The sequence below is a fragment of the Topomyia yanbarensis genome, chromosome 3 (assembly GCF_030247195.1).
Source record: "Topomyia yanbarensis strain Yona2022 chromosome 3, ASM3024719v1, whole genome shotgun sequence".
NCBI lineage: Eukaryota > Metazoa > Arthropoda > Insecta > Diptera > Culicidae > Topomyia > Topomyia yanbarensis.
This window is the reverse complement of record NC_080672.1, coordinates 314,615,201-314,687,289: the sequence shown is the minus strand read 5'-3', so window position 1 is coordinate 314,687,289 and position 72,089 is coordinate 314,615,201. Positions and strand designations below refer to the sequence as shown.

Genomic DNA, 72,089 nt, shown 5'->3' with positions numbered 1-72,089 from the left:
TCTCGATACCCTGAATATATGGAGCATTCATATCTTCATCTACGTTATTTGTAATAAAATTCTCGAAAACTTTACTGAAGGCACCAAGTGTTTCAGGACAAAATTTTTTGTGAAGAATTAATGCATCCATCTGGGAGGATTATTCACCAAAATTATTTTACCAGAAGATGTTTTATGTTTCATTTTTTTCGAAAATACTAAACCTCTAAAGCTAACTGTTTCGAAGCTATATGATATTGAGCGTAAAAAACTGTTTTCGAGTATTTATTTTACTTTTCTTCGCTATTTAAGTTCATAACATAAAAACGAATCCTTGTATACGAAATTTTATTACGTCATTTAATTCAGTACTCAAATGTACTTTATAAATATTCACTAATTTGATTTTTTTTTCAATTTCTTCATTTCCAATCCTACCTAATGGCTATTCAAATAATTGATAGCACAAAAAATATCAAATACTCATAAAAGCTGATCCTGACCTACTAGAGCCCAACGGAAAATACCATTTTGTATTAGTTTCTATGTGGATGTTTCCATGCAGATATTTTATTTAATATTGACATGATTATAAGCTCCTCACTAAGCGATCAGTTAAAAAATCCCATTCCCACAATTTACCTAAAGTCCCAACGGTGTTTAAAATATTAAGTTCTCACTGTAATGATCAGATAGTAAAAATCTAAAACTCTTACTTAATTTTTTTTTTTAAATTAAACTGGTCATCAGCAAATTTTTTTAATTCGATTTGGGGGTGGGGGGTTAACCCCCAAATCACTTTAGTAAACTATCTTAGAAAAACCTCTAGTGAAGATTGGATAACTACCACTGATAGGATCCTTGCTCGAATGCTGATAGGAAAGGAAGAAATTCGACGAGCAACTGTTCTTCAGGTTTGAAGTATTTGACACCGATAAAAGAATGCAGTGCTTCATCAATTCAACTTTTGGTGTCAGCCTCAGTACGAGGCTAGGTAGCGCAACTCAGCAAAGGCGATATAGAGAAAAATCTACCAAAAATTTCGATAAATCCAATGAAACGGCACTTAAAGTTCTATGAATCTACAGAACTGTACATAACTGTTAGAATCTTTGCAGAGAGGCTCAGCTTTATTCCAGTTGATTTATCAGAGTACCCAGCTTCCAAAACCCTTACGTCATTCAGATAAGGGACACTGGATATCTCGAAGGACAAAAGTGTTTCAATTATGTTTTCAGATATCCTTAGATCTCGCCATATTCATAAAGACGAAAAACATCGATTGAAATATCTAGAAAACAATCTTGCCTAGGATTGTTACTTGATCACATGAAATAATCGGAACTTTTATTGGGAGTTCCTGCAAAGAATGTTGCACTCACTTGTTACATTATTGATCACCAAACGCAGCTTAATTAATGTGAATCCTGCTTTACCTCCACTAAAAACTTGATTGTACTCAATTACTATATTTTGGGTAACAATTTTTCATTTCATCCACTAAATCATTATCACTATAATCGCGTAATTTTTCATTCATTAACATCTCATTTAGCACCTTTTTTCGCAGTACCGTAACAAACTGACATCTTCACAAATATTAATCATCCTTCCCGGACCGCGAATGATTGAATACTGGATAAAAAATTCAATCCTAGTCTCGACTCCCAGATCGAATCCCGCAGGCAAGTAAACACTGGGCTCAAAACATACACACGTGCGAACGTTCATCCAAATACACACACACACAAACGTACGTCAGTGCGTATCCTTTACACAGTAATTGTTATTTTTCCGGCTCTTCAACACCGCACGACTGGAACCCCCTCCGAATGGCTGAATGGTTCTAATACAGAACCCTCCTACTGTTGGTTGGCACTGAGTGAGAAGCATATTCTTCATAAGGTACCGCACATATGGTGATCGGTCGTATGATACAACCGACAACAATCGCCACACGTGACGTACCTAAGTATGAAAGAACGAGAACGAAAGAGCCGTACCTATTTGATCGGCCGTGGATAGCTGCGTAGACGTTTGAAGCTTAGCTCCATTTCAGCGTCTCAAATGGTCGCAATTGTTGTGAGCAGAGCAGTATTCAGGGGAAGAGGTTTTATAATGGACTTTTCTTGTAAGACTTCAAATGCTTAGATACATAGGACGATGTAGAATAATGTCTTATGAGGGATTCCATGAGAAACCGGCCGACCGCAAAATATGACCATCGTCGATTCGAACGAAACTTTGCAGGTGTGTTCGCTGTATGAATCTCCATGATATTCTCTGGCAATTGGAATATTTTGATACAAGAGTAATTTTTCAAAAGGGCGTAAACGTTTCTACGCGTATGAATTTCAAAATTTTTATATTTTGTTACCAAAAACCTAAAGAGAAAAGAAACATTTTGATTGTGATTGCATGATGGAGAAAAAATCGGTAAAAAAGTTTTTCTAACAATAACTTCGTACATGTTTTTAAATTTCATACTAATAGACATACGAAATTGTAATTTTATTACAGAATATAATTATAAGCACCATTTAAAATCAAAATGCATTTAACAAAAATCTTCCAAAATGCGATAGTTTTCGAGATATTTGAAATTTTGCTACTTCAAAAACAATTAATTCGTGTAATTATGCTCTTTTTAAAAAATTTTCGCGTTACCCCATTAAAAATGTCAAAAATTTAATGTTTATCGTTTTAAAGACGTAAAAGCAACCTTTTTAGTGTATTTGGATCATGGAGAAGCTTTCAATAAAAAAGTTTTCCTAACAACAACTTTTGACATTTTTTTATAATTCTTACTATTTGCAGTCAAAAATACAATTATCTTTTTGAATATGATTCTAAACGCCATTTTAAATCTAAATGCTCTTAACAAAAATTTTCTAAAATGTAGTAGTTCTCGAGATATTTTAACTTTTGTTTTAACAACACAATTATTTTGTTTTATTACGACCTTTTCATAAGTTAGTCGCGTTTCTCCATCAACAATAATAGGTTTTTCAAAAGACCCGTAAACTTTCGTGCAACTTTCTCTTTGACATCAAGGCGATATTGTAAACCATTTGAAAGTTACATGAAAGCAACCAAAATATATTTCAAACATAGTGTCTGTTGATTAAACTATATAGCTGAATCAAGAAAATTGTATTTTTGACTGCGAATAGTAAGAATTATAAAAAAATGTCAAAAGTTGTTGTTAGGAAAACTTTTTTATTGAAAGCTTCTCCAGGATCCAAATACACTAAAAAAGTTGCTTTTACGTCTTTAAAACGATAAACATTAAATTTTTGATATTTTTTGATGGGGTAACGCGAATAACTTTTAAAAAAGAGCATAATTACACGAATAAATTGTTTTTGAAGGAGTAATATTTCAAATATCTTGAAAACTATCGCATTTTGGAAAATTTTTGTTAAATGCATTTTGATTTTAAATGGTGCTTAGAATTATATTCTGTAATAGAATTACAACTTTGTATGTCTATTAGTATGAAATTTAAAAACATGTACGAAGTTATTGTTAGATAAACTTTTTTACCGATTTTTTGTCCATCATGCAATTACATTCAAAATGTTTCTGGTACCAAAATATAAAAAATTTTAAAAAATGGGTTTTTTCGCAATTTAAATTTTTATCATAAATTTTTGTTTTTTTTTTGAAAAATGACACAACATTTTTTTCAGTGTATATTTTTTACAGACAGAAGTATTCATTCCCTGTAACTCGTTCTCAGAGAGTTTTGCTGTATAAAATACAGTAATCGAACAAAAAAAATTGAAATTCATACACGTAGAAACGTTTACGCCCTTTTGAAAAGTTGCTCTTGAGTCAAAATAACCTTATTACCTGTGGAAAATATTTAGTCTTGCATGACGGTGAAACGTGTAAAGTTTCATTGGAATTTAAGATGGTCGGTCACTATTTTAAAGATTTTCGGACGGATCTTCGTGGAATTCCTCTTATGTGACATGTTTGATGTGTGTCCACTTCTTTCTTTTGTTAATTTCTGCAGTGGGTGGTAAAACTAGCTTCATTGGCAATATATTTTATTTGTGAAGTAAAATTTAATGCAATATTGCTAATAAATTCCCAATTTCAGTTAACATAGCTACAACCCTGTCCGTTTTCCGATCGAACCGGCGCTACACGCAATTAAAACATCACACAGTCAAAGGAGTGGCACCTCTAATACCAGACGATTGCGGGGAGGATGCACCCACCAAGAGCGGGACCTTGGTTTTGTTTTATTTTTATACCACACTGCACTTCTATCCTCTACAAATAGATAAATATTTCACTCACATAATTTTAATGCACCTTCGGTGGTGCGTGCTTACTTTTACGATCTATACTACTCTCTTTTTTGTTACCGTCGGTCGTTCTCTACGACATCGGCTGCGAGAGCCATAGTCCGAATGTGAGTGCACAAACGAGAATGCGAGAAAGTGTATAGAAGAAACCAATAAAAACAAATGAAATGCAACCGGGGGAAGATCGCTGCGGTGCGATATGTCATCTGTGGTTGATGGGTTAAGGAGGAGAGTAGCTGTAACAAAGAGGAAATGAGATTTTGTTGTTATTTCTAAGGATCGTGCCGTATACCGAGAATGATGAAACGCGGGAAGATTCACTGGGGAAGATAAGACGATTGGTTTCAGGAAGCCAGCAGGATAAGTACGGAAGCTCGTATGTCAATCCGGTGATTGATTTAGGAATTGTAGGCGTGCAGTAATTAAAATGTTATCTGAAGAAGAGTCGTCTAGTATCGATCTATCTAGTAAATTAGAACTACACACAGAGTAGTTTGTTCTGAAATTCATCCCCTTCAAACAAAGAAAGGTGACTCGTGTCAGACTGCCGATAGTACAATGTTGGGAACAGCTCAAATGGTGTGTAAACAGAAACTTAGCCTGTAGTTGTTGGTGCCCTCTGCCAAGTAAGAGAAGAAAATAATTGAGTAAAATAATAATGGTGAAAAAGTGCAAGCCCGAGAACGAGACGCTAAGAGCAAAACAATAATAAAGGCAAAAAGGTAAACATCGCTGTAAGAAGTTGATGTGCTACGCTTGTCAAAGACTCGGCGGAAACGAATGTTTCTACTTACACCGTCCTTTCGTTATTGTGATTGCAGACATCATTCTGGTGATGAGTTCTATAATTGAAATTCGCATAGCAGCAGCGTGAAAACGAATCAAGAATGACGGGCGCCAATATGCAAATTATGATTTGTTTCCGTTTGATTTCTTTCTGTTAATTCAATTACTTTGATCTTCCGGACCGGTTTGCCGAAAGGCAGGGCTGTCTGTCAATCAAGACTCGTTTCGATCAAGCGTAGATCCTGCCTGCATGGTAACGCATCATCGTGAGTCAATCCACGCCGCTGCTGCAAGAAATAATTGCTAGGTGTTTCTGCGGTTGGCAGCTACCAGGTATCACTACCAGACGGGAAAATTGAAATTACCAGTATTGTTTGTACAAGACACGGCTACCAGCGCTGAGTCTTCATTAATATCAGTCCCAACAGGCGATTAATTTCAATAATTCATCAAAATTGATTGTTTTAATTATTATTAACATTCGAATCGCTGACATAGCAGTAGTCTTAGGTTGCAAAAGACTGGCTTATGTGGTACCTCCCTTTTGGATAAACTTGGCGTTTGTTTTCCATCACCGGTTAATTTCAGCTTATCGATCATAAAGTAGCGAATGGACGCTGGCCCATCTTGCAGGTGCCGGATGCATGTGTCTTCCAAGACAGACAGACAGGTCGTTTGGTTGGTTGCATTTCTGTACGCGTTCTCTTCGAGACCTGTCCGGTGGGAGCGTGTCTCGACTCAACGCGAAAGGTGCCAACTATCTTACGGCTAGAGAGACTAACAATAATCTTAGCAAAATTTAACGGCTAGCACCACCATCACGCGAAGGAAGGATCCAACGGTGGAATAAGTAGTCGGCTATGGGGGAAAATAGCTGTTATCAAGTTGTAATAAATTACCGGTAGATACTTCATTTGCTAAATTGAAAGTGGAAACGCTTAAACTTGGTCGATCGGGTGCATGTTTGGGTAAGTTATGCAGGCGTGAGTTAAGGTAGCAACACAGGGAAGTATAACTGCCAGTGGGAACATTTTCTATCGGGACATCATCTTCTAACACGTGTTCTCTAAATTCGTTACATTGTTGAATTGGCGAGATTAGTGAAGCAGTGAATTGGTGACTATGTGAACCTAGTTAACTAGTGAATCAGTGCGGCAGTGAATCAGGGAATCAGTGAATTAGTGAAATTGTGAATTAGTGAACCTGTGAATCAATGAATCAGTTAATCAGTCAATCAGTCAACCAGTCAATCAGTCAATCAATCAGTCAATCAGTCAATTTGTCAATCAGTTAAACATTCAATCAGTTCATCAAACAGTTATTCAGTCAACCAATCAGTAATTAGGTCAGTTAATTAGTAATTCAGTCAAGTAGTCTATCATTAAATCATAAATTTGTTCAAATACCAATTTCGCCGAACGCTGACTGTTGATATTGTGGTAATTGTCGCAGCTTTCAGTGTTGTCATTATTGCTTGAACTGCACTTACAAATTTAGCAACCGTTTATGGTTTAGGTAATATATGAATATGTGTCATATTGGATGACCGTAGATAGGTTTTGCTTTTGCTGTCTAATCATTGAACTAGAACATTTCCCTTGATATATGCAAAGTGGACTCCATGTAAAGGAAATGGTGAATTACTTCAACCACATTCTCTTCAAAAAACACCATTATAAATGCCTCGGAAATATATCACTCATAATTGAATTTCACTTCCCAGTATTGCGACACAAACTTTTGATGACAATAGCGCAAGTACGCGGTGCAGATGGAAGATCGTGTAATCGTACCTTGATTTCATCATCGTCTATGTACACGAGCGGCCCTATTCTGCGCGGCGTGTGACGTGAGACGACTAATCTAACCTCACTTTACGTGACTTTTCTCACCCTATTCTGAGAGTCGACTCGGGTGATGTGAGATTCCCCATGGCGGTTAAATGGGTGTCTCACGTCACCCGAAGTGACTCTTCAGAATTGGGTGAGAAAAGTCACTTAGAGTGAGGTGAGATTAGTCGTCTCACGTCACACGCCGCGCAGAATAGGGCCGGAGGATTTTAAATCTAACGTCACACTCAACCACGCGTTTCAGAAGTAATTCTACCTGGGTTAATTTGTTGAACGTTATCAGTACTGTCTGGTTGATATGACGAAACTGGATGAAGGTGACTTCCGTAAAGCTAAACTCCATTTTCACCTTTAATAGCTGTTCTACGTTTCGAATGCTAAGTGTAATATGAAGAAACCTTAAGTCAATAGTCACAGTTTACAGTCTGACCTCCAGCTTCTGCTTATGAGATTCATTCCTCTGAAGAGATCACCATGGCAAGAATAAATGTAACGGTTTCGTTTGTTCCTCGGACATGTGCACTATACTAAACTAGCCACTATTGCCGTTCGCTCCGTCTTTTCTCGGATAGGAGTACAGAGATATTGTTATAATGTAATATGCACGATAAGTATTTTGCAAGTTTAGAAAAAATTTTACTGTATTTCTACAAACGTCGTCAGAATCGAGACATTTTGGAATAGTCGTTGTTGGCTTTCTCTCTATTCTTATATCTGTTTGTTTAAATGTGAACCCATTGTCGCATTATGTGCCAACTGGAATAGTATTTTGTTTTCAGTTAAGTTCTTTCTCTCTAGCATTTCAAAGGTCATAAAAATGAATATGTTTTTTTAGTATGATCTGTGCTATACTATACAGTTTGTAATCTATTGTGAAGCATGCAGCTGTTTTTAAAATAGTATGATCAATTGCGCTACCATCACTCATTCGAATCGAAATGGTCGTTCTTTCTTCTATTTGAAATCGTCGGCAGCTTTGAACTCAGTAATTTAAGGATGCATTGAAATTATCGAAAAAATATAATAAAATCTTGACATTCGGCTTATTGACCCTTACCACCTGGTAACTTTCAATCAAACAGCATTCGGTGATATATAATTTGATGGACCATTTGCCTAAATTAGCATTCGGTGGAATGGAATTCATCGCCGGCGTCGGCGGTAAAACATGATGATAAGTTACGTTTCATCAACGACCATGCGGTAGACTTGGGTGGAAAGCCCAACTCCTACCAGCAGAAGGCAAAGGATTCTTCACATTTCTTTTCGATCATCCATATGAGCCTAGTTTTCCATTCTAAGTTTCTAACTGATTCGCTTTTTAATACATATTCGTCTTTCAATTTTATTGCTCTAGTTTCTCTGTATTAAATTTACTGAAAAAAGCCAACAAAATCGATACAGTAGAACCTTGCGGCAATTAAAACATAGTAACAAAATAAATTCAGTTGATAGGCATACTGTCAAATGAAATTCCGCCAAATGGCATCAGCCAAAATGGTATTCGGCCAAATACCATTTGAACCTTTTGGCCTAATAGCTTCAGATCAGCGACCTTTTCGGCCAAAATGGCATTCGGCAAAAATGGCATTTGAAAAAAATGGCGTTCAACCTAAAAATGGCATTTGGCCAAAAAATGGCATGCGGCAAAAAAGACACTTGGTCAAAAATGGCATCCGGCCATAAATTGGCATTTGGCCACAAAATGACATTCAGATAAAAAATTGCATTCGGCCAAAAAATGGCCTTTGACCAAAAAATGACATTCGGTCAAAAACATGAAATTCGACCAAAAAACTGCCATTCGACAAAAAATTGGCATTCGGCCAAATCTGACATTTGGCCAAAAAATGGCATTCGGCAAAAAAATGGCGTTCGGCCAAAAAATGTCATACGGCCAAAAAATGGCCTTGGGTCAAAAACTGGCATGCGGCCAAAAAATGGCAATCGGCCGTTCGATCAAAAAATGGCGTTTGGCCAAAAAATGGAATTCTGCCAAAAAACGATATTGGCCCAAACAATGGCATTCAGCCAAAAAATGACATTCAGCAAAAAAATGGCATTCGGCCAAAAAGTTGCATTCGGCCAAAAAAATGGCATTCGGCCAAAAAATGGCATTCGGTAAAAAAATGGCATTCGGCCAAATAATGGCATACGGCTAAAAAAGACACACGGTCAAAAAATGGCATTCAGACAAAAAATGGCGTTTGGCCAAAAAAAAGCCACGAACAAAACATGGCATTCAACCAAAAAATTGCATTCGGCCAAAAAATGACATTCGGCCAAAAAATGGCATACGGCCAAAAAATAGCGCTCGGCCAAAAAAATGGCGTTCGGTTAAAAAATGGCATTCTGCCAAAATGACATTTGCCCAAAAATTGGCATTCAGCCAAAAAATGGTATTCGGAAATGGCATCCGGCCAAAAAATGGCATTCAGCCAAAAAATGGCATGCGGCTAAAAAAAGACACTCGGTCAAAAAATGGCATTCGGCAAAAAATGGCATTCGGCAAAAAAATGGCATCGGCCAAAAAATGGCATTCGGCCAAAAAATGGCATTCGATGAAAAAATGGCATTCGGCCAAAAAACTACATTCAAATAAAAAATTGCATTCGGCCAAAAAATGGCCTTCGGCCAAAAGATGGCATTCAGCCAATAACTTGGAATTCGACCAAAAACTGGCTTTCGACCAAAAATTGGCGTTCGGCCAAAAAAATAGAATTAGCATTCGGCCAAAAAATGGCATTCGGCCGAAAAATGGCAATCGGCCATAAAATGGCATTCGGCCATAAAATGGCATTCGGCGCAAAAATGGAATTTGGCAAAAAAGACACTCGGTCAAAAAATGCCATTCGGGCAATAAATGGCATTCGGTCGCAAAATGGCATTCGGTAAAAAATGGCATTCGGTGAAAATGGCATTCGGTCAAAATGGCATTCGAAAAAATGGCATTCGAAAAAATGACGTTCGACAAAATGACATTCGTCAAACTGGCGGTTGACTAACCGGCGCTCGGCCAAATGGAATTCACCCAAGGGCATTCACTAAAGGACATTCGACAAAATTGCATTCGGCCAAGTCACATTCTACCAACCGTGCATTAAGCTACAAAATGAGCAAGATTGTTAACTTTTAAGAAGACAGCGACTACCAAATCGCGGCGATAAGCAAAGTAAGACGGCGAAAGCACGGTGCCGGAAACTGGCGAGGCAGACGAAGTCCGCTTGCTTGGGAATAACCGACGAAACCTGCGACAGAGTAGACTCCAAACTCCAAAAAGCTCAACGCCAGGTATTTTATACGGGAACTGAAGTGGGAGATGTGAATGAATATTTTCAACCCACTGGAACTATCGAAGGTCGCTAAGAAATATCTTGTTTGTCAGGCTATCTGTACTTGTGGATTGAAAAGCAACATTTTCTTAGCAGTCGGGACCGTCAACCAGGACATTTACTTCAACGAGTATCTGAAAAAAAGTCTGCTGCCATTTCTCAAATACAACAATTATTCCTAGCTATTTTGGTCTGATTGAATTTCCTTCCATGGATTAGTATGGCGTGCATGTGCTGTCTGCAGGGTGACTCGATAATTACTGGGATAATTTGAAACTTGCGTATTTTTTCCATACATCACCGAAATTAATGAAATTTTGCCAAGTTTATTGTTTAAATCCGCTAGGTGTTGAAATTCTCAGATGTGCGATTCCGGTGGAGAACCACAAAGAAAATCAGAAAACCGTTCGCGATATGATTTTGTTAACCCACATGCAAACTTATGAATTGTCGCAATGCGCCGTGGGAAGACTGATGGGTATACATCTTTTGACCATCTCGGACCTTTGAGTTCAAGATTCCAGGAACGGATGACAGTGGACCATGAGCCAGGAGTTGGACGAAAAGCGGAAACAACGCGTAAAAAAACCAACAGAGCGCTAATTGCTCATTTCAAGCCAAATCCGAATATTTCGACGCGGGACTTGGCCAAAAAATTTGTTGCCAGAACGCGTGCTCGAAAATTTTACACGACGCTGCTAGCGAAATACCGGTGCTGCGTCATTGACTATGAGACTTACACGCCAGAACGGGTTTCAGTTACCGGGACAGGAAGATTTCACGGGTAAGGACAACTTTTCTTTGGATGATCGTTTCTAACGTAAGAAGCTGTCGAAGATTCGCTTCGAAGTACTTGATTTGGCAGGCCATTTGCACTTTTGGCAAACGTAGTGAATCATTCGTGACCAAAGGCCCCATGAACGGTGGGATTTACAAAACTGAGTACCGTAATGGAGTGGTATGCGGCAAATCCGGTGGATCTCGTGCCAAGATACAAGATCTGATGGAGGACATCAATTACGAATGTCGAGAATTTTACTCAAACTTTTTTACCCAGATCGAGACGTTTGCATCCAGACAAGAGTGGCAAGTAAAAAATTAACGGCGCCAGATTATTATTTTCAACTAAAATTCTCTTCGCCAATTAACTATTCAGAAATTAAAAAAAAATCTGCTATTTTTTTTGGTTGAAAATATGAAGAAAGAACTTTCCGTGTATTTTAGCGTTTCCATGTAAATTTGAACACCTGTCGTTGATGCGAGCAACCAATTAAAAACTTATATAAAAATATTCTGAGATGAAGACTACATTTCATCTCCTCTGCGATACTCTAGCTTACCATACAAATCTCAGACAATGTGTTTTTCTTTATTTATTTTTTTTCGAATATCTTCTGACGCAGCAATCATCTATTCGCAAGGGAAGCGAAGCACAACACTGTCAACCATTAGTTCCAGTTGGTTACAATTTCCAAATAATGAAATTTCCCTCGAAATAAAAAAAGTCCGAAACCGCTCGGTAGGTACATCTTCACGTATGTTTTCGCTTTTATTTCGCCAACAACGGATACAAAAATTGTTTATTTATTTTTGTTCAAAGTTATTAGCCGCAACTAATTACCCGCCGATAGCGCTCTTCGCTTCGGTCCTTTGCCTGTGTATTTTATTTGTGTTCTGTGTGCAGTCTATCCCTATGCTATCCTATAGCGAACCTGCACATTCCAGCCGAATCCAAGTCTGTCGGTTTGTCTGCACATCATAAAAATCACGATCGCCTTCGTTTTTTTGTTCCTTTTTGTGGTTAGGGTCGGCGTTTTCCACCGGATCAAGCCTTTTGATGCGACAAACATCGTCGCTCGGGTGCTGTGTTGGTCCCAGTGCATTTGCTTTACAGAGCAGTATATTTTCAGGAAAGCATGCTCTAACAAATTGGATGAATATTGATGGGTGGCGTTATGAATCAACATTGTATATAGTATGGGAAAGGAGAACCGGAAAAAAAAATTAAACATACTAAGTTTAAGAAAGTATAAATTTAGAAGATTAGTGAAGCAACACACCATACGACCAACGGCATGTGCAATACTGTACGCGAAATTGCCGATAAAAACCAAGTTTCTATTTTTATCGGCAAAAGAAACTTTGCCTGAGGGATATAACTTAACGGTTTAAGATATTTAATGTGTATTTATGATCAAAAAAATCCGGACAGGTCATTAAAAACATCAAAATAAAGATAAAATATAATTCTCTAGATGTAAACATTGTAATTTTTATTCGAATTTGTTGTATGAGCATTAAGTGGGAAAAATAGCTTGTCTTTTACGGAACTAATGTTGATTAACTTGCAAGATGCGCAGCAGTAAACAGTAAAGGTAAACAGTTAATTCATTGCGCTTGATTTGGGACATCTGCGACCTGGTCTGCGGATGTTTAACGATATAGTTTCAGTACCCTAAACCTATGGATACAGTTTGTGTAATTAGGAGAAATTCTCTATTACTGCTTCCGTGCATTTTTTTGTATATTAAAATCTCTATAACTGATACGTGGTGATAATTACTCGATGAACATTTGATTAGGGTTCAAAAGCCAAATGTCAAAATTCACTTTGAGGAGAAATTCTGGAGAAACCGTTATTATTCTAGCACGGCGCACCAGTCAACGAAAGAGAAAACTTTTCTCTTTTGTTTGCTTTCAACGGCTGTGCTGGATGATTAACGGTTCGTTCGGAAGTTCCCTCCAAAGTAAATTTTGACAGTCGTATTTTCAGCCCAAATCATATGTTTGTCGAGATTAGTTCTCTCAAATGATGTTTATATACGCCATACATATTTCCATCAAGCATCTGTGTGCATGTTTGACCTAGTTAGTAAAGAGGCGTACTCAGTTCATAAGTGATTGCCGTTGCCGGTTCGATTCCCAGGTATTACTATTTTTTGCTAATGACTGTTATGTGTATGCCCGTCCCTATGTACAATGCTTCAATCATTTGATTCGCAAAATTTCTAGACCTAGCCCTTAAATCCCCAAAATGCAGAACTAAAACGCTGCACGTTGGAGTATGCAATCAAAGCGAACTAGCAAAAGCTGACTACAAATCAAGTTGGCAGTTGAATCAATATTTGACCACCCTCCTAGTTTGATCAGATTTGCAAAATGTGACGACAAAGCAAAAGTCGCTGGAGCGAATGAAATGCAAACAGATGTGCGGTACGCTTTATTCGAATTTGTCCAACCAGTCGAACGTTTTATGTTGGATTCAACGATTGACCTTACTGTGTTGAGTTGTTTTGTCGTCGTCACTAGTCGATAGTTGGATTACTGTTAGAATGACGAAAGTTTCAATTAGATATTTCCTGTCACGCAAATTTTCGAAAAATCATTTTCTGATTAGAAGTTTTAGAACCCTAATTAACTGTACATAACATATTTTGTGTACTTACCGTACAAATGACAAATAGTCCTAAAATCATTTTCCTGGACTGAACTAGATTTGCGCCTACTGAAAGAAAGATGTTAGTTGGAGATTTTCTATTGCGATTTTTGGTAGTCAACCCAAATGTAATGCCATCTAACCAAGAGAAAGCATTGATTGGTTTTTATTTTTATCACAGGTTTGCAAGAATTAGTACTTTAAATCAATAAAATTCCTTCGGGTATGTTCAGCAGAATGGTATTTAATATAGAAGTTTAAAAGTGGAATCGAAACGTGGAAGTGGAACTTCAGAACAGGTGTACGCTGCCGTTCTCTTTATTGCTTCATTCGAAACACGTTCAGAACTGTGTTTTGAACATATAATGAGTATTCAGCACAATACTCATACGTTGGGTAAAATAATTTCGAGTCAAATAACGACCTAAAAGCACAGTGGTGCAGTAATTTTTATAATTTTGGCGGTTCTATAACATAAAACTGAAAATTTTAAAACTAGAATCTACTATCCAAAGTAGCAGCTTGAGCGGGTGTTCAAAATTCACTTTAAGGACCATCCATAAATGACTTAGCATTTTTTGAGTGATTTAACACCCCCTCCCCCATCGTAGCATTTCGTCCCAAAACTCTAAATACCCCCTGGTAATAACGTAGTTTGACGGAAACTTTCCCCCCCCCTTGTCACCGAAAAAAAAACTATGTTAGATGAAACGGGTAAGATTGTCGTGACATCAGATCAACCCCTATGTTGGATGAGGTTCGGGAAGGCGGGTGGTTCTACTGGCACATAAAACGGCGGGCGGGAAATTCCGGAACAGACTCTCAGACTTCTGGATCAAATTAACTAGCATCGGATGTAAATTAACGTAACGTAACGTGATCAACATAAATTCACATAACGCGATCACTGGAGGATGGAGCGTAATCTTCAGCACAAATTCAAATAACTTTCACGAAATCGAATTAAACTTTATTGCGTTAGGACTCAAATATATTTTACGATCGAAACTCAGCGGTGGTTGGACCAGGACTGCCATGAAATATATTAAGCGATTATGTGGACACCTCGCGTACCACATCTTGCATACAACTAACTGCTCGAATAGCTATTTAGGCGGTATAGGTTTGTCATCAATTAAGAGTTGCGCCAAATGCTAGGTGCGTTTCCAAAAACTGTTCTACGCCACCGTCATTTGACACAACTACTATGTGAGCCCGAACATCACCCCCCACCTTGAAATATTTACTTTCAACTATAATACATCATATCACACTAATACTAACACCTACACCAAACTAAAACTTAATCAATGTAAACGTCAAGCGACTGAAGCCGTCCGCTCATTATCGTGATTTATCGGCCTCATCACACTGGTGTCACGATGCGCTGAACCATTTGCTGCAGACTCGTCGTAGGATTCACAAGGGAGCAAACAAATTTTAGTGATCGGCCGCTTTAGGACGCCGCGAGCGGTTCGTAGTGTTACAACTCTCGTAAGCTGATCCGGTCCTGGATGGATGGAGAGAATTCTCGCGAGCGGCCATTTCACTGGATGCTGAAATTCGTCGACGATAACCACGAGGCGTCCAATACGTAGCTCATTGTTTTCTCCGGTTAATTTTGTGCATTTTTGCATCTCTTGCAGATACTCGCCGCGCCAATGATGCCAAAATTGCTGGAATAGACGCTGCATGGATTGGTAGTGGTTCAATCTGCTCATCTGAACGTCCATTATATTGGTTTCTGGTATGAAGTGCATTGTCGACCCAATTAGAAAATGGGCCGGAGTGAGGCAGGATAAATCGTTCGGATCTTCGGAAAGCGGCACCAATGGTCGAGAATTCATTGCGGCTTCGATTTCTGTCAGGACTGTGTTCAAGTCCTCGAATGACAAACGGGAATTTCTCAACTGGCGGTACATATGATTTTTAGCAACCTTCACTGCAGCTTCCCATAAACCGCCAAAGTTGGGAGCCTTTGGCGGATTTAAGTGCCAATTGATGCCTTCGTTGGCGCAGTGTGACTGAATGGCTTCCCCTTCGTTGCCTCCGAGCCAGTGGTATAGTTGCTCGAGCTCGTTTTTGGCACCCTCGAAGTTCTTGCCGTTGTCCGAGAAGATGTCAGTTGGACGACCTCTCCGGGCAATGAAACGTCGTAGCGCGGCTATAAAGGCTGGCGTGGAGAGGTCGCTTACCAACTCAATGTGAACGGCCTTTGTACTAAAGCAAACAAATATACAAATGTATGCCTTCGCTGCGTTTGCTCTCTTGTGGATAGGTTTCAAATATATTGGACCGGCATAGTCCACTCCACTAGCAGTGAACGGGCGGCTTGGAGTAATTCGAGCTAGAGGTAGTTGCCCCATATATTGACTCGCAGGAACGGGACTCACTCGGGCGCATTGGTAGCACCCTCGGATAACGCTTCTCATTAGGCGTCTTCCATTTATTGGCCAATATTTCTCCCTCATGGCAGCAAGAGTAAGCCGACCACCACCGTGCATAAGTTTCAGGTGATAGTGTTTAGCGAGGAGGCGGGTATAGGGATGGAAACTTGGTAGAAGGGCTGGGTGTTTATGAATGTAGGGCTGCTCAGACAATCTCAACCTCCCTCCCACTCTTATCGTTCCCTCCGGGTCTACAAAAGGCTTGAGAAGTCGAAGTGAGGAATGCTTGGAAACTGTTCTGTCCTTTGTCAAATCTTTGATCTCCTGAGAATCGATTGGGCGTTTGTCAACTCCTTGACTGTAAGCGAAATACGTAGGGGTTCATTGGATAACTGCGTCCGGGTTTTCGTGAGACATCTTTGGGCAAACCGGAGACAATAAGCTGTAACGCGAACAAGTCGATTGTGCGATGAAAATCGTGCAAAGTAGGGATTGTGCAGTGGTTCTATTTTGGCGCTAGCAACTACCACCTTTCGTCTTTCTTTTCCATCGCTGGGGTAATCAGGAATGCTCGATGAAGGAAACTGTTCTTGGATGTGAGATAACCAGGCGGGACCATGTTTCCAAACTACGCTGTTTAATAGTTCACTTGTCTCCAAACCCCGTGATACTAGGTCAGCTGGGTTTTGCTTACTAGCAACATGTTTCCATTGCGCTCCGTGGGTAGCAGTCTGAATAGCCGACACTCGATTGGCTATATAGGTTTTCCAGGTGTTTGGTGGAGATTTCAGCCATTGTAATGTAACCATGGAGTCGGACCAAAAAAACGATGAGGCGATGTTGATCTGCAGTGCTTGGATTATCCTGGAATGGAGTTTTGCGGCAAGATCAGCAGCACACAACTCCAGCCTAGGAAGAGTAACCCGCTTGAGCGGTGCTACACGAGATTTTGACGCCAACAGTTGTACTGAAATGTTGCACTGAGTGTCGACGGATCTTGCGTATGTACATGCTCCATAGGCTGTTTCGGAGGCGTCTGCAAACGTGTGTAGTTGAATCTCGGCGTTCGGCAGAACGGCATAGCGGCTCACTCTGAAACCAGTTAGCAATGGTAGCTGCTCGGAGTATCGTTTCCATTTCGTAGCTATGTTCTCGGGAACTTCATCATCCCATCCACAGGACTCCAACCACAGGTGTTGCATTAGAATTTTACCGCGTATTATAACTGGAGCGATCAGACCCAAAGGGTCGAAAAGTTGTGAAATTTCGGAAAGTATTGCTCGCTTTGTCAACTTTCCTTTCTGGCTGATGTTAGTATCGAATCTCAATATGTCTCTTTGAGGTTCCCATGAGATGCCAAGAGCTTTGACAGTTTCATTCTTGTCGAACTTCAAAGATGAGTGAGTTCCAATTTCATCCGCCGAAAGGCCCTGTAGAACCTGGAGCTTGTTCGATGTCCATTTTCGCAGAGAAAATCCGCCTTTGGATAACAGTTCATTCAACTCAGATCGTAGTTGTGTTGCTTCTTCCACTGATTGAGCTCCGGCGATGAAATCATCCACGTAAAAGCCTTTACGTAGAGCTGGGCCTCCCAAGGGGTACGACCTTCCTTCGTCGTCGGCAAGCTGTTGGAGGGTTCTAGTTGCAAGAAACGACGAGGAAGCGAGGCCGTAGGTAACTGTTAGAAGTTCGTAAGTTTGTATTGGTTCTTGCCGACAGAAGCGCCATAATATACGTTGGAATGGTGTATCAACGGTATTTAGTTTTACTTGACGGTACATTTTTTCGATGTCCGCGACCAATGCTACAGGAGATGTACGAAATCTTAGAATGATTGATAGTAAATCGTCTTGTACTACTGGTCCTACCAGCAGTGCGTCATTAAGAGAGTGACCTGATGACGTCTTGGCTGATCCGTCAAAAACGACGCGAAGCTTGGTTGTCGTGCTTGCCTCTTTAACAACCGGGTGGTGTGGGAGGAAACATTGGTTGGAAACAAATTTGTCGTGGGATGGAGCCAGGCGCATATGTCCAAGGGCTATGTACTCATGAAGGAATTTACTATATTCTTTTTGCAGCTGGTCATCGTGGTACAACCTTCGCTCTAGGGATTCAAAACGTCTCTGTGCAGCCGCTTTAGACTCCCCAAGCATTTCTTCGAAGTTGGGGTGGCGGGGAAATCGCACCACGTATCTTCCCTCAGAATCTCTGGCAACATTCGCTGCATATAACTGCTCACAGTTTTGCTCATCGATGGAATAATTGGATTGGTTTGGCAGCTCTTCTGTTTCCCAAAACCGTTCTAGACTTTCCTCGAGGGTAGCAAGTGAAACAGCGGTAACAGAGTGATGCAAAACTTCATGTGAGGGTTGAAATACAGTCGCTGTTCCTGAAACTAACCATCCGAAGACGCTGTCCACTAAAGTCGGCAGGGAATTGGAGAGCTCAATTCTTGCAGCTGTTTTAAAACATGAGAAAAAGTGTTCCTTTCCGATAATCATATCAATACCGGCTCGTTTGTTGAAATTTGGATCAGCCAAAAATAATTTCTCGGGAAGACACCAGTCATCAATAAGCACGTCACAGGCTGGTAAGTTTGACGTTACCTTTTCCAAAACCAAGAAGTTCACATCCAACGCGAAATCTTCCTTGCGAGACCGGACTTGCGTGGAAACGGATTGAGTTACATGTTGTGGCTGGTTGCCTATTCCCTGAATAAGCACATTCGCCCTTTTTCGCTTTAACCGAAGGATTTGTACCATTCTTTCGGAAATTATGTTTGGCTGCGAACCACAGTCCAGCAAAGCTCGAGCCAAATGTTCCTTCCCATATCGATCGACTACAACCAGAACCACCGTCAGCATTAAAATACTCTTCTCGGCATCAGGCAGCGGTGAATGGTGGCCAGGTTTCGCTAATTTGACGGCAGTTGTCGCGGAAAACACCGAAGATTCATTAATGGGACCATCGCGCGTTTGTGTCGATGTTACTGGGTAACTTCCTGACGATGAAGGGACAGTATTTTGATTAACTCGGCTTAAGTTGTCGGCAAATGCTGAATGGATGAGTGAGTGGTGACGTCTTCTACAAAATCTGCAACTGTACCTGGATGTACAGTTTCTCGCATAGTGATCGGCACGGAAACAATTCAGACACAAGTGATTGGCATTCATTAGACTCATTTTCTCGGCTATCGGGAGCCGTTCGAACTTTGAACACTTTATTAAGGGGTGGTGTTGGTCGCAGACATAGCATTTAAACGGAACATTCTCAGTCGCTACATGAGACAAAACATTTGCATGAATGGTCTTTTCCGAATCACCAATGCATGCTAAGGATGCGGATGGAATTGCATGGTGTTGATTGACCGAAATCGATTCCAGTACCCGCATGCGACGCTGAAGGAAACCAATTAAACACTTGTAGGTGGGCTTGTCTAAAGTTGATGCGTGATCCTCCCAAGCTGCTAACGTGTCAGCGTGTAAACGTGTGCAAAGAAGATGCTCCAGAATAGTACTCCATGAATCAACTGGCTCGTCCAATTGTCCCAAAATCTTCACATGTCGCTCAAATTCATCAACAATCGCATGCAATGTTGAGGCAGTCTCCCTTGCCATTTCTGTAGTATCAAACAGCGCTTGAAGATGGCGTTTTTTAAGTAAATATTCATTGGAGTATCGGTTGGTTAAAGAGTCCCATGCCAGTTTATAGTTGGCGGCACTAATTCCGATGGATTCAACAATCTGCGCTGCTTCCCCTTTTAAAGCTGCGCGTAGATAATGAAATTTTTGGATATCTGCCACGTCAGGATTCGAGTGTATGAGCGCGGAAAATGTGTCGTGGAAAGCTAGCCAGTCCTTATAATCGCCAGAGAACTCCGGTAACGAGATTGTAGGCAGTTTTAGACCGTGAAGAGCGGAGGTGGACCCTGTGTTTGTGTTGTGAGGGAGATCGTTGTGTGAACTGATAGGAGGAGGGATTTTAGAGCAAAGGAAAGCTTTTATTTTGAAGAGCATAGGCTCAAAATGTGCACGGAAATTTAAATTTCTCACCAGACCTTCATTCGTTTCCTCGCCATCCTCTAATTCCGTCTGTACTTCCTCCAGTGCTTGCCAAAGCATGTTCAAATTTTCCAAGCGTATGGATGCCTCGAGTTTGTCCCGTTCCTCATTGTATCGTTCCATGAACTGCTCGGCGCGGCTCAACGAAGCGAGCAACGTAGTTCTCCTCGTTGTCAATTGTTGCTTGGTCCGAAGGCCTTCCATCGTAGCAAACGCTGATCGGGAATTCACGGTATGTCGGTAATATCTGACCAAGGCGGATATATGCCTTGGATTGTTATAATTGTAATCAGAAGTACAGCGCGGTCCTTGTATTAGCTTGCACACGCCACTGGTGGACTCGGTAGAGGTGAGGCGGTTGATGGCAGCGGGTGCGGTAGGGCAGACCTGACAAACAGATGACCAGGTAGCACTGACAAAATAAATTTAATGGATTGGAAAGACCCTCACCTGACCAAAGCAAGTTTGTGCCTTGTATTTATTTTGTTCCAAATGCTGTGGCGTAGGATGCAACGGTATCAACAGGATACAGGAGGTGCTGGAGAAATACGTAGCTACTACTGCTAGCGGAGAAGGCAGCTTGGCTTGGTTCAATTGTTCAGAATTGCAATGGCGAACTGGCGCGGCTTTGCAACGGTTTCGATGGCGCCCAACGGCCAAGAACAATTGATGAATACTTGGAAGATGGCGATCTGTCCTTTAAAGAACTTCAAGAACGCTCGATAGCTTGGTCGTAAGCGCCAAATCCTGGTCACGGCACCAAAATATGTTGGATGAGGTTCGGGAAGGCGGGTGGTTCTACTGGCACATAAAACGGCGGGCGGGAAATTCCGGAACAGACTCTCAGACTTCTGGATCAAATTAACTAGCATCGGATGTAAATTAACGTAACGTAACGTGATCAACATAAATTCACATAACGCGATCACTGGAGGATGGAGCGTAATCTTCAGCACAAATTCAAATAACTTTCACGAAATCGAATTAAACTTTATTGCGTTAGGACTCAAATATATTTTACGATCGAAACTCAGCGGTGGTTGGACCAGGACTGCCATGAAATATATTAAGCGATTATGTGGACACCTCGCGTACCACATCTTGCATACAACTAACTGCTCGAATAGCTATTTAGGCGGTATAGGTTTGTCATCAATTAAGAGTTGCGCCAAATGCTAGGTGCGTTTCCAAAAACTGTTCTACGCCACCGTCATTTGACACAACTACTATGTGAGCCCGAACATCACCCCCCACCTTGAAATATTTACTTTCAACTATAATACATCATATCACACTAATACTAACACCTACACCAAACTAAAACTTAATCAATGTAAACGTCAAGCGACTGAAGCCGTCCGCTCATTATCGTGATTTATCGGCCTCATCACACTGGTGTCACGATGCGCTGAACCATTTGCTGCAGACTCGTCGTAGGATTCACAAGGGAGCAAACAAATTTTAGTGATCGGCCGCTTTAGGACGCCGCGAGCGGTTCGTAGTGTTACAACTCTCGTAAGCTGATCCGGTCCTGGATGGATGGAGAGAATTCTCGCGAGCGGCCATTTCACTGGATGCTGAAATTCGTCGACGATAACCACGAGGCGTCCAATACGTAGCTCATTGTTTTCTCCGGTTAATTTTGTGCATTTTTGCATCTCTTGCAGATACTCGCCGCGCCAATGATGCCAAAATTGCTGGAATAGACGCTGCATGGATTGGTAGTGGTTCAATCTGCTCATCTGAACGTCCATTATATTGGTTTCTGGTATGAAGTGCATTGTCGACCCAATTAGAAAATGGGCCGGAGTGAGGCAGGATAAATCGTTCGGATCTTCGGAAAGCGGCACCAATGGTCGAGAATTCATTGCGGCTTCGATTTCTGTCAGGACTGTGTTCAAGTCCTCGAATGACAAACGGGAATTTCTCAACTGGCGGTACATATGATTTTTAGCAACCTTCACTGCAGCTTCCCATAAACCGCCAAAGTTGGGAGCCTTTGGCGGATTTAAGTGCCAATTGATGCCTTCGTTGGCGCAGTGTGACTGAATGGCTTCCCCTTCGTTGCCTCCGAGCCAGTGGTATAGTTGCTCGAGCTCGTTTTTGGCACCCTCGAAGTTCTTGCCGTTGTCCGAGAAGATGTCAGTTGGACGACCTCTCCGGGCAATGAAACGTCGTAGCGCGGCTATAAAGGCTGGCGTGGAGAGGTCGCTTACCAACTCAATGTGAACGGCCTTTGTACTAAAGCAAACAAATATACAAATGTATGCCTTCGCTGCGTTTGCTCTCTTGTGGATAGGTTTCAAATATATTGGACCGGCATAGTCCACTCCACTAGCAGTGAACGGGCGGCTTGGAGTAATTCGAGCTAGAGGTAGTTGCCCCATATATTGACTCGCAGGAACGGGACTCACTCGGGCGCATTGGTAGCACCCTCGGATAACGCTTCTCATTAGGCGTCTTCCATTTATTGGCCAATATTTCTCCCTCATGGCAGCAAGAGTAAGCCGACCACCACCGTGCATAAGTTTCAGGTGATAGTGTTTAGCGAGGAGGCGGGTATAGGGATGGAAACTTGGTAGAAGGGCTGGGTGTTTATGAATGTAGGGCTGCTCAGACAATCTCAACCTCCCTCCCACTCTTATCGTTCCCTCCGGGTCTACAAAAGGCTTGAGAAGTCGAAGTGAGGAATGCTTGGAAACTGTTCTGTCCTTTGTCAAATCTTTGATCTCCTGAGAATCGATTGGGCGTTTGTCAACTCCTTGACTGTAAGCGAAATACGTAGGGGTTCATTGGATAACTGCGTCCGGGTTTTCGTGAGACATCTTTGGGCAAACCGGAGACAATAAGCTGTAACGCGAACAAGTCGATTGTGCGATGAAAATCGTGCAAAGTAGGGATTGTGCAGTGGTTCTATTTTGGCGCTAGCAACTACCACCTTTCGTCTTTCTTTTCCATCGCTGGGGTAATCAGGAATGCTCGATGAAGGAAACTGTTCTTGGATGTGAGATAACCAGGCGGGACCATGTTTCCAAACTACGCTGTTTAATAGTTCACTTGTCTCCAAACCCCGTGATACTAGGTCAGCTGGGTTTTGCTTACTAGCAACATGTTTCCATTGCGCTCCGTGGGTAGCAGTCTGAATAGCCGACACTCGATTGGCTATATAGGTTTTCCAGGTGTTTGGTGGAGATTTCAGCCATTGTAATGTAACCATGGAGTCGGACCAAAAAAACGATGAGGCGATGTTGATCTGCAGTGCTTGGATTATCCTGGAATGGAGTTTTGCGGCAAGATCAGCAGCACACAACTCCAGCCTAGGAAGAGTAACCCGCTTGAGCGGTGCTACACGAGATTTTGACGCCAACAGTTGTACTGAAATGTTGCACTGAGTGTCGACGGATCTTGCGTATGTACATGCTCCATAGGCTGTTTCGGAGGCGTCTGCAAACGTGTGTAGTTGAATCTCGGCGTTCGGCAGAACGGCATAGCGGCTCACTCTGAAACCAGTTAGCAATGGTAGCTGCTCGGAGTATCGTTTCCATTTCGTAGCTATGTTCTCGGGAACTTCATCATCCCATCCACAGGACTCCAACCACAGGTGTTGCATTAGAATTTTACCGCGTATTATAACTGGAGCGATCAGACCCAAAGGGTCGAAAAGTTGTGAAATTTCGGAAAGTATTGCTCGCTTTGTCAACTTTCCTTTCTGGCTGATGTTAGTATCGAATCTCAATATGTCTCTTTGAGGTTCCCATGAGATGCCAAGAGCTTTGACAGTTTCATTCTTGTCGAACTTCAAAGATGAGTGAGTTCCAATTTCATCCGCCGAAAGGCCCTGTAGAACCTGGAGCTTGTTCGATGTCCATTTTCGCAGAGAAAATCCGCCTTTGGATAACAGTTCATTCAACTCAGATCGTAGTTGTGTTGCTTCTTCCACTGATTGAGCTCCGGCGATGAAATCATCCACGTAAAAGCCTTTACGTAGAGCTGGGCCTCCCAAGGGGTACGACCTTCCTTCGTCGTCGGCAAGCTGTTGGAGGGTTCTAGTTGCAAGAAACGACGAGGAAGCGAGGCCGTAGGTAACTGTTAGAAGTTCGTAAGTTTGTATTGGTTCTTGCCGACAGAAGCGCCATAATATACGTTGGAATGGTGTATCAACGGTATTTAGTTTTACTTGACGGTACATTTTTTCGATGTCCGCGACCAATGCTACAGGAGATGTACGAAATCTTAGAATGATTGATAGTAAATCGTCTTGTACTACTGGTCCTACCAGCAGTGCGTCATTAAGAGAGTGACCTGATGACGTCTTGGCTGATCCGTCAAAAACGACGCGAAGCTTGGTTGTCGTGCTTGCCTCTTTAACAACCGGGTGGTGTGGGAGGAAACATTGGTTGGAAACAAATTTGTCGTGGGATGGAACCAGGCGCATATGTCCAAGGGCTATGTACTCATGAAGGAATTTACTATATTCTTTTTGCAGCTGGTCATCGTGGTACAACCTTCGCTCTAGGGATTCAAAACGTCTCTGTGCAGCCGCTTTAGACTCCCCAAGCATTTCTTCGAAGTTGGGGTGGCGGGGAAATCGCACCACGTATCTTCCCTCAGAATCTCTGGCAACATTCGCTGCATATAACTGCTCACAGTTTTGCTCATCGATGGAATAATTGGATTGGTTTGGCAGCTCTTCTGTTTCCCAAAACCGTTCTAGACTTTCCTCGAGGGTAGCAAGTGAAACAGCGGTAACAGAGTGATGCAAAACTTCATGTGAGGGTTGAAATACAGTCGCTGTTCCTGAAACTAACCATCCGAAGACGCTGTCCACTAAAGTCGGCAGGGAATTGGAGAGCTCAATTCTTGCAGCTGTTTTAAAACATGAGAAAAAGTGTTCCTTTCCGATAATCATATCAATACCGGCTCGTTTGTTGAAATTTGGATCAGCCAAAAATAATTTCTCGGGAAGACACCAGTCATCAATAAGCACGTCACAGGCTGGTAAGTTTGACGTTACCTTTTCCAAAACCAAGAAGTTCACATCCAACGCGAAATCTTCCTTGCGAGACCGGACTTGCGTGGAAACGGATTGAGTTACATGTTGTGGCTGGTTGCCTATTCCCTGAATAAGCACATTCGCCCTTTTTCGCTTTAACCGAAGGATTTGTACCATTCTTTCGGAAATTATGTTTGGCTGCGAACCACAGTCCAGCAAAGCTCGAGCCAAATGTTCCTTCCCATATCGATCGACTACAACCAGAACCACCGTCAGCATTAAAATACTCTTCTCGGCATCAGGCAGCGGTGAATGGTGGCCAGGTTTCGCTAATTTGACGGCAGTTGTCGCGGAAAACACCGAAGATTCATTAATGGGACCATCGCGCGTTTGTGTCGATGTTACTGGGTAACTTCCTGACGATGAAGGGACAGTATTTTGATTAACTCGGCTTAAGTTGTCGGCAAATGCTGAATGGATGAGTGAGTGGTGACGTCTTCTACAAAATCTGCAACTGTACCTGGATGTACAGTTTCTCGCATAGTGATCGGCACGGAAACAATTCAGACACAAGTGATTGGCATTCATTAGACTCATTTTCTCGGCTATCGGGAGCCGTTCGAACTTTGAACACTTTATTAAGGGGTGGTGTTGGTCGCAGACATAGCATTTAAACGGAACATTCTCAGTCGCTACATGAGACAAAACATTTGCATGAATGGTCTTTTCCGAATCACCAATGCATGCTAAGGATGCGGATGGAATTGCATGGTGTTGATTGACCGAAATCGATTCCAGTACCCGCATGCGACGCTGAAGGAAACCAATTAAACACTTGTAGGTGGGCTTGTCTAAAGTTGATGCGTGATCCTCCCAAGCTGCTAACGTGTCAGCGTGTAAACGTGTGCAAAGAAGATGCTCCAGAATAGTACTCCATGAATCAACTGGCTCGTCCAATTGTCCCAAAATCTTCACATGTCGCTCAAATTCATCAACAATCGCATGCAATGTTGAGGCAGTCTCCCTTGCCATTTCTGTAGTATCAAACAGCGCTTGAAGATGGCGTTTTTTAAGTAAATATTCATTGGAGTATCGGTTGGTTAAAGAGTCCCATGCCAGTTTATAGTTGGCGGCACTAATTCCGATGGATTCAACAATCTGCGCTGCTTCCCCTTTTAAAGCTGCGCGTAGATAATGAAATTTTTGGATATCTGCCACGTCAGGATTCGAGTGTATGAGCGCGGAAAATGTGTCGTGGAAAGCTAGCCAGTCCTTATAATCGCCAGAGAACTCCGGTAACGAGATTGTAGGCAGTTTTAGACCGTGAAGAGCGGAGGTGGACCCTGTGTTTGTGTTGTGAGGGAGATCGTTGTGTGAACTGATAGGAGGAGGGATTTTAGAGCAAAGGAAAGCTTTTATTTTGAAGAGCATAGGCTCAAAATGTGCACGGAAATTTAAATTTCTCACCAGACCTTCATTCGTTTCCTCGCCATCCTCTAATTCCGTCTGTACTTCCTCCAGTGCTTGCCAAAGCATGTTCAAATTTTCCAAGCGTATGGATGCCTCGAGTTTGTCCCGTTCCTCATTGTATCGTTCCATGAACTGCTCGGCGCGGCTCAACGAAGCGAGCAACGTAGTTCTCCTCGTTGTCAATTGTTGCTTGGTCCGAAGGCCTTCCATCGTAGCAAACGCTGATCGGGAATTCACGGTATGTCGGTAATATCTGACCAAGGCGGATATATGCCTTGGATTGTTATAATTGTAATCAGAAGTACAGCGCGGTCCTTGTATTAGCTTGCACACGCCACTGGTGGACTCGGTAGAGGTGAGGCGGTTGATGGCAGCGGGTGCGGTAGGGCAGACCTGACAAACAGATGACCAGGTAGCACTGACAAAATAAATTTAATGGATTGGAAAGACCCTCACCTGACCAAAGCAAGTTTGTGCCTTGTATTTATTTTGTTCCAAATGCTGTGGCGTAGGATGCAACGGTATCAACAGGATACAGGAGGTGCTGGAGAAATACGTAGCTACTACTGCTAGCGGAGAAGGCAGCTTGGCTTGGTTCAATTGTTCAGAATTGCAATGGCGAACTGGCGCGGCTTTGCAACGGTTTCGATGGCGCCCAACGGCCAAGAACAATTGATGAATACTTGGAAGATGGCGATCTGTCCTTTAAAGAACTTCAAGAACGCTCGATAGCTTGGTCGTAAGCGCCAAATCCTGGTCACGGCACCAAAATATGTTGGATGAGGTTCGGGAAGGCGGGTGGTTCTACTGGCACATAAAACGGCGGGCGGGAAATTCCGGAACAGACTCTCAGACTTCTGGATCAAATTAACTAGCATCGGATGTAAATTAACGTAACGTAACGTGATCAACATAAATTCACATAACGCGATCACTGGAGGATGGAGCGTAATCTTCAGCACAAATTCAAATAACTTTCACGAAATCGAATTAAACTTTATTGCGTTAGGACTCAAATATATTTTACGATCGAAACTCAGCGGTGGTTGGACCAGGACTGCCATGAAATATATTAAGCGATTATGTGGACACCTCGCGTACCACATCTTGCATACAACTAACTGCTCGAATAGCTATTTAGGCGGTATAGGTTTGTCATCAATTAAGAGTTGCGCCAAATGCTAGGTGCGTTTCCAAAAACTGTTCTACGCCACCGTCATTTGACACAACTACTATGTGAGCCCGAACACCCTATTCCCCTTTAAAAAAGCTGCGTAACATGACATGACCCCCTACCCCCCTGTCGTCACGCATCATCACAAAATACAAAACTTTCCCCTCCCCCATATAATGCTACGTCATTCATGGATGATCCCTTACCCCAGCGTCACATTTTGCACAAATACGAGCATCATTCCAATGTGCTAATAACAAGAAATTTGTTTGCATTATTAATATTAAGACTACATAGACGAATTTCGCGCCAACTCGAACAAATGTTATCAGCACCCTCTCAGATTTGAAACTTTCTGTACATGAAGACTTTGTCACAAAAAGCCACTTTGCATACTTTGTTTTTCAAAAAATAATCTAGACTGTCTTTTGAAAAGGGTCAAATTTTTTTCCACATTTTTTTTTCAAATTACTATAGTCTAAAAATGACAAATCCTACAAAAAATGTTGTTAGAGTGATTTTCACAAAGTTAGTCAAATTTTTGAATAAAAATATTGAAAAAAGTCTTTATCGACTCCTGCACTGATAAAAATCCGATTTTAAAAATTCAAAGTCGATTTACAAAAAAACTCGTCTTTGATTTGTATGAAATTTTGTACCAAGATAGGTAAATATGAAAGTTTCCCTTGTCCAAACTGAATTTTTGATTTTAAGTGTATATATATCGGAAAATAAAACAATGAAAGTCATAATTATCTCAGAATCTAATTTCCCAACTGTTTGTTGCCTGATACATGCAAAAAGTATCAGTCACGAATTTGGTATATATTCATAACAAACTTAAATGAGGGCAAAGATAAGCCATTTAACATCATCGATATATGCGAGATTTAACTAAATACCACTTGTCTATATACCCGCCCGAAAAGTAGAGATCGGTGGTGTAGTCTCCAACAGAGGCCTTAATTGCGAAGTATGAGGCTTGCTCCTTCAAGAACCCTTTGCTTTGGCCAGTGAAAACTCTGGTTCACAAGCAATTGCGTTCAGAAAAAATCAAGGAGTATATGAAACTAACTTATTTTCCATCAGCCTCATTTCGAACCTTTCGCCGAATCTGCTCTTGCAAACTTTGATCTTTTGGAAGTGGCTAGTCAACCTATTCGCCTTTTTGGGCCGCGAGACATGAACTGCCGTCGTTGTAAGCAATTGGGCCTACAGCGACTTATTGTAGAAACAAGGCACGCTGTGGAAAATGCAGAGTGAATCATGAAAATTTTTCTTCTGTGGAGAGATCGCATGATCTCTCGTCATATCCCGCATATAAATTATGTGGGGACAAAATGAAACATTTTATCAAGGAATGGTCCTATAAGAAATGCAAAAGAGCGCTACGCCACCGACGACGACTAATTTCTACGTTTCCTTGTGCATTAACCCTTCATGCCCAACTTTTTTCTAGTGCATGCAGGGTTTCAAAACTATTTTTCCTTTAAAACGGTGGGGTCAAGAAACTCGAAAAACCTTTTTTCGTAAAGATAGGTGCTTTCCTTGCAGTGCTAGAAGCTGCTCAATTTTTTCCTTCCAATGCTAACTACAATTCTCCTAGAATATTTACAATAGTTCAACTGCGTGGAAAACGTAGCCAAAAATAGTCTAAATTCATAAGTTTTATCAGTTTTCACTAATATTGCAACATAACGAAGTTATATGAAAAATTCATTTTCCGTCGTCAACGTAAACGGTCCCTGGCAGCACTGCTCCATCGGAGTTCAATCAGACTAACTGCAATAACTTCAGTTCTAGAGGTGATCCTTGTAAACGTTAATACTCAAATGAAAGCCTTATTAGCCTTACTTGCTTTTGTGAGCAAATCTTGCCTTAATCAAAAGTTATAGCTGTTTAAAAACGTTATTGTCCACAAACAACATGGGCATGAATGGGTTAAAGAACGAGAGTCTGACTATCCGATTGTGGGAACATGTTCTAATGTGCCTATAAATTTCCGAAAAAGTAAAATCTGTTTTCTCTCCTAAGCTTCCTCGTAAAGGCCTGAGAGTGTCACTTGAAGGGTGCTGTTACAAAACCGAAGTAAGTGGTTCCTGGTGTCGGTAATCTTAGAAAATAGCAGGAATTTCTATATGGGACATCAAAAACCCCAAGTGTCCCTATGTTTCAGTACCTACATTTTCCCCCAGGTTTTACACAATGCATTTGCACTACGTTTAAAGGTCAGACGAAACGAGTACCCGACGCGAACAACCGTGAACAATCTTCTACTTCGTGGTGGGCAGAGATTGCTTAAAATTGTACGCGAGAGGGACTTTTCAACGTCGAATCGCTCGAATTTTTCCCATTATACGCGACGCTACAAATGCAAATGAAAAACTTGATGAAAGCTGAAAAACGCGATAATCGGCACCGGTTCGTCGACGAATTAACGGATGGATCATCAGAGAAACAAAGTTTCGTTTGGTGGCTAGGGCCACGTTGTGTCTTCGATTCATCCTGTGATTGGAATACACGAAACGTTCGTCATATGATGACAGCTATTCATAGCTTATATACTAATTATTAAGACAGTAGTGGTGAGTGCAATCATAAAAGAAGCTATGCTACCAACGTTCTCCCCACACAACTGATGGTTTTATATTTACGTATCAGCGACCATGCCCATATCGTTACAGTCACAGGGGGCTCTCTGTTTGATGGAGCATGGAAAGCACCCTTTATATTTCCCGGAGAAAACATGGGAGTTTTTCAGTACTTAATCTGAAAAATTATAGCAGATTACCTTAGTTTGAGTTCTTTCGCAGTGCTCCATTCCGGGTAATGAGAAGGCGGACACATGGATTAGAATGATAATGAGAAGATGGACATTTAGGCATTAGAAGGTGATATATATGAAAGATCGCGTAGCTGCAACGAATTTTTAAATATTTTTTCTCAGAGGACGCTTGAAAATTGCAAATTTCGGGAGCGATGGAAGTTCAGGAATCCCAAAGGTATCAACAAACCGTGGTCCAAGAGAATGAATGAGGGTCATGACTTCATTCGGGAGATATTTCGGGTCATGTACAACCATTATACGTAGAATGCCCATCTTCGACGCATTGGGGTCGTAGAGAGCGGTCTTTGCGCTTATGGTGGCGGTTATCGCGATATTAAACTTGTTGTCTGGTCGTGCGCTAAGTGTTCTAGTACCAGATCTCCGTTAAACGAATCCCTTCGGCCTCATTCCAGTCCAGTCCGAGATGCTATACCAAATTGGTTACTGATACTTTTTGTACCTATCAAGCAACTAGCAGTTGGGAAATTGGATTCTGATATGATTATGACTTTTATTGGGTTTGTTTTCGATAAAAATACACTGAAAAAATAATTCAGTTTGGACAAGGAAAAGTTTCTTCAAATAACTTTTTTTTCTTGAAAGTGCCCAACTTGAATTTTTGACGGGAGGTAGGGAACATAATTACTTATCTTGGAACAAAATTTTATCCAAATTAATGATGGGTTTTTTTGTAAATCGTCTTTAAATTTTTAATATCGATTTTTTCGGTATAGGAGTGGATGAAGATTTTTTTTCAATATTTTATTACAAAATTTGACTGATTTTGTAAAAATCACTCCTACAATTTTTTTTGTAGAATTTGCCATTTTTAGACTATAGCCATTTGAAAAAAATGGTAAAAAAGTGTGACCCTTTTCAAAAGACAGTCTAAATCATTTTTGGAAAAACAAAGTATGAAAAGTGGCTTTTTGTGACAAAGTCTTCATGTACAGAAAGTTTCATTAAAATCTGCGAGGGTGCTGCCAACATTTGTTCGAGTTGGCGCGAAATTCGTCTATTACCTATTGAAGCGAATTTTATTTTGTAGTTTAGAGCGACCGCGAGACTTTTTTTTGTAGGATACGATGGCCTAGAAGGGCAAGATAACCTGTTTCGGCTTGAGCTTCACTACTATTAGAGGCCATTATCATATGTTATCCCTATTGCCATATTTCAGACTAGTGAAAAAATCCATATTGATGAAACCTTTGGTGCGATTGCGTAACATAGCGCAAGTTTGTAATTTTGAATATATCCATACTTACAAAGCAACTGATTGTCGTCGCGTTGGATCTTACCTGTAAAGAGACAAAGACATAAAGATAAAATGCTAAAATATTTGTGGTATTTTAAACTAGATTTAATGAGCTGTTTACGGTAATAATAAATTTTTATCGACTTGTTATGAGAGAATGAAGATATAGTGTATCTACATATGCTTCAGAATATTGAACACTCAAAATAATGAATTGCAGATGAACAAACCGTATGCGTGTTGTTGTTTGATATTGTAGTATGGTAAAATTAAGAGTCCCTTATCACCAATGCGTACAATACCTTGAGCTGTAACTCATGCCATTGTAAGCTGCGAGTAAAACTAAATAATTTTCTTACTTAGAAAAAAGTCAGTTAATAAATTCATGAAAAAAAGATCACGATATCGTACACTCAGCGGTTTACAAAAATCGTGACCAAGTTCCTAAAATTATTAATAATAAACCTTATATTCATGAAACTATTTGTGTTTCAAAAAAATAAGTTCCTCCCAGAAACATACTTGGTGTTACATTCGAATATTTGGCTAGGTTACAGTAATATGGGGATACACTGGTTTGTATAAACAATTTTAACTAAAAGAGCCGACAATAAAACGATGATCATGATTTCAAGAGCTTAGTCGCAATTTATATTATTTTCCATCACGTTTCCGTGACATTTTATTCCTGAACTATCGAATGTTTCTTGCAAAAAAATGCGAATTATGCTCATGATTTCAGGATCCTAGTCACGATTTTCGGAAATTATTTGGTTGTTATAGTGATATATTTATCTTGAGGTTACTATCGAATTGACACGTGGAGTAATATGACTCATGTTCATAATATCAGCAGTTTAAATGTGATCATCGTAATCGCCTTAACGTGATGTTATTTTTAGGTTACTATCGGATTTTTTTACTTTGTGTATCGTTACCAAGGATGCGAAAGGTACCGGTAAACTACACATTTACATTTGCACAAGCCGTGCAGCCCGCTACAGCGACACATCACTACTTCTCATGCCAGAACGGTAGCTAAACCGAGTAGGGTGATGAGCCTATTTTTCTATTATCACTCTACCCATTTGAAGGCGTTGGTTAGAGCAGTGTCTGCCATCTTTGTTCAACGCATTGAGTTAAATGGTAGCGCAACAATAGGGGCCCTCGATTCGAAATTTCGTTGCGCTCAAACACGAGAATTTCACTGTTTTACGCATACCATTGATTGTAGGCCGAGAAATTGATGAATTAGTGAGGTACCCCGCTTAGTATGATGAAAATAGACACTACGCTTTCCCGTACAGCAGAAAAATATATTTTTGTTTTGCTGCTGTACTCCGACTGCTCGGTGAGAATATGGCGCAGCAAAGTTTGCCCTCTCACGTTGTACGCTGTTCTCTGCACATTGAAAGAGAGAGAGAGCCGCACACGAAAACGTTGATGCCGGTCGTGGCCTAAATGAACCGCATTCATTGTGGTTGTTTGTGATTAAAAATATTAAAAAGTGTAAATTAAGGAAAAAGAAGCTGTACCGCTCGCGTCTGGTGGCTGTACTGGGGGAAGTATTTTTTTTGTCATGTTACTGCTTTGCACAGAGGCTGCTGTAGGGGAACATGGGGAGACTTGACCAAGCGCAAAATTCTATTTTTGGCTGTGGCGTCTTCTATTCGATTCTTAGAATTTGATTAAAAAAATATTTTTATACTTGTTCCGATCCCTTAAGTTAATTTTAAAAGTTTGGAATGAACAATCCTTTCTTTACAGAAAATATTACGTGATTAATAAATTTGCATTAAATGATTTTTTTTAAATTTTTTATCAAACTTTGTATGGGCATATCTACTCGACTACTAATGACTATTTATGTACTAATATACTATCTTAATCCTTGTGAAGCAGTGAAATGATTTTACATAAATTGGAACACTGGAAAAGTTTCTACTAGAATTTGTATGACATTGAACGCAATAACTAATGTTGGGGAGACTTGACCATGATTTTATGGGGAGACTTGACCAAGTGGCAATTAGCCGACGCCGGCGTCGGCGGTAAAACATGATGATGAGTTATGTTCTACCATAGACCATGCGGAAGACTTGGGTGCAACGCCCAACTCCTACTTAGCAGAAGGCAAAGGTCCATATGAGACTGCCTAGTCCTAGTTTTCCGTTCTAAGTCTATAACTGATTCGCTCTAGAATACCTATCCGTCATTCAATTTATTTGCTCTCGTTTCTCTTAGTCTCAAATTTGCCGAAAATAGCCAACAAAATCAATAATTGCTAAAACCGTGACCGAATGCAATCTCCAGCTGCAGAAAACAAAGCAGTCGTTTTCCAGTTGGCCTCACTTACTTACCCTGTGAAATGTAGACTAGACCCAAATCATAAAACTTTATCACCTTTTGCGTGCCGAAAGCGCTAATTAATCTGCTCGAACGCTATAATTCATCGCTAAATTAATCGAATCGCAAAAATTAAAAATGTCCCATGGGACCACCAACGACTTCTCCCTTGTTGTACCGCAGTACGTCGAAAACCCTTTTCCAGCCATATGTCTGTGACTACTGTGCAGAAACGGGCTTCTGTTAGCAGCCTAGCCAGGGTTAATCAGTTAATGGGTGCCATTTACTTGTTTGATGCGTTCATGCGTTGCGTTACAGAATCCTTTGCCAACTTTTAATGAGCTTTTGACACGATCTGTCGAAAACCACCACGCTACTGATAGCTGTTTAAACCACGACCAACTTCTCAACTGCCTTTGGTTCTGCCGATAAAATTTATTTTGACTTTTTTATTTCGGATCGTTGTTGGTCATTTGGCACAATGTCAGGACTTAACACGTTGGACCGAAACAACACGGTCACTGTGTGGCGCGACGCGTTGAGCTTTGCGATAATTTAATCAGTGAAACTGTAATTTGTTCAACATCGAGCTGGGCTCGTTACAAGAGTCCCGCCGAACTGACAAGACTCAGTTAATGAAGTGAAAAAGTGGTCAACGGGTAACAAGTTACTTCGCAGGTAACAACCAGGCTACCATGCAATTCCGGCCGGATTTAAAAGAGAAACCCGCTGCCAACGTGGACAGATTTATCTTTCATTTGAACTAGTTCTCAAGTTTGTTTGGTTTTCTCAAGCATTGCAGTTGAGTGCAGTGCTGCCAAAATTTCTTACCTTTTTTCTACAAATCCATTCAAAAATGCTACAATTGGTCAGTATGAATCTGGCAACCATGAACGTATCGTTCAAGGAGACCTTCTAGTGGTATAAGACGAACAGATAACAAGCAGAGATAACGATCTACAAGTGATACTATGATTGCTGATCGTTTGTATGATCAATCCCTTGCTCGATCGGATCGATCAGAAAGATGTCTTCATAGATCTTAATCGCGTTGGACCTGGCGAGAAAGCAATTAACCGATCAAGGTGCACGGACGCTGAAAATAAGATTCTATATACGGAGCGGCTCTGTTCTCTTAAGGAAGGTGACGGATAAACTTTGTGAGTGACGCTCGTTGGCGGTTATTGTGCCAAATGATCTGTCCCGGGATGGAGCTCATTAGTAGTGGCGTTGAAAGGTATCGGGTCAGGAGCTGACGGATGTTGGATATTTATCATATGTCAGCTACTGAAAGGGTGGAATTGCCAGGCGTGGCTGCAAGCCGGCTGGATTGATCACTTGAGGATCCAACTGGAGTTATTTCGCTTTCCTGCTGCTACCCCTTCTGAACACTAGAGATAGGGGCGTATCTCATCAGTTTGAACATTTAGCACTATTTATTTTTAATACCCACTTATCGATGGCGTCAATGGCCGATTAAATAGGTACATTTTGCCGTTGCTTTGTCCTGTGTTTTTTTTTCTCACTAAAAACCCGCATTGTATAGCTGTAGCTACCACTGTCGATCCGGGCAAAGTTACAGGTATGACGTGGTCATCGTTGACTGGCATGCGGGAACTACGTAGTTGGTTGCTAACGGCGATTATGACTTGCAGGTTTCTATAAGCATTTGAATTGTCAATTTATTTCTGAGTTTCTTGAGCAGTGCCGTTATGTGATCAGTGAATGGTCCCTGCGGAAAATGCAATGTCATGCCCGATGGAAAAACGTAACGAGTAATCTGTTGCAATCGAAGGAAGGCTTCTGGGAGTTCAAATTGTTCTTGAAAGCTCTTTAGATTGTTTGATGATTTTAGAACTAATAGTGCTTGGGCCTTTTTATCTAGAAGGATATTAAAAATTAGTTCTGGGCTCAAGTAAATGATTACTTTGGGTAATACAATTTTCAAAACTGCTGAAATGAAAAATCAGAAATCAGGAATCAGAAATCAGGAATCAAGAATCAGAAATCATAAATCAGTAATTAGAAATCAGAGATCAGAAATCAGAAATCAGAAATCAGAAATCAGAAATCAGAAATCAGAAATCAGAAATCAGAAATCAGAAATCAGAAATCAGAAATCAGAAATCAGAAATCAGAAATCAGAAATCAGAAATCAGAAATCAGAAATCAGAAATCAGAAATCAGAAATCAGAAATCAGAAATCAGAAATCAGAAATCAGAAATCAGAAATCAGAAATCAGAAATCAGAAATCAGAAATCAGAAATCAGAAATCAGAAATCAGAAATCAGAAATCAGAAATCAGAAATCAGAAATCAGAAATCAGAAATCGGAAATCGGAAATCGGAAATCGGAAATCGGAAATCGGAAATCGGAAATCGGACATCGGACATCGGAAATTGGAAATCGGAAATCGGAATTCGGAAATCGGAAATCGGAAATCGGAAATCGGAAATCGGAAATCGGAAATCGGAAATCGGAAATCGGAAATCGGAAATCGGAAATCGGAAATCGGAAATCGGAAATCGGAAATCGGAAATCGGAAATCGGAAATCGGAAATCAGAAATCAGAAATCATAAATCAGTAATTAGAAATCAGAGATCAGAAATCAGAAATCAGAAATCAGAATTCAAAAATCGGAAATCTGAAATATAATCAGATATCAGAAATCAGTGAGTTGATTTTCCTGATCGGTGCGTATTGGAGGGGTTTTGATATATATATATATATATATATATAGTTGATTGTCTAAAATTCGAAACATTTTCCAACAAAACGGCCGGCGATAACTGGTTTTGGCAGTAGACATTAAGCATTCTAGTTTTCGGTTATCTACGTATACGAGTTTACGATTCACCAAGTGAGAATCATCGAGATTTCCTGAAATCGTTTGAAGATTGGTTACAGGAAATTATTTCGGAGGAGAAAATAAATATCCTTGGTGGGGATTTAAATATCCTATGGGATGAATGTGATTATTCTCGAGAACTGAAGACAATAGTGGGTGCCGTAGGAATAAAGCAGTTTCGGAACATACCCGTGCTTGTCTCAGATGCCTTTGATGGACTAACTTTCAGTTAAGAGGCTTGCGGTGATCACGATGGTAGTCCAACAGATCACATAAAATCCCAAAACTTAAGAAAATTTCATTAGTATAGAAGTATTCCTCGTACCTTAACGATTAGTTGAATAAATAATAACTTTTGCACAACTACAATTCCACACTCTGGCGATGACGAGGACACTGAAGAAGTCATTCGCTAGTACAAAGCCAGATGCAGCTGCTGAAAAAGCATGTTTTTTACATTTTTTTCAACATTTCCTTCCTTTCATGATTTTTCACATTCCTTCCTTTCATGATTTTTCACATCATGGCAACACTTCCTCATTTTCTTACCTGAATGATGTCAATGGGTTCATTTAATATTGGTGTTACTAATTTTTAAATAATCTGCAGTATTCATACTATTCAAATGAAAGTTGCACCGCTAATTTTCTAGACGTGTGCCTACATCGCGGCGTATCTTTCGGCGTAGGTAATGAAATGAGGCAGTGGCAAATAATGTGAAAAATCATGAAACCGCGGAATGAAATGTTGAAAAATGTTGAACAAACATGTTTTTTCAGTAGCTGCGTTTGGCTTTGGCTTCTTCGGTGTCTTCGTCGATGCCAGAGTGTGGAATTGTAGTTGTGCATTCCAGCTCACGTGGTTACTTAGCTATGCGACGATCACGTTTGCGATTCGGAGCATTTTTTGGGTACCTTTTTCTTTTTTTTCGGTCATATTGTTTTTGATTATCTACTTTAGCAATACCTTAAATTATTTTATTGTTAACTCGCGAAATATCTGACGCGCTTCATTGATAACGAGCACTTTCCTTTCACACAAGTATGTAATGCTTCGAACGAAACCTTGAATTGTTGATAGGCTGATCGGATCCTGGGGTGAAAAACCAACACAAAACTCATGTTTTACATAAGAAAAAACGCACTTGACATTTTTTTTACATTGACTAATGTACTGTACTGAGGACGAAAGATAATGCGTTCTCGCAGAACAACACACGAAAACAGTAACGACGCCGTAACTAATACAACTGATCAGAGGTAACAGCCGAAATGACAGTCGTCAACGATGCTCTCTACCGTGTATCTAATTCGCACAACATGAGCGACCTCTGCAATAACATAGCAAATATAATACCTTGTATCTATTGTACCCCCATACCTATTTGGCCCCATTCTACGCTACTATCAAAACAGACGAATTTCGCGCCAACTCGAACAAATGTTGGCAGCACCCTCTCAGATATAAAAGAAACTTTCTGTACATGAGAACTTTGTCACAAAAAGCCACTTTGGATACTTTGTTTTTCCAAAAAAGATCTAGACTGTCTTTTAAAAAGGGCCAAACTTTTTTTTACCAACTTTTTTCAAATGGCTATAGTCTAAAAATGACAAATCCTACTAAAAATATTGTAGGAGAGATTTTCACAAAATTAGTCAAATTTTTAAATAAAACTACAAGGGACAGCCCTATGGGGTTGTACGAATTGTAGACGTAGGACTGCAATATGTGAAATATTTAATTTCTTATTACATTTGGATTAATAATTAATCAAACATTTCTTTCTATAGTTCACTTCATGAATCAAACCGTCTTGCTCATCAGGTCACTTTATTTACAATGAGCGATCGAATCCGATTAAAGAAAGCAGACAGAAAACTGCGATGGAAAACCGAACTAATATCTGGAACTGCTTTAAAATTTTAAAAAGTTTTCTATTGTATGCTGTAAACAACCAGACAGATACCTAAAAATCATGTTTTAGACAATACAGTCACAGTTCTTGTATAGGACAAGCTTTATAGTTTTATTTTGCCGTTATTGTAATTTTCCTAAAGTACACATAAATGTAGCGAATGCAGTGGTCTTAATCATATATCGAAGCAAAACATATACAAGAATCGAAAATAGTTTTATGGATGGAATTAGATGCATTTTTGCAGCGATTTTTTGAGTAACAATGCATCCATTCATAAATAGGCTTTGTAGTACCTATGTATTGGTAGAATCAAAGTGGGATAGGTTGAGTGGAAATGAATCTCGTGGAATCAATAAATTGATGAAACGTAAATAATAAGCCTTCGTTGCACTTTCTTCTATCCATTCGCGTGAATTTGTTGCTAAGAAAGTTTTCGTCTCCTTAGCCTGTCATGGAGACGACAATGCAAAGAAAACCCGAAGGTTTTCGCTTCGCGCAACGAAAGCTCAGATTTCTATCATACACGCAACACTTGGATATACCTACACAAGCGAACGGTTTACCGTGCTTGAATCAAAAAGCTGTGCCAGTACATCGTGTCCGTACACGAATGGAAGATACGCACCAAGCAAAATGAGTCAACGCTGGTGATGATGGGTGGTGCGAAAGAGACAACTAGTACCACGACGCTAGCCTCTGCTACACTGGCGGTGGGAGAATGCAGCGCTGTGCTCTGCTTTGCCTGCTGTCCAAGAGGCAACTGAGCTTGCCCTACCAAATATGCTCTTTAAATAGTTGATGATGACGTCATTCATAGAAGCGTTGCGCGTTAGGTACATAAATCTGTCGTGCCAGACTAGGGAAGCGCAGCCTTCTGTGTGCAAATGCGTGGTATTTTAACTATGTTGAACATTATTTAAAATTTTAATGCCATGAGCTCAAAAATCTTTGGTTTTATCTATTGGAATCTATTCTTAGAAGTATTTCTGAGCGATATGCGAAAAAAAATTGAAAATTTACCGTAAGATGGCTGAATTATAAGCGTTTAAAATTGGACCACTTTTCGTTACATACCATTTTTGTTGAATTTGCAACGTGCACCCCCATATCGAAAACAAAGACGTAGTCCTACGTCAAAAATATTGAAAAAAATCTTCATCTCAGATCTCTTCTCACTCAGATTGTGAGAAGATTTTGTCTAATTTAGCTACTAAGTATATTTTTATTAAGGGGCTAGATACCTTTTCATTTTTCATAAAATCGAATTTTTTTTTATTATATTATCTGAAAGTACAACTCTTCGAGAATGTTTTCCCAAATTTGTATAGAGACCCAAGAAATATATTATTATAGCTTTATACCTTTGCATAAATTCAAATTTTTGTTTAATTTTATCCAGCAAAAAGGTATGTAACCCCCTAAGGAAATTTTCTCGGAACTTAAAAATTGTTCGGGATCAGACAATGTTACTAAGCGGGTGCTGGTGGATGGGTTTGACATAATTGCCGATAAACTGTTAACAGCTATCAATGAGTCGCTCCGGCAAGGTGATTTCCGGAAACGTGATAGAAGGCGGTCATAATTCCAGTTCCAAAAATTCCAAATGCATCACGAGCAGAAGATCACAGGTCGATAAATAGGCTACTGATCTACGAGAAAGTTTTAGTCGTCAAAGAACAATTGATGGGTTATGTAGATGGTGTTGGTACGCTGTTGTGTAAACAATCAGGGTTCCGGAAAATTCATTCGTGTGAAACAGCGCTTAATCTATTATTGTTGAAATGGAAGCAGGCCATTGAGAATGGAAAAGTTGTCTTGGCAGTTTTTGTTGACTTGAAAAGAGCATTAGAAATAGTCGAACGCCGTAAACTGATTTGTGTGTTGGAGAAATATGATGTAAGAGGAAATGCTCTTGAGTGGTTTCGTAGTTACTTAAAAGGTACAACCGAGCTACAACATCGGAAGCCGAAATTAAAACTTGGTGTACCACAGGGTAGTATACTAGGACCACTTTTGTTTATCTTTTACATTAACGACATGAGAAATAACTTGGAAGAAGGTTGAAGTTGAAAGAAATCAAACTGAACCTTTCCAAGAGCAAATATGTGATTGTAACTACGCGGAAGATGTATGAAAGTACTGCAACAGTTGAAATAGATCGAGAGATGGTTGAACGAGTTGCAACTATCAAATATCATGGGGTCACATTGAACGAAAAACTAAGTTTAAATGAGCACTTGAACTATACAATCCGGAAAGCTACCAGAAAGTTTTGCGTACTTTATAGGCTTAATAGCTTTCTCTCATTTGAGTCACAGTCGGACGAAAATACTTCGTTGCAGAAAACGACGAATGAACTCGTGCATTGCATGATCAGTTTCACTATATTCACGCATTTATATTATCAGTGTGTGCATGGATGTGAGGTGGGCCATCTCAGATAAAAATTTCTCTTCCCCATTGAGACAATCGGGATTCAGGAAGCATTCAGCGGACGACTAATAAGAAAATGTCCCGGGGTGATATCAAGTTCTTCGGATGAATTGACTACATACGGGAAACGTGCCATTTAAGCCAATATATTCTGATTCCTGGCCTGAACCTGAAGTCCGATAGTATATTAACCTTCTGGTAACAGCATGTATGCTATTACCAGAAGGGTAATATACTATCGGACATCCGCTTGGACTGACTTTGGTTTGGATAAGATAATATGCTACTGTTTCATGAGGCCAATTTCTCCAGACGTGAGATCGGTGAGATTGTCTTCGGCAGGGATATGATTCCAAACAGTGTGAGACAATAAAGTAAAAAGGCTATAATATTTGAAACATAGAAAAACATATAAATTCGTTGTAGTTTGAGTTTTACTAGTAACTCTTTTTAATGTGAATTTTTTTTTGTGATTTCTGCAATGAGATTCGTGTAAAGTCCACGAGTTTCTTTTCTGCATCTACCTGAATATTTTTGGTCACTATGCTGCCGTTATAAGCATATTTGTCCCAAGTTCTATGGGATTCCCTATATACATGGGACAATTATGCTTAGAGCGGCAGTATGTATAATATTTAAATCAAATGGCGAATCTATTTTCTTAAACCTCAATTAAACTTCCTAAAATCTTGATAATTTTTCTATGATCCGGCTCTAAATCAACACTCTGAAAGAAAACAATTTTCACGACGAATCTTAGTTCCTCTAATCAATTGCAAATAAAAATTACTATACAAATGGTTACATTACACGCAAGCAAGACACACAACGATAAAACACGAACCCAAGTGCGTTCAAATTTTCCACTATTAAAGCTAACTGCTGCAAACCACCTTTTAACGCAGATTTACATCCCATAAACACGATAATGTGCACTTCACAGCCACCATCCCGCACACGGGCAACGCACGGTGGCATCTCGAGTGTGTGTATGTGTGTCTGTGTGTGTTCTTCTGGCATCAGCTGGCTACCGCCTAGGTTGACTACAGCCCAGCACAAGTCTTCCACGTTGCGGGGATGACCGTACGATTAGGCTAATAAAATTAACCACTGTGATGTGTCTCTGACTGTCTTTTCCATTCGCAATAGTGTGCATCGCCTGTGGAACCTCTTATCGCTAGTTGGAGACTTTTCGAAGGATAGGCATTTTGTTATGGCGAATTTGTCGGCCGCGGCAGAAAGAGCTTCGGGAAACTAGCAATTCTACAGCTTCCGATGATGGTGTGAAGTGTGTTGTAGAGATGTATTTAAATGTCTTCTCATGCTTTGACAAGGTATGGCAATAAATTATGTCCTCTTGGATCGTACGCGAGCGGGATGGAGCGATCTTTGCAGTGCGGTACTAAACTGGGAAATTAGCTTAGCTCAAGAGACATCCGAACATGGCGTTGAGTGTCAATCAGTTGTGTTAAAACATGCGTTTTTAGCACTTTCCGGTGAAAAGCTATCGCCGCAAGCTTTTTTGTTGCCACATCGTTAGCAAGGGCTAAGGTGAGCGGCATCAAATCGATAAGGTTACAAAGTACAACTTTGACTAAGGCTGAAAATCCGTTATGAACACACCCGGTGGGTGACATCGATTATCTAATGCATCTAATGCACATAATGCATCTGTTCGATCGAGTTATACAATCCATTGAACAAGGGATTATTCATTCGTAAGTCCACGGTAATGATGACACTGATTCCTGTTACATATCGCCACTTGTGAATATTCACGCCCAGCTTCGGTAATAACAAAGATGTTTATGTCCGTGTCATAATATTTTGTGCGAGATACAAACAGACTCTAGCTATCATATGATTATCATATTGATGGCCAATGATGAGATGTTCAAACACTAAACTGAATCGGTAGTGACAACATAGCCATGAAGGTTGTGATTGTGTGTACGTCGTGGGCATTTTTACTACTTTCGGATAAAACTTTTGATACAGACGTTTCAATGCAAAATAGTAATTTTTACTGTATGCTGCTGTGGATAATAGGAAACCAGAGTATCGACATAGGATGACAAATTTTGTTATAGTTCATTTTAGATCGAAATTTTTTATTGTTTACCTTACATATTACAAACATTGATTTTGAAGCTGAGTTTTTGTAATATGATACAAAACTACGATTCAAATCATAACTTTTGCTGTTTAAATCATTCTAAATGTCATTGTAGTACTCTTGATATTGTTTCTTTATTGTTTTCTTTATATAACTCTCAATTTGCGTGCAGTCTCGTATAGGGTACTAGGAGCAAAACACAATTTGGTCCGAAGCGCCATCTTGCGGGCAGATAATTCCCAAACAATAGCACACAAACACGCTCTATAATAAATGCCTACTATGTATAAATTTTTACGGTAATCGGTTAAGCCGTTTTCGAGTCCATAAATCATATACATACAAACATTGACTTATATAGATATAGATAGATAGATAGATAGATATATTGCCAATTCAGAGCCAGTAAGCTTATTTTTATAAGGCACTTCAAGCAATCATCAATGGAATCTTTTGATACACTGATAAAATAAATTCGTATATAGAATGTAAATGATTACACATTTCTCGAATTCATTTCAATTTCATTCCAGTCATTTTCTTCATTGAAGTATTTCCATGCATTGTAAATAGTTGGTTTCGTTCATTTTACGAACTGTAAAATGGCGACTTGGAGAATGAATTTTTTTGTGATTTTAAATATTTAGTGTACGTTGCATGGCATTTATCATCGAAAGCGAAACTATTTTTCATGACTGAAACGAAATGTTTTGTTATTTTACTAAATGTTTGTAAATAGCACAAATATTGCGCAGGTCGCACGATTTTATTGTCGTTCATCCAACAAAATTTTCGTACATTTTTTCATCCGATCTTTTAGGGTCGATATTTGACAAAGTCGATTTCTGATGTGAAGGAGATCGATCTGGCAAAATCGATTTCATTTCAAAGTGCTCTGCGCTATTACGTTCTAAAATGATTGTGATTTTTTTGTTACTGATATTTACGGAACATGTCTACGAAAGTTACATGCACTCTCATTGTAACTATTTTTTGTGAATAAATATTGTGGGGAGCCATTGGCAAAAACCGTGATTAGCGCAAAACAAATTTCTTTAGTTGATTATGAATCTATTTCGTTAATAGCATGTTGATAGCAAAACATTTCGTTTCAGTCACAAAAAATAGTTTCGTCTTCGACGATAAATGTTGTGCATCTCACACTAAATATTTAAAATAAAGAAAATTTTCGTTCTTCAAGTCGCCATGTTTGCAGTTAGCGAAATGAACGAAACCAAATATATACAATGCAGGAAAATGCTCGGATCCGCGGATGAACCTATTCGTAGCAGATTTACCAATAAATTCGTTCATCAATATAATTTTTTATGCATTATAATTTTAGGAATTCTTTGGAAAAAGTTGTTAATTTTTCATTAAAAAATGTGTTTGTCTAATTTAATCGATTCATAATAAGCCGACGAAGGAAGTTTTGTGGCTTTTACAAAAAAATCGCAATGAAAATAAAAACGTTACCCCTAGCTACGAATAATTTACCATAAGTGCGATAAATTCGTATATTTTACGAAAGGTCTCTGTGCGAATTCCATTCGTAGCAAATTTACGAATATATTCTATCAGTGTTGCATTTTGTTAACAAAGTCGTTCTCTAGAAATGCTGTGCAAACATTTTAAAAACAGTTGGTGGTTTCTCGAGTAGCTAGGCGATCAAAGAAAAAAAATCAATTCTGCCAAAAAAAAAGAAAAAAAGTTGCCGTAATGAATGATATATCTTTTGATGGCTACAACAATTCCAATGGACATCACCAACTTTTAGTAATGATAATTGAAAAGATATTAATAATCCTATTTTTAGTGGTCATCTAACTATAACGAGATTTAATTTCTCAAGTTTTGAAAGAAGAGACTTAATATTCTCAGCAAAAATATTTGCGTTAAAAAATCTATTGATGAATCCCTCTTCTAGTAGGATTAATTACTAGATTAATAACATATAACATATATAATATTTATATATAAATATAATTAATAATTATTCCAAAAACGCAATTGTCCAGTCGTTTCAATGTGAACTATTACGCATTATTCGAGTTATTCTAAGAAAGTTACAGGAAATTTTATGTGCATTGCGAAAAATTTATTGTTCATAATGGTTAGCCACGAATAGCTTAGGAGAAGTTCGTAATAAAACAAATTATTGTTTTTGTCGAAACAACATGAAATCGACGACATTTTCAAAAAAAAATTGTTGGCAGCATTTTGATTTGAAGTGGTATTTAGAATCACATGCTATAAAAATTAACTTTAGACTGCAAACAGTATGAAATATAAAAATATGTTACAATTTGTTGTAAATAAAACTGTCTCATTGATAGATTCTCTATGATATAGATATACCAAACAGTCTTTTTCTAGTCTAGTCTAGTATAGTCTACACATACACAGCCAATACATGAAGGGATCCTGGAAAATTGCAAACGTTTGTCATTATTAATGTTTGTGGCACATATTGAATATGACACAAGCATTAAAGTGGCCAGGCCAACTGTGCAGCGTACAAAATAAAGATGATTCAAAATTATACGGCAATCAAATTATTCATTCAATGAATAATTTAATCAACGGATTATTTTGAACCTTGAATAAGGAAGAAACGTGGACAACCGTACACAACCGTTTCAATTTGATGGGGGTTTGATAAATCGTTGGGAGTGACTTTGCTAAGAGGGTTAATGTCACTTCTTTGGTCCTAAATTCCTGGGATGGGACAGAAGTAAAATATACCAAACAAGAAGTAAGATATACCATAAAATTTAATTGTTGGTTTTTACCCATGGAGAAACACGAATGACTTATGAAAAACATATAATTTAACGAATTATTTTTTTTTTGTGGAAACACAATTCCAATTATATCGAAATTTATTTGACACATTCTTTCGTGACGTTTACAACGACTTGACGAATCTTCATTCGACAAATATGTTATAACTTTATCAAATGAACGCCTACATCAAAACTTATTAAAGATTCGGAAAGTAGACAAAATTTCACGAAAGATTCAATCAACGGTTACTGAAAATACTAGAATTTGATGTATTGACTTTTATTGAAATACGTTGAAAGTTCTTATTTGTGACGCGTTGTAACGTCACGTTACATTATCGGCCATATCTTCTTCCATTGTTTTCAGTTTATGTTAATTGAATCTTTCGTGAAATTTTATCTACTTTCTGATGTAGGCGTTTATTTGATAAAGTTCTAACATATTTGTCGAATGAAGATTCGTCAAATCGTTGTAACGTTACGAAAGAATATGTCATTTTGCAAATTTTTGGGGGATTGCTCTAACGTAAAAATTACACTGACGGAAACACAACGCGATACAGAATACAACACTTAAAATTTACCTTTTTGTCGACCAGTTTCAGTGGCAGAGTCTTATATGAACGAGATTTTTTTTTCTAATTTAGAGGAAACTGTTACAAGCAAACATTTTTGGCCTCAGCATGGGTAGCAAACTATCGCCGCTTCTGGCAGACGTATTCCTGAGTGAGCTCGAGATAGATTTTGATAAAGAAATCCCTCGAATTTGGAGATGCTAGGTGGACGACCTGGTGATCGTTAGATAACAGACAACTAACTAATGTTCGGAATTTACCGTAAACCGACGTCCATGGATGGGCACATAACCGCCTATCGTCTTTTCAACATACCAACGTTATGAATGGGTACATAACCGCATTGAATGGGTACGAAAAAAAAATTGAGAATAAATTTTTAAGAAAACACGAAAGGAAAAAGCGTGGACAGAACGCGACAACATAAGAGCCGGATAAAAAACAGGAACAAGGAATCTGCTTACCGACACTTTTAAACTTGCGTAACTTTTTTCATACACCCACATGCACAAACCTGAGTTGTTGCATTGCATCTATAGAGCGCTGACCACTCATTTCAGCGTAGTTGGTAAATCGATTGCCTTGTACTTGGGTTCGAGTCCCGACCCCGCACATACGGTTAGAAATTTTTCATTAAAGATTTTTCTAACCCGATTAGGCGAATATCCTTAAATAAAAAAAAACCCAGGGTGCTTTAATGGGTAACCCATTCTCTCTATTTTTTGTGAACTATTATGGCAAACCTAGAGGAATGTTTAAAGGAAAAAGCTGAGTTATCAGAGTGATGGTATATTCTGCATTATCCAACGTAAAAACTTATCTCGGATGTTGGAAACCATTAACAATATCCATAGAAATATCAAGTTTACACATGAAGAAGGGAAAGATAATAAATTGCCCTTTTTGGATGTGCTTGTAGGGAGAGAGGGTGAGTCCTTCATTTTCGAAATATATAAGCAACCTACATATACCGAAAGAACCATACCAAATACTTCAAGCCATTCTTATCAGCATGAAATGGCCGCTTTTCATCAAATGGTCCATAAAATACTTAGTTTACCATAAAGAGAGAAGCAATAAATAACGAAACAGAATTCATTTTTGAAATAGGCAAGCTCAACGGAAATCCATAGCAAACCATCAAATAAATAATTCATAAAAAAAAATCTAAGATGTTTAACAAGAAAAATCCCTTACAGTTTAAAAATGATAGCGGTATTTTTCAACAAAAATACGGCTTATCCAATTAGAACAAAACTTAAAAAAAGGTATGATACAGATCTAGTTTTCAATAATAGAATCTACCAGCTAAAATCAATACTAGGTTCCACAAACGATCCGATAGAAACACTGAGAAAATCGGGGGTATAAAATATATCATGTTCACATTGCGATGAAGTTTTTATTAGACAAACCAAGAGAATATTGGAAATGTGGTTCAATTGCGGAAATAGCAACTATCAACTACAAGTTAAAAAGGTCAACTTCACGCAACTAGGTACCTACACCTAAAATGCGACCCGTATGATTTACATGCAAATAAGTACGATTCTATTGCGAAATATGCATTATAACCAGTAGAATGAATATGATGTGTTATTAATTCGGGACAAAAACGCCTTATGCTACTTTTACAGCACAGAAACTTACACAATTCCATGATTAGAAATGTAATGATGAATTCAACGTTATCGGGGTATTGATATTAAAATCAACACTGCACTTATACACAAGTAAAGGACACCTTCACTCGTTTACATGTAATGTAGTATATACAGGTATGGCGAAGATTTGGTATTCGCAAGATGAATCTTACATGAGTGGTGTGAGTGATCACAGAATAAATCGACTTGCTTTCGTCAAACCGTTCGTTCCGCTCCCATTGAATCGTGTGAACGCTATGACGTCGACCCGGCGTGCTTCTGGATTGTTTACATATAAACCGTGTGTTCTGCCACACCTATATATACCTCATTGGATACAACAGTGTGACATAAGTTCGTACAAACACCAAAGCGACATATTTGTGTGGAATACAGCTTGTCGGGCAAAAGCACAGCATGCAAAGTGGACTTGCACTTTCACAAGCGAATTTATTATACTGTAGCGCAAGATGAAGAGAAAGAAAGGTTTTATTCTTGCAAAACTAAAGCATGGCGTCCGAGGCCCTTGAAGTAAATATAAACATCCGAACGAGCATCCTGCTTCTTTAAGGCACGATGAAAAGTGAGAAATGGTCGAGCTTTACCTCGGATCTACCGATTCGAACATTTAGGGACACTTTGTACCTCGAAAATACCGAATAAAATAATTGTGACCGAACCGAAGCAAAAGTTATGGCAACGGAAATGTCAACTACGTCATTTGTTTGTGCTTTTCTTCCTCATATCCTTTCGTTTTTTCACCTGCACTTGCACACTTGTATTCGCTTGACTGTAGCGTGCATTTTCATTCAATTTGTTTCATCATGGATTATGTTGTGTTGGTATAGAGGGGCAAGCACTAAAACTTGAATACGACGCAGTACCAAAAGTAGTACTTAATTAGTTACTTTAAGTACCGTAATATTTAAAAAGTACGCATCAAATCCATTGTACTTCAATTACCGAAAAGATTTTAAGTACAGCAGCTTCGTACTTTAAATACGCAAAATATTTTAATTACGGTCAATATTTACTTTAAATACTTTAAGTACTCACACATCGACGTTAATTACATTAAGTACCTTATTAAGTACAACCAGGCCCGTGCGCAGAAAGTTCTTGGTTCTGTAACGTTTATTTAAAAAAAACGCACAGAAACCCTCAAACTTTGAAGATTTTTTCAGAGGCTTAAGTCTTTTGTGAACCAAACGACTCAGCTCAACAAATTGGGTAAATGTTTGTTATCAAGAAGGAGTCACTAAAAGACACCGTTACATAGTGGTCGGAAACCCCAAAAACGTGAACTTAATCCACTAGAGGAATATATTCACAGGGTGTCTTTGGAGGAATTGTTCGTATGAATATACCGCACAATCTGATGAAAATTAAATTGAGGTATGGCTTACTATGATTGAACTAGAAAATTGTTTATACTGACAAGGAAGAAAAATGGTGTCTTCGACAAAGTTTTAGAAATGCTCGTAATGAAGACTTTTGTTGAACAACTTGAACTTGTAGGACATAAAGTTATCGATTTATAAAGTTTTTTTTTCACTGTGTCTTTTCATGCAAACCATATTGCAAATAAATGCGGAGGCATTAAATTGCAGATTGTAAGTAAAAATGCTCATTCGTTTCAAACTGATTGAAGATTTTAACATTTTTACCAGCAATTACAAAATTTTACGAAAAAGAACCGTACAATTTTTTTCGTTGATTTTTATATGGAAAAAGTAAAAAACATTACAAAGTGAGCTTACCCTATTCATATGTTTCTAGAGTGCCACGCATCAAACCTTCTTACCTGTATTATGCGTAGTCTGGACATTGAAAATTGTGCCTGCTCGTCCATTTTGGTTTGCACTCTTATACGTAGTTGAAGTTGATGTAAAAAATTTAAAATTCTTCAATAACTCTAAAACGAATGAGTATTTTTCAAGAGGTGTGCGCCGCACCATCGATTTCAGGTAACATTTTTACATGCAGTCTTCAACAATATTTTTACATGCCCTCTTCAACAATAATTTAATTTCTACATGCAGTCTTCAACAATATTATGTAGTTTTAATACGTCAACATTTGTCTGGAGCATCATTTGCACGAAAAGTCACAGTGAAAAAAGTTATATTAGAAAACTAAATTTAAGGGGATTTCCTTAGAAAACGCTTTATAAAGCGGTAACCTTAAGTCCTACAAGTTCAAGTTATTCAACAAAATTCTTCACTATGAGCATTTCTAAAACTTTGTCGAAGACACCAATTTTCTGCCTCGTCAGTATAAAAAGTTTTTTTTAGTTAGGTCGTAGTAAGCCATTCCTAATTTCAATTGTTATCAGATTGTGGGGAATATTCATACGAACAATTCCTCCAAAGACATCCTGTGAATATATTCGATGGTTTGGCCTCTAGTGAATTAAGTTCACGTTTTTGGCGTTTCCGACCACTGTGCACTGTACGACGTCTGATTTTGTTGAAATTATGAATAAAGTTGAATTTGCTTATTTTTTCTTTTATCTCATTCCATTTCACATATGATTAAAAATCCTTGAAGCATTTTTAAAGTAAATTGAAAATCCAAACTTTAAAAATAAGGTTCCATTTTTTGCGCGGTTCCGGTTTAAGCAACTGAAAAAAATAAAATTGTTGCCAAAAAGGATCCTACTGTAGTAGTCGAAATACCGGTATCTGTTGATTATTAGTGAAGTGCAACATAGTGGAGTTAAATGGTAAAAAACCTGTGTAAAATGCTGCGAAATAAAATATTATCAAGGAGAAGTATGTTATGGCATCAACATAAAACTGACCGATAAAATATACATTAGATTTATTTCATTACAAGATTAAAAATTCTAAGTTTCTATTAATAGAGTTGAGTGGAATTGTTGCACTGATTTTGACAAACAAGCACTGGTTGGAAAGGTTATGCATCTGGTAACATTTTGGCAATAATGATTTTATGCCTGGCTAAATATTTTTCAAGCCGAATCCAATAAGGCGAAGGTACTGTTTTCGATGTTTTTTTTAAATCTGGAGGTTCGATAGGTTTATAGAGGTGAAATAGAACAATGTAAACGCCTAGAAATTCGGCGATTCAACTTTCATTTGAAAAGTATGAATACAGTAGATTATTGATTTTTTTAAACACAATCCAAAACATCGACGTCATTCAGATAAGAAAATGAGAAAGTGGCAAATGATGTGAAAATCATGAAACCTCAGAAGGAAGTGTTTTTTCAGCAGCTGCGTTTTGTGGTTGCGAATGCTTCTTCGATGTCCTCGTCATCACCTGAGTGTGGAAAAGAAGCTGTGCATTCCGGCTCACGTGATTGCTTAGCTGTGGGACGACCAGGTTTGCGCTTCTGAGCATTTTTGTTGGGTTCCTGTTCCTTCTCTATTTCGATCATGTTTTTTCGTTTATCTACTCCAACAACATCTTAAATTACTATATTGTTAACTCACACAAAATATCTGACGCACTTTCATTGATGACGAGTACGTTCCTTTCACACGAGCACGTAATGTTTCTAACGGAACCTTGAATTGTTTAAAGGCTGATCGAATACTGGCTTGAAAAGATGCAATTGCGTTTGACGTTTTTTCGAACAAAATTGCGATCCATTTTCCAGTCCAAATAATTCAAATTTACATTGTAGTAGTGACGTACAGTGCTCCCAAACGACTGACCTATCGTGCCCCTAAGCGTATGTTTCATATTAATGCTCGTATTTTTTTCAAATCAAAAATATATAAAAAAAAACCCATAACTCGTGTTTAGCATTAATTTTTACCTAAGAAAAAACTCACTTGATTTTTTTACATTAGTTAAATGTACTGTACTGAGGACGAAGGACAATGCGTTTTCGCAGAACAATACGCGAAAAAATAAAAGACGCCGTAACTATTACAGCTAAACCACGGTAACAGCCGAAATGGCAGTCGCCAATACTGTTTTCTACCATATAGGGTAGACGTACCCTTATTCGTCTCATTAGTAACGATGTCACACTACTTTGCCGATAACTCGGCTTACACTGATTGGATTGCGCTTAAATAGGTATGAACATCTTTGCTTCGTTCTTAAGAAGCATCGAACCCAATCGAATCCTTGAAAAAGGTCCCAAACGGACCGAAACGTCGGATGAAGACAAAATAGTTTGTTTTTGCTTAAAAATTAGACTGCAAAGCCATACACCTAACCTTAAGAAGCAGATCAATAAAAAATCTTCATAACTCTCCGAGCTCTCGATCGAAGCAGTTCGTTTTCTGGTGCTGTGCATAAAGTGAACAAGAATAAATTGTCAGTGAAGGTCAACCATTGTTCGAGGCAGTCTTTGTTCGCCGGTGCCCAGGCTGGTGAAGTGAATACCAGAATAGCCGGAATCGCCGCTATATAAGCTAAGTATTTTTTTTTTCTTTCATTTCCCTTTCCCCGATCGGTCTCTACTTCTGCCCTTTCCCCTGAATATAAGTTTCATCTCTCGTTTACACCACGTGTTATCCTCGTGCCTAAATGGCCGAGGGCGAAGTAACATTGGATGGGAATGATATTCCCATGGATATACCGGATAAACCCGAAATTACTCCCTCCCCTGATTCCCCCAGTCCTCCCCGTATTAAAACATACCCAGCCAGTTCGACTGGACCCTGGGTGGTGTATTTCCGGCCCAACACGAAATCGCCCAATATTCTAGAAATCTCACGGGAGCTGACTGCCAACTACCCGTCCGTGGCTCAGATAACACGTGTTCGAGCTAATAAGATACGCGTTATAGTAAATGACCTCGACCAGGCAAACCAGATTGCTCGCAGCGAGCGTTTTACGAAGCAATTCAAAGTGTATGTGCCTTGTAGAGTTGTGGAGATCGATGGGGTCGTCGCCGAACCGGGTCTAAAGTGCGAAGACCTGTTGAAGTACGGGGTTGGCTGCTTTAAGGACCCTTCACTTCAAAAGGTGAAAATTCTGGAATGCAAGCAATTGTATTCCGCAAAAACTGAAGATGATAAGACAACTTATTCTCCGTCAGACTCGATTCGGGTGACTTTCTCCGGATCTGCTCTTCCCAACTATGTCCTCCTGGATAAGGTTCGCCTACCTGTTCGCCTATTTGTACCGCGGGTAATGAACTGCAGCAATTGCAAGCAACTGGGCCACACAGCCACTTATTGTGGCAATAAAAAACGGTGCGGCAAATGCGAGGGAGAGCATGAGGATGACGCTTGCGGTGGAGAAACTGAGAAGTGTATTTACTGCGGGGGCCCTCCGCATGCTCTTAAGTCATGCCCGGCGTACAAGCAGCGCGGGGATAAAATTAAGCGCTCCCTTAAGGATCGCTCGAGGCACTCTTATGCAGAAATGCTAAAGAATGCTTCGCCATCTGTCGCTTCCGAAAATTCCTTTGCTCTTTTGGCTGGCGTTGAGCAAGAATCTGACGACCCACAAGAGGGAACATCATTGGTTAACCCAGGGGAATCCAGGAAGAGGAGAAATCTAGCCTCCCCTACATTGCCTCGTAAGGGTGCCAAGGTGTCGTCCACTCAGAGTGCGCCAACCGCAATCAATAAATCCAACGGAAGTGATGCACAAAAGCCGAAGCAATTTGCTCCAGGACTTGGAAATATTAATTCTAACAAGGAGTACCCACCACTTCCAGGGACACCAAAAACCCCAAGTGTCCCCTTTTTTCAAACAGATACTCAGTCCAGTAGCGGACTAATGAAATTTTCTGACATAGTGGACTTAATTTTCACAGCTTTCAATGTTACTGATCCTCTTAAAAGCCTTCTGATACGTTTTCTCCCTATAGTGCAAACATTTTTGAAGCAGTTGACTACTAAATGGCCCCTCCTTGCAGCGATCGTATCCTTCGATGGCTAAGTCATCGAACGAGGTCACCGATTCGATCACTGTTCTACAGTGGAACAGCAGAAGTATCCTCCCGAAAATCGATTCCTTTAAATTTTTACTAAATAGTTTAAAATGTGATGCTTTCGCATTATGTGAAACTTGGTTAACTTCCGATATAAATCTCAACTTCCACGACTTTAATATAATTCGTCTGGATCGAGAAAACCCCTATGGAGGAGTACTTTTGGGGATCAAAAAGTGCTATTCTTTCAACCGAATTAACCTCCCTTCGACACCAGGCATTGAAATTGTCGCTTGTCAAGTTTTAATCAAAGGTAAAGACCTTTGCATTGCTTCCATCTACATTCCTCCTAGAGCCTCGGTAGGACACCGAACGCTTTGTAATATCACGGAATCCTTACCGGCACCGCGGCTAGTTCTGGGAGACTTTAACTCGCACGGTACGGTATGGGGCTGCCTTCATGATGATAATAGATCAACATTAATCCAAGATCTTTGCGATAATTTCAACATGACCATCTTAAACACGGGAGAAATGACGCGGATTCCTACACCACCAGCACGCGCAAGCGCGTTGGATTTATCTCTATGCTCGACTTCGCTACAGTTAGATTGCATGTGGAAGGTGATCCCTGATCCCCACGGTAGCGACCATTTGCCTATCGTGATTTCAATTGCTAACGGTTCAAGACCATCGGAAACAATCAATGTATCGTATGACCTCACACGGAACATTGATTGGAAGAGTTACGCGACCGCGATATCCGTTAAAATCGAATCCACTCAAGAACTTCCTCCGGAGGAAGAGTACAGGTTTTTGGCTGGCTTGATTCTCGACAGTGCGAATCAAGCTCAGACTAAACCAGTACCCAGCGCGAATACCCATGTACGGTCTCCCACCCTGTGGTGGGATAAAGAGTGCTCAGAGCTGTACGCGGAAAAGTCCACTGCATATAAGGCCTTCCGGGAAGACGGGTTACCCGCTAGCTATCTACAGTACGCGTCGTTAGAAAGGCGAATGAAGAGTCTAATGAAAGCCAAAAAACGTAGTTATTGGCGCCGGTTCGTCGACGGGTTAACGAGAGAAACAGCGATGAGCACTCTTTGGGGTACGGCTCGACGTATGCGTAACCGTAATAGTACCAACGAGAACGTGGAATATTCAAACCGTTGGATATTTGCTTTCGCCAAGAAGATCTGTCCGGACTCTGTCCCGGTACAGAAAACGTACCGCGCCGCGTCTCCTCACGATACCGCGAACGAAACACCGTTTTCGATGGTGGAGTTTTCACTTGCTCTCTTATCATGCAACAATAACTCCCCAGGGTTAGACAGAATCAAATTCAACTTGCTGAAGAATCTACCTGACACTGCAAAAAGGCGCTTGTTGAATTTATTTAACAAGTTTCTTGAGGGTAACATTGTCCCTCATGACTGGAGGCAAGTGAAGGTCATCGCCATCCAAAAACCAGGAAAACCAGCCTCCGACCACAACTCATATCGGCCGATTGCAATGCTGTCCTGTATTCGGAAGTTGTTCGAGAAAATGATCTTGTTTCGCCTCGACAATTGGGTTGAAGCAAATGGCTTACTGTCAGATACACAATTTGGCTTCCGCAAAGGCAAAGGGACGAACGATTGCCTTGCGTTGCTTTCTACAGAAATCCAAATGGCCTATGCTAACAAAGAGCAGATGGCATCAGTCTTCTTGGATATTAAGGGGGCTTTTGACTCAGTTTCTATCAACATTCTGTCAGAGAAGCTGCACCAGCATGGTCTTTCGCCAATTTTAAATAACTTTTTGCTAAACCTGTTGTCTGAAAAGCACATGCACTTTTCGCATGGCGATTTAACAACATCGCGATTTAGCTACATGGGTCTTCCCCAGGGCTCATGTCTAAGTCCCCTGCTCTACAATTTCTACGTGAATGACATTGACGATTGTCTTGCCAATTCATGCACGCTAAGGCAACTTGCAGACGACGGCGTGGTCTCTGTTACAGGGCCCAAAGCTGCCGACTTGCAAGGACCATTACAAAATACCTTGGACAATTTGTCTGCTTGGGCTTTTCAGCTGGGTATTGAGTTCTCCACGGAGAAAACTGAGTTGGTTGTTTTTTCTAGGAAGCGTGAGCCGGCGCAACTCCAGCTTCTATTAATGGGTGCAACGATCAACCAGGTTTTCACATTTAAATATCTCGGGGTCTGGTTCGACTCTAAAGGTACCTGGGGATGTCACATTAGGTATCTGAAACAGAAATGCCAACAAAGGATCAATTTTCTCCGAACAATAACTGGAACATGGTGGGGTGCTCACCCAGGAGACCTGATCAGGTTATACCAAACAACGATATTGTCGGTGATGGAGTACGGGTGTTTCTGTTTCCGCTCCGCTGCGAACATACACTTCATCAAACTGGAGAGAATCCAGTATCGTTGCTTGCGCGTTGCCTTGGGTTGCATGCACTCGACCCATACGATGAGTCTCGAAGTGCTGACGGGCGTTCTTCCGCTAAAAAATCGATTTTGGGAACTCTCATATCGATTGCTCATCCGATGCGACATTCTGAACCCGTTGGTGATTGAAAACTTCGAGAGGCTCGTCGAGCTTAATTCTCAAACCCGATTTATGGCCTTGTACTTCGACTACATGGCACAGAGCATTAATCCTTCTTCATATACTCCCAGCCGTGTTCGTTTCCTAGATACTTCTGATTCTACTGTATTCTTCGACACATCCATGAAGGAAGAGATTCGTGGAATCCCGGACCATATACGCCCTCAAGTGATCCCCAATATATTTTATAATAAATTCCGAGAAGTCGACTGTGACAAAATGTTCTACACTGACGGATCAAATCTCGATGGGTCCACTGGCTTCGGTATCTTCAACAATACTATCACCGCTTCATTCAAGCTCAATGATCCCGCTTCAGTTTACGTCGCAGAGTTAGCTGCAATTCAGTACACCCTTGGGATCATCGACACTCTGCCCACAGATCACTACTTCATCATTTCGGACAGCCTCAGCTCCATCGAGGCTCTTCGTGCGATGAAGCCCAAAAAGCAATTCCCATATTTCCTGGGGAAGATACGGGAGTCCTTGTGTACGTTATCTGAAAAATCTTATCAAATTACCTTTGTTTGGGTCCCCTCTCATTGCTCTATTTCGGGCAATGAAAAGGCCGACTCATTAGCAAAGGTGGGCGCATTAAATGGTGACATATACGAAAGACCAATCTGCTTCAACGAATTTTTTAGTATTTGTCGTCAGAGGACACTCAACAGTTGGCAAACCTCGTGGAGCAATGGTGAACTTGGACGATGGCTACATTCCATTATCCCAAAGGTATCAACGAAGGCTTGGTTCAGGGGGATGGATGTGGGTCGGGATTTTATTCGTGTAATGTCCCGACTTATGTCCAACCACTACACCTTGGATGCGCATCTGCGGCGTATTGGGCTTGCGGAGAGTAGTCTGTGCGCTTGTGACGAGGGCTATCACGACATCGAGCACGTTGTCTGGGTATGCGCCGGGTACTTGGACGCCAGGTCTCAGTTAAAGGATTCCCTTCGGGCCCGAGGTAGACCACCCAATGTCCCAGTCCGAGATATACTGGCAAATCGTGATTTCCCCTATATGTCCCTTATTTATACTTTCATAAAAACGACAAATATCCCAATTTAGCCCCTCTCTTTTTATTTCTCGTTTTAGAAGCTTTCTCTTGCCTTGTGGGACCGATCAGCTCCAGACTGCAACTATGTAACCGCCGTCGCACTTACCACTACGGAAACTGAAGCGAGAGCGACTCAAGGTCCGATGACTTTTGAAGGATTCCCCGCGGGTCCGAAGAATACCATCCGCCAATCCGACCTGCTAAACTGAGGCGGTAATCTTTCGCTGATCTCCCGTTTGAGCGAAAGTTGCAAGTTTTGCTCTTCTCTCCCGGTCACCATCTACGCTTTCTCTCCCCTGTCCTTGATACAACTGCTTCTACAGCCCCCCTCTGAATATCTTGACCAAGCATAAGTCTCCGCTAAAAAAGATCAAATTTGTATTCTGTATTCCTAGTTTTAAGATAGTTGTAATTTTACCTCTTTGTTAAAACTATTGTCCCCCATCTTGTAAATAGAATTGTATCCCTAGTCTTAAAACACATGCGAATTTTCTCATAAATATTTGTTCCCCCTTTTGTGTACCAAACTATATTGTTAGTTTTAAGATAAGTGTAAATATTTCCTAAAAATTATTACTATTGAATTCCTTGTTTTAAAATTTTTTCATAAAAAAAATCTTTCGCCCCCTCTCTTGTATATAGAATCTTATTTCTAGTCTTAAGATAGCTGTAAAATTTTTCTTTTTTAAAAAAATATTTCAACATTGTAACCTCCTAGTTTTAAAATATACAAAATGTAAAAACAAAAGAATTTGGCACCGCCAAGCTAACGCATTTGTGCCTATCAAATAAACGAAATGAATAAAAAAAAAAAAATAAAAAATCTGGCTTGGAAAATGTAAAATACTCGCGTTAGAGCGAAGCGAAAAGTTGAGTACAACGCACCCTTATTCATCCTACCATTTGAGCTAATGCATTGAATATTTAGAGATAGCAGACACTGCTCTAACTAATGTGTTCAAATGGGTAAGCTGAATACAGGTGCTAAGATGAATTAGGGCACAGTAATAATTTTGCGCAACACGAGTGACCTATGCAATAACAGCAAGCATAATGCCATATTCATATTGATCCCCCATACCTATTTGACCCCATTCTATTCTACCTCATGATTTAAGTATTCCCGACCATATAAAATCTCCATTCCCTTCGCTTTCTCCGTTGAGAGTTTACTGTATTTTTAATATCACATTAAATCAAAAAATACTTTAATCGAACCAACTCTTAGATACTGTGTCATTTTCAGCTTTATCGGACTAATGAAGTGGTTTTGTTATTTCTAATAATACGTTTTGATTGCAGTACAGTGAAAGTACATATTCGTTAAAAGCAGACAGCCCCATTCTCGAACCCCGATCGAGCAATTAGCAAGCCGCTATATATTAGAAGCCAAGACAAGATTGAGACATTTTTCGTCCCACAACGAAGCAGTTGATGTTGTTTCACGTCGTTCACTTGCATAACTGGTTCATAAATTCAGTTGTTGTGACTTTCACACAAGCAAAATATGCCATAACAGCGTAAATCAATGCCCGTAGGTACCTTGTTGTGTCAAAACTACAGTCATTCCAGGTGATTTGTTTGAAGAAAGCACACAATCTATTCACAGCAGCTCGAACGAATCGATCGGACGGGGTTCGGAACGGCGGGTGAGAGTCTCACACCAGCTGTGCATAGGGTTGATTGGTCTAGGATTATTCCACCCTCTCCGCCGGTGGGTTTCTATCAAGATATACCAAAACGTCAAGCACTGCACTATATCAATCAGAAATTCAACTTGATTAGGCTTGTTGTTAGGTTGTAGTGTGGTGGTTTCCCGATCTGAATGATGAATGAAAATACCTCAGAACGCAATTTTCGTCGTAAACTGTATTATAAATGTGGTCTTGTTAGTAGTTACAATAGAAGAAAGTCATAACAAGTAACAAATCGAGATATATGTAGTTTTGAAATCGGCTATGTGCATATATTTCTCGAGTGAAATTTATTTAACAACTTGAATTCATTTATTTGCGTTGGAAAGCATACTCTGAATCTGAACTTGGATTAATCAATTCTATGTATTTGATCTAATATCTGATGACGTTCTTCGGCACTTTTTTTGTTTTTTACTTTTAAAAGTTGATTACTTCTTAAAAGTTGATCATTTTACAGTTAAAAGCTACCGATGTTAGCATACGTTTAAAACGTTTGCTTCTGGAGATCAGACCAACCTATTCGATTGGTAGGTACCCTCTGAAACAGGATTCAAGCCGACCATGCATGTAAGACGCCGCTTTTTACCGTAAACCAATCGAGATTTTCATCTACATATGATTACTTTATTGCCCACGAGTTGAATGATTAATCGCGTGGCCGCAAATGATGGTTTCGGCTTGCGAAAACAAATAAATCCTTCAGATGTGCACTTTCTACGCAGGAATCTATTGAATTGCAGGCAACCGGCGAAATCACACTAACATGCCATTGTTCGGTGCCACCGCCGGAGGACTCGCTGGGGTCTTATCCGAAAATCATAATGTATGAATGCCACCATCATCGACGTCGTCGTCGTCGTTGGCGCGGTGGTTTTCAAAAGTTCCGCAACCAGTTTGCATGCGTCGGGCAGTGGCACAATGACGATATGGTAAAAGAAAAAAAAATCGGTATGAATTTCCTGATTCGGTAGAAAGAAAGCATCTCGACCTTATCCACCCGGGCCTCGAATGTTGGCGTAAAGCGGGATGGGAGAAACAAGCGGAGAAATTACGTTAATTTATACCAACATTGACAATGAATTCTTCTCGTCAGCCAGTCACTACCGGTGTCGTGTTGTTGTGGTTTCGTTAAATTCGAAATGCGCAATGGGATAATGCGTACCGTATCGGGATGTAGTTTTGATCAGCTCAGCAGCACAACTGGAATTGGGTTTGGGTAGGAATAGGGATAGGGAGTGGGAGTGGGATTGGGATTGGGATTGGGATTGGGATTGGGATTGGGGTTGGGATTGGGATTGCACAGTGGTCGGGAACGCCAAAAACGTGAACTTAATTCACTAGAGGCCAAACCAATATATTCACATGGTGTCTTTGGAGGAATTGTTCGTATGAATATTCCCCACAATCTGATAACAATTGAAATTAGACATGGCTTACTATGATCGAACTGAAAAAATTAACTTTTTATTCTGACGAGGTAAAAAATTGGTGTCTTGGACAAAGTTTTAGAAATGCTCATAGTGAAGAATTTTGTTGAAGTACTTGAGCTTGTAGGACTAAAGGTTATCGATTTATAAGGCGTTTTCTACGGCAACCCCCTTAAATCTAGTTTTTTAAATAACTTTTTTCATTGTAACTTTTCGTGCAAACTGTGTTCTAGACAAATGTGTAGATATCAAAACTACATAATATTGCCGACGACTGCATGTAAAAATACTCATTCGCTTAAAAGTTATTGAAGGCTTTTACATTTTTTTACACCAACTTCAACTATGTATAAGAAAGAAAGGTGCAAACCAAAATGCACGAACAGGCACTTTTTTCACTATCTAATCTATGCACAATAAAGCTAAGAAGGTTTGGTGCGTGGCACTCTAGAACCCTATAAATAGGGTAAGTTTACTTCATCATGTTTTTTGACCTTTTCCATTCAAAAATAAGAAAAAAAAAATTTTCTATTTTTTCCGTAAAATTTAGTAATTTATGGTATGACATCCTTTTGTAAGCATTAAATTCATTATGACATGTCTAACTGGGTATATATCAGTTTAGGATCTCCAATGATATTAAAAACTTCATATTTTTGCCTGACGTTTCGACCATTTTTGATGGCTTTTACGAGGGAAATTTAACTGAATCGGTTTTTGTCGTAATCATTGATTGCCAACGGCCGAATTTTGGGTGGTTTTGTAAGGATTTTTGTGGCTGAATGATGAATGGAAGCTCAGGATTTACAAGATTCGCATTTAGCGTTTAATTTGTTTATTTGTCAATAAATTGTTCAATAAATTGTCGAAATAAAAAAGGAAAAAAGAAAAAGGAACTGGTGGGAACCCATCGGAAGTTGTGGGCAGTCGCTGTAGGCAAAGCCACCGACTTACACACAGTAGCAAACCCGCTACCCCTGCACGAGCAATGGCAATACTCTAATAAATATCTACCCCGGCATTCAGACGGCAAACAAAGATAAACAGCAGCATACCATTGATGATACTCGTCGGCAGGTTTCCAGTGGTGATCTTACGTGGCTTTGTCGGTTCTCACGGTAAAGAGGGATAAGTCTGTCTTTGCCAGGAGACATGTTGGTAGACTGGAGTGATTCGTAGTTATACTGCCTAGTCCGGTAAAATACAGTTTGTTTTAATTTTCACCGAAAAAATCGATGACAGTCCATTCCATATACTGGCTAGGCTCGACTTCAGCCAGCTGAAGACAAAAGATTACCCCGTAACATTTTAGTCCTGTTTCTAATGACCCAACCACTTCTAGTATTCCGATCTGTATATTTCACATCCTTGCTCTCACTTGAGTACTATGGCTCTAAATTTTCATACTTTTCCCTACTCATCTCTAGCTATCTGAATGTCGTTAAAAAGTAAATAATTAAAAAGAAAATTCGTAGTCTGGTGCTCCTTTTGTCATAAACCTCGAGGAAATTCAGCATTCATCGTAACTTTTGCTGGAAAAAATTATATATGCAGCCTCGTATGATTCTTCAGTCCGAAAAAATAAGCTTGGGATGGACCACCTAGCAACTCATACTAAGGGCTGTGATGAGGAAGCCCACATTCGCCAAAGCAAATATTCAGTTTTTCTAAGATATATGAAATTTTCATTTCCCATTAAATTTTTAATAATGTAGGGGACGGTGGGGAGTTGTGAACATAGTTTTGTTTTCGGAGCATAACTACCATAAATATTGGTCGATTTTCAATGTTAGATCTGGTATTTGTTAAGGACACCTTAATACATCCGTAGGCTGAAGTAATTCAAAAAAAATCACTGTCTTGTTTGAGATATGACAGAATGCGTGAAATGCATTTTTTAGTTTGGTGGGGAGTTGTGAACCATCGCAAATAGTAGAAGGGATGAAATATTTTTGTGATTTATTTTTATTAAGGCTATAGAAGATAAATTTTAAGATATTTCTAAACTTAAGATGAGATGGAAAAGTGATCTGATTAGCAATGAGTCGGCGACAACATGATTCGCGCCAAGCCGCTTGAATTCGCGGCTGTGGCACGGGGAAACTAAAATTGTGGCAGAATCCTGTTCTTCTCATGAAATTGAACATTTTTATATCATAATATGGGTCATCCCTGATTTTCGAATTAAGATACTGTTATACTTAAAAAATACTATAACCCACTGAAATGTACGGTTCACAACTCTCCACTAAGGATGGTTCAGAACTCCCCACTTTACATATCTTCTCCATCGACACATTAAAGGTTCTTCCAATTTTTTTTGTTGATGAAAGCCAATTACCCAAGGAATGTTTTGCACTAATTTACTTTGAAATGAGTTAAATAACGGGACTCCACATACCACAAATGAAATCGAGTAAAAAAACTTTTTGGTTGGAATATTTAGTCGCTAGTTACCTAAACATAAAGAACATGAGTTAATGCAACATCTGCTAATGCGAAAGTGACGTTATGACACTAGAAAAATTTAACAGTACACAGAAAAAAATATTTTGCGATTTTAAGTTTATTTTCATGCACATATTTGGAGCATGAATATAAATGTAAAATTAAGTTCCATCACAAATACACACGACTTGTCGTGCTTTCTTCAACGAATTTTATTATAATTTTACACGTGAATTGAAAATTACAGTTTCTTTAAACGGAAAACCAATGCACTTCAATGTATTTTTACTCGAATACTGCTGTAAAATGAATGACATGTAATATTACACGAATGAAAGTGTAAAATTGTATGCTGTTTGATGCTCGAATTGATTTTAACGTAATTTTAAATCAAATTTTTGATTAAACCGTTGTATGTTTACATTCGTATTGATTTACATGTCGTTTAAATTTCATTATTTTTTGGTGTGTAGGTACCATATTTTTATTATCTTTAGCTTGGCGGGAATTGACTTCATTACATAAAAACAAATAAAAACTGAAACTTCTCTAGCATAACTCGATCCTTTCGCTCACCACAATCTACAACAAAAAAATCCCGCCTCCCAGTAGGCTCAAATCAAGTTGAGTCCGGCCGTGTTTTAGAAATACCTACAGAAGCATGTTGTCAGATGTATTGGTGATGAAAAACGCATCACGAATATTCCAAATATAAAATGTATGTGTCAATAGGTTCATTACCATACTCACAGATAATCAGACTGGATAAACTGTGGAAACATAATTTATGTCCTGTAACGCTTAAGACGACGTTGCTTGAATTTTAAACTAAAAATACACCCTCGGTAAAGCGGCTGGGGAGAATAAGTTCTAGTTGAAAATTTTACGTTTTTTGGTGCAAAGTTATCAAAATAGTGAATCTAAAACTGAACCACTTCAGAACTTGCATTAGGTTGTTATTTGACTTGACATAAGTTTCCACAACCTATCGAACCTGTTTGTGTATGCTGAATACTCTTCATATATTCAAAACGCTGTTCTAAATGTATTTCAAATGAAGCAGCAACGAGAACGGCACCATATACCAGTTTTGAAGTTCGAAACAAAACTGTTCGTAATATTAAATCAAAGCGCTCTGCTGGGGATATGATTGTTTTCGCTCCAATTATAATTTCTTTATTAAATACTACGCTGATTAACATGCACTATGGTATTTGGTTTTTATAAAATCCTAACACCTGAAAACCTGTGATAACAATAAAAATCAATCACTGCTTCTCTTGGTCAGATTGTATTACTAAGAATCGGTATAGATTAACTTCACAACATTTTAGAAACAAATCAAAATTGAAACTGCTCTAACATAACTTAATCTCATCGCCCACCAAAATCTACAACCAATCCATGCCTCTCAGTAGGCGCAAATCAAGTTGAGTTCGCCCGTATTTTAGAAATACCTACAGAAGCATGTTACCATGCATTGGTGATGAAAAACGCATAACTTTCCATCCACATTGTTAATCACTGTGTGTACACGACTCGAACATATCGCCTTTCCATTTTCGTGTATGTAAAATCTCTACTCGCACAGCATACGATAAACTTTGCACACAGTAATTTAAGGAAGCGGCTGCAAGTTGTACACGGATTAACTGTGTGCGGATTGCAGAAATACCATAGTGCCAACCGCTTATTGTACTGTCCGGACGATACAGTCATAATGTTGCTCGTTTGGAATGCAAGCATCGACTGACTCAAACAGGCACGTGGCACCTCTGTTTATCATCTCGTGATATTTGATTAAGTCTCCAGGTCCTCCTTTTTGGCGGCTTTGCCTGGAATGGACTGACTCATGGCATGGATGTCTTCACGTTTGCGATATCTATTCATTTTTACGGGTTTTTTTAATAGCGGGCTATTAAAAGACATAAAGCAATAATTTTAGTAGTTTCAATTAATTCCAAATTTTTTGGCAATAAAAAGATGAAAATCCATCCATCAATAATCGAGATATTAGCCTTCAAAATAGTAACTCAAAAACGTGACATCATTTGGTTTAAGATTTTAAAATGACACCTCGCCCCAGATAGTGCTGAGAGACATTTTTAATGTCAAAAATACGTATATGAAAGGTCCCATAATTTTCAAATGGACGCATCGTACTAAAGTGCTTTAAACATTGTTAGTTTGTGATAGATGGGTCTTTCGATCGCGCATCACCAAAGTTTCCACAGGCCGCCTCAGGTAGAAACCTTGTCATGGCATTATGTACGTTCCCGGCATGCTTCGCGTTGCATTGTACATTTGTAAAGGTGTCGAGTACGCATTTCACGGCTTGATCTGTAGGGGCATAGCCAGCGAATCGTGAGTTATCAATCCACAACAGAAAACGGTGAAAAACGAAAATTTTTGGTCCAAATTGTTAAACTCACATTTTAGTTCGCCATATTGGAAACGCCGTTTTTATTTTTTTGATATTGCCGCCATTTTAAATTGGCCATTTCGAATTCCTGAAAACTGACTTCAGATTCGTAATCAGCGATGTCTAAAACCCATAATTCCATGTAACTGTTACAAAATATTGGCATTCTACCACGACATTGAATGTGTTCTCAAAACTTTAAACGGTTTATCTCAAAACATGATTATTTAAAACTGCGTATAATCTCATATGGAAGCGGTTAAATTTAAACGCTCCATTTTTTGACCTCTCGAAAAAAAAACCTTTTTCATTGGAGGAATGACCTATAAAATCTACAAATTCCTTGTATTCACTATTTTAAGTGAATCCTTAAAGTAGAAAAAGGGCTAAAAAATCGATCTGAATGTTTGAGATCGCACCATTATGTCAAATTTGAAGTATTTTTCCGTTTCTAGGTCATTTCTTCAATAAATTTAGTTTAGTTTAGAGTCTTTTTATTAGTTTTGTGTTTCAGATCGATCCTGAGGCAGTAGGGTGTACGCAGTTTTGAAACTCCACGCACACCTAACCTTAGACGGAACGTCACCACAGGCGCCATTTTGTTTTTTCATCTTGAAAAAAATTCTAAATGAAGATGGAAATATATTCTTTTTGAATCCTAAAACTGCTTCTTTCTATGTTTATTTTTTGGCCCACAACAAATTTCCAAATTTTGCCTACTTTTTGGTTATTTGAATGAGAACCTCCCCTTAACACTAAACATTTTATATTTTTTAGTATTATTTAGTTAAAGTTAGTTCTTACACTATATTGATATAACCGTACCATTAAAGCACATATTTTTGCTCCAATAAAGGTTTGTTCTAGGTACATGAAACATTAGCATTGTTTTCTCACTTCGAGCTGAAGGTTACTTAGGACCTTTTAAATAAGTATTCTTGAGAACATTGTTTGCATTGCATGGAACTGTTTAACCTAACTTTGCTCACAATTCAGAGAACTTGTTTATTTGGACTCAGAATTTTTTTGATTTCATTCGGTGCGAGAAACTTGTTACGCCTTGCTTATAAATTCTAACACCATGTAAACGAGGTTGCTGAACTGTCACTTTTTCGAGCATTTTTACTCATATGACGTCATCTTGCATTGCATTTACTCATATGACGTCATCTTCCATTGCATCTCACTGCGAACATTTATTTTTTGTGGATAATGGTTATCTTTTCGGAATAGATTTCCTAGATCGCCATGATTGAATTAGCACAACAAAATTCTATAAGACTAAGTTTTACAGTAGTGCTAGATTTGAAAAACAGCAATGTTCGTCCTTGATTCACTTTCATTGTACGAACTCAGAAAACGTTATGTTTCTATGAAAATCAACTTTTTACGTGTCAGTTCCAGGCAGTCGGATGTAACCTGCAGATCTTGAACCCCAATAAATAACTTGTAGATAGCGTAGTACTTCAAAGACACCGTATTCTACGGTAACGCGTTCACACTCCCACTGACCAGGTGGCAAGATTTGCCCCTTTTTGACGTCGGCAACAGCGAGGTAAGCAAATGCCGTAATGCTGTGAGATAAACATAATTCTTCGATTGAAATGCATAACTTACAACTGCAAACGTAAAAAACCCCATTGAGGAAAATAGCAAACGAAAGGTTTCGTATTGTGGTTGGAGGATTTACATGCACTGTGAAAATCGATGTATTTTTCAGTATGCCAATTTAACTTTATACATATATTGATACTTTAAACACCAAAATGTAACTGTTACAAAACCGTCTACCTTCGACTCAGAAATCTGACTGGTGGTAGTAGATTTGAACTAGTGATTATTTTTGTGTGTTATATAGAATAGTTTTTAACAAGTGGAATCCATGTTACTTCAGTCATATGTTCTAAAGTGAATGCGTCGGTGGTTGAGTGGTAAGCGAGAATGCTTCTCACTCTGGGTTCAACCCCAGCCAATCTCTGGTCACGTATCCCTCGGAAGGAGTAATATCGTCAGTCCCGGTTCATGTGTTGATAATCCGATATCCATTGTCTAGATGGAAGATGGAAAGCGACGGAAAATAAAAATAAGTAAAAAAAAATAGATTTCTCAAATTAAAAGTCCAGCACAATTCTCTCGGTGCACGCTGACTATGCCACTCACCGGCTGGGCCCCCTTGTGACGACGATTTGATTTGGCGAAGAAAGGCATCAGGCACCAGATCTCTACCTCGTGGACAAATTCATTGCACTGACTCTGATGGTCGGTCAATTGTCGTCCGTTGCAGTTCTGGTCCGTTTGGTGGTCCCGGGTGATTTCGCTTTGCATGCTGTTTGGCAGACCTTGCATGCGGCAATAGTAGTAGTAGTAGTAGTAGTAGTAGTAGTAGTAGTAGTAGTAGGAAACCGCTAATCACCATCGCCGCCGAACGAGGTGCACAGAATTGATTGGCTTTTCATTCGCTGGCCAATTGTATGAAAATTTGATTTGATCCGGGAGTTTATTAACCACATGCTCATAATGGTAGACAGGGGGAAACGAATTTACCGACGTCGCCTTTGCGGTATCGATGGGAACACTGGCTACGCGAAAAAACGTGTTTTTGTTCACCAATGGTCCTGGTGGCCGTGCGGTGATTTAAAGAGTGGCGAAATGTTGATTGTGTGGTGATTGGATTTATTGTTTGTTTGTTTTGCGCAGGTCTTGTTTCTTTTTTGAGCCTAAATGGAATCATTAGCGCAAGGCTGTTCACTTTTTGCGAGTCTGTGGATGGCTGAGTGATTTCATATCTACTGTCGGTTAGATTTTTTATGGTGATTTTCGAAGTGATTTGGAACTTTTACTAACGCATAATGTTTGTGATACCAAATGAAAGTGTTTTAATGAGCAAGTTTGGAGCAACACCGGAAAATATTTTTATTTTGAAAAAGCTAATAACCATAAAAACCCTTTTTAATCCAGCTAGTGATGTAATTTTGCCTTTCTCATTTGTTAACATTAGGATTCCATGATGTATTACATCCATTTCAAATATTTTATCGTTACTACACTGGTCACATAAGTGGATTGTAGCAATAACCGCATTAATGAAAACCATGGATTTAACTTATTTTTTTCCACTAATTGCCATGCTGTGATTCCTTATTTCCTCTCACCCATTTGCAGGGCCTTCTTAAGACCACTCGGAGCCCCTGGGCAATATTGAACCAAGGGGCCTCTATATTTGCACAGACGCAAGCAGCTCAAGAGTAATATTCAAATATATGATTAAGTATGATGTCACAGAGATGAGATCAGCATATTGCGTTTTACTTTAAGGGTTTCGAAATGGGATATTTTGTAATACACCGAGAACCCGTTTTTATCAGCCTCTTTGGTGTATCTTTGGTTGACAAAATTGGGGCAATGACAAAATATATTTATTTATTTTCTTTTATAAACCAAAGCTGTTGAAATATTCAACATTAGTCTGTATGCATAGCCTCATGATCCTGGCTGGTTGACGGAATCGGGTCGAAAAGCTGACAAAATTAGGGACTGATAAAAACAGGTTTTCATTGTACAGGTATACCTGGATAGTACGTACACCTTCGCTTCGTTTAGTGTACGTACTATCGAAACGTACGTACTATCGAATCACAAAAATAAATTTCAAAATATTACTTTTTATTTTTGAAATTGCATGAAAACTTTTAAAAATAAGATTTATCACTGAATTAATTCCCATATTAGTGATAAATTATTCAATCACTGTGTACTTGGTTTTAGAAAAACTGTTTGCTACAACCAGAATGGTTGAAAATGGCATGTAAAAGCATTTCCTCGGACTTATTCAGTTCTTTGACTACGTACGATTTGTCTGAATTTCGCATAAAATATTCTGAATTTGTAATAAAAAACCGAAAGAAATAAGATGCCTCTGAATATTGTAGGATATTCGAGAGTTATTGATAAATTCTTTGAATTTGGTAGCATTTCCGCGAGCGCGATGCCATTAACAACAGATTGATTTTCTATTCCTTTATTTTTTTGGTCGCAAAACGGATTTTTGAATAGGGTGAAGTGCCTATTTTCACCATACTAAGGAGGGCGCCTCACTGATTCATTAATTACTCGGAATACAAACAATGGAATGCGTACAAATTGGCATCAACAGCTTTGCTTCGTTGTTAAGTACCAAGATAATAACATACATGTGCTGAACACAGTGAATTTCTCGTGTTTGAGCGCAACGAAAACACGAATCGAGTGCCCCTAGTGTTGCGCTACCATATTACTCAATGCGTTAAACAAAGATGGCAGACACTGCTCAAACCAACCTGTTCAAATGGGTAGCGTGATAATAGAAACATAGCGATAATGGACTCATCACCCTATATTTGCAATGGCGATTAAATTTTAAATATATTTTATGACAACATATGAGTTTAAAGATATATAAAGCATAGTTCCCTGTCATACCTTAATCCTTGAACCATGCCAATATGTTGAATACTTCCTTTAATTGCTCGCACAAGTTTCACAAAAGAAGTATAGAGGGAAAAAGGCTCATATAGCTGTGTTTGTCCAGATCTGTAAGTCATATTAGTCTCCATCAAATTCGCTGGGCGTACTTGATCCGTATCTTACCCATTCCATTCAAAACTTAGTATCTCCTAGAATGTAATGAATTCAGCACTCACATTTTATGTGCATAATATTTGAAAATCAATTAGCAAAAATCGTGTTATCATTGCTCTAGATAGCACACCTTAAAAGTTACTAAAATCATTTTTGATCTTCAGAAAAAATTCTTTGAATTTTACCTGTTCCTTCAAAGTTAGTAATACTTCTCTGATACTTGTGAGACACCGTACATAAAGCATGCAAAAATTTTTGGTCAAACTTTTATAATTTTGTGAAGTTAACTGTGAGTTTTAGAAATTTACTTGAGGTTCGTTGTAATTTATTAGTTTGAAGTAATATTGTAAAGCTTGAAGACACCCCTTGATGTTTGAATTTTTTTCCATAAATCCTTTAAATACTCTTGAAATTTCCAAAAGTTTTAAGGATTTCGATCAAGATCGTAAAATTTTTTGAAGTTCGCAGAATTACCCCGAGTTGGGTAAAAGATGAGTGAATATCATGAACACTCTGCTGTTTATGTAAAATGTTTGAGTACATGAAAATTCTCTGAAGTTTGAAGTATTTTCCTAAATTTTATACAACCGGCGAATTGTCATCCTTAAAGCTCATTGAGATTCTCTGATGTTTGACAAAAAAACTATGAATGATAGGAATATCGTACAAATTGTCTGTAGTTCTTAGGATTTCCTTGTAAGTTAGCAAGCTCCCAAAAATTTATAAGACTTTCAAGATACTTGTAGAACGTCCATAAAGCTCGTAGGATTCTTTTCATACTAGGTAGAATTTCATGATGCATTTATGGTTTACTTAAACTTTGGAATGCTTTGCTGGAGTTTGCAGAACTACTCTGAGTAGCACAGAATCCTTGACATAACCTCTCTAAAGTATGCAGAAGTAACATGGAACTCGTGAAACTTCTATAAAATATGTCGCATTTTGTTGAAGTTAACAAAATCAAACGAAAAAAAAATTGTTGGTAGGTGTACGTACTATCGAGGTAAAATGTACGTACTATCGAGGGTAAGTACTATCGAGGTATACCTGTAGTAATGAAAAGGATAAAATCTATGAAAGTCAGAAATCTGTGCTGAGTTTTCTCTAATAGCATTGAATGAGTAGTTAGCAGTATACTGACAGAATTGACAATAGTAATTTGACCTCCGTAGTTCTATTGCGATGTTTGATGATGGAAAGTTTCTTGGCCATTGGGGGCGGGCATAGCGTAGTTGGTAAATCGATTGTCTTGTATGCAACGCACCTGGGTTCGATTCCCAATACCGCACATAGAGTTAGAGCTATTTCTAAAGAAATTTTTCTAACCTGAAAACAGAATGACTCTAAGATTAAAACCTATTTCATTGACAAATAACTTGGAATTCAAAGCAATTACTTAT

The 72,089-nt window shown here is 39.3% G+C and overlaps 2 protein-coding genes across 2 annotated transcripts; both read right to left on the bottom strand.

Moving 5' to 3' along the window:
• Positions 1 to 15,021: 15,021 nt before the first annotated feature.
• On the bottom strand, positions 15,022 to 20,354 carry LOC131688061 (uncharacterized). Its single transcript, XM_058972208.1, has 2 exons — positions 16,519 to 20,354; positions 15,022 to 16,447 (listed from the first exon to the last, which is right to left on the bottom strand). Exons 1-2 carry the CDS (start codon positions 20,352 to 20,354, stop codon positions 15,022 to 15,024), a joined length of 5,262 nt encoding a protein of 1,753 aa, XP_058828191.1.
• Positions 20,355 to 21,490: 1,136 nt separating this feature from the next.
• LOC131688060 (uncharacterized) lies at positions 21,491 to 42,394 on the bottom strand. Its single transcript, XM_058972207.1, has 3 exons — positions 42,261 to 42,394; positions 22,988 to 27,031; positions 21,491 to 22,916 (listed from the first exon to the last, which is right to left on the bottom strand). Exons 1-3 carry the CDS (start codon positions 42,392 to 42,394, stop codon positions 21,491 to 21,493), a joined length of 5,604 nt encoding a protein of 1,867 aa, XP_058828190.1.
• Between the last annotated feature and the right edge of the window lie 29,695 nt (positions 42,395 to 72,089).

What these genes read in the sequence shown, in the direction of transcription:
- LOC131688061 (XM_058972208.1), bottom strand. Translation starts at nt 20,354, where the DNA reads ATGGAAGGCCTTCGGACCAAGCAACAATTGACAACGAGGAGAACTACG. An exon ending in GTTACAGCTTATTGTCTCCG is followed by an intron (nt 16,448 to 16,518) that starts GTTTGCCCAAAG and finishes TTTCGCTTACAG; the next exon opens with TCAAGGAGTTGACAAACGCC.
- LOC131688060 (XM_058972207.1), bottom strand. Translation starts at nt 42,394, where the DNA reads ATGCCACCGTGCGTTGCCCGTGTGCGGGATGGTGGCTGTGAAGTGCAC. An exon ending in GAAAATTTGAACGCACTTGG is followed by an intron (nt 27,032 to 42,260) that starts GTTCGTGTTTTA and finishes TTATTTTGTCAG; the next exon opens with TGCTACCTGGTCATCTGTTT. An exon ending in GTTACAGCTTATTGTCTCCG is followed by an intron (nt 22,917 to 22,987) that starts GTTTGCCCAAAG and finishes TTTCGCTTACAG; the next exon opens with TCAAGGAGTTGACAAACGCC.